Source organism: Adiantum capillus-veneris, chromosome 21, assembly GCF_014529385.1.
Source record: "Adiantum capillus-veneris isolate H3 chromosome 21, ASM1452938v2, whole genome shotgun sequence".
NCBI lineage: Eukaryota > Viridiplantae > Streptophyta > Polypodiopsida > Polypodiales > Pteridaceae > Adiantum > Adiantum capillus-veneris.
The window spans coordinates 80,888,901-80,960,989 of record NC_140951.1 but is presented as its reverse complement, the minus strand read 5'-3'; the positions used below and the strand labels follow the sequence as shown (position 1 = coordinate 80,960,989).

The following is a 72,089-nucleotide window of genomic DNA, read 5'->3' as shown; positions in this document are numbered from 1 at the left end:
CCACGCCGTCGTTGCTAAGGGAGGGAAAAGGCTATTAATAGAGGTTTGGAGGACATGTAGTGGTGATTATTGATTGTGTGGGGTACGAGAGAAGGTAGCAAGGACGGGTAGAGAGCGGAAGAAGGAGCAAGGTGGAGAGCTTGGTCGAAGGCGAGCCATGGTTGAAGCGAGCAAGAGGCCCGAGAGAGCTTGGGAACCAAGGATCCGAAGCAACCAAGAGCATTAAGCAAGGGAAAGAGCATGGGGAAGGGAGGGCTCGAAGCATCCGAAGATTGATAACGGGGTGTTCTCTCTCTCTCTCTCTCTCTCTCTCTCTCTCTCTCTCTCTAAAGAAGAGACCCGAAGGAGCTTGGACGAGGAAGCTTGAAAGAGAAGCTTGTTGAGGCTTGTCGAGGCAAGCAAGCAAAGCAAAGAAGAAGGAGCTTGAAGCTTGGTCGAAGCAAGCAAAGGAGTAAGTAGAGATTAAACAAGCATCCAAGGTTGAAGCAAGCAAGGAGAAGCTCGAGTCAAGGTCAAGGAGGGAAAATCTCTCTCTTACTCTCTCTCTCTCTCTCTCTCTCTCTCTCTCTCTCTCTCTCTCTCTCTCTCTCTCTCTCTTCCGAGCTTGGACAAGAGAATTTCTCGTTCTTGAGCTAAAGAAGGGGCAAGAAGTGATTTGAAGATATTAATTGAAGACATATCAAGTAGTAGAACAACCGATTTATGAAGACCGGCAAAGTAGGATTTTGTTTGTCACTGGCAACTTAAATTAGTTATTCTTTTTTATGAATCGTGGAGCCGTTAACGGCGGGGGTAATTGTAACGGGAGCCTAAACTCCTTGATTTTAGTGAACCTAAGTTTCGGTGTTGTTAACAGCCCGACTTGGCTATTGCCAGGAGAATGTACTCAGAGCTTAAATTGATTAATTGAAGGTTACGGTGATTGAGAGAGCCTTTTTCACCTGTTTTTCTTGTTCTCTTGACACCTCCCACAACCAAAGGCCCGGTGCCTTCCCGGCTCACGTTTCGAACACATATCTCCCGACAACGGCTCTCCCTCTGGGAGTATAAAATATAGCCTCCAAATGTGCTTGTGAAAGATGCTCATGTACAGGGATCCATGTGGGATTGCAGACTGCCACCCAGAAGTCAGCAACAATAGCAATGTAGTCCCCCACTATAACCATGCACTGTGTGTCAATGGAGATATATATGTTATATAGTGGAGACTCCACAAGATAAACAAATGAGATAGTTTTTCTAGCCATCACCATTCTAGAGGACAATGAAGCATCACAATGAGATAAAATAAGCCATGTATGAAGCATGTTTTAGGAAAGCATTAACAAACATTCATGAGGTATGCATGGCATTGTGTCCACCTCCTCTACAATTATATCCACAAATGTTTCCTTTTTCTTGTGAGAGTTAAGTGCATCTTAAACGAAACATTTTAAATCGGAATACTACTAGCTTATGATTGTTTGCTAATTCCAAGAGTGAAACATACCTGGTGGATTTTGCATCATAGCATCCCTCAAAATTGCCTCATGTAGCTCTCTTTCACAACCAAGAATATGACCTTTCTCCATATCTATCCACCATGGACAATTTTCAATATCCCATGGATTCAAGGCGCGCATACTAGAGGGGTACATGCATGTGGCTTGAGTAGCCATCTAAGTCCACTATCTTGCCAAAAAGGGCATGGCAAGTAATACATTCTTGGATACCAAAAACATAAAGAATCTACAATGAATAGTAAACAAGTTATACGAAGCTAGTCGCATAGACACAACAAATTAATAAAATTACAATTAAAATTGTTTACTTAAAAGCCAAGTGTTGTGCTACCATTCATAATGTATCTACCTTCTTCAATGCCTGCTTCTCCACATCTTTGGTCTTTGCTCCAAGAGACACATCAATTGGAAACAAAAAGGGTCTGGCTTCAAAGTTTATCTCCTCAAAATAGAATGTAAGGGTAGAGTCATGTGGCAAAGGCACACCACCAGGCACATCCATAAGATCCAACACAATTTGAAATGCCCTTTCAAAGACCCGTGCCAAAAAACCCTCTCTGCGAAGTCATCTATAGTACGTCCCAAAAAGAGAGAGGAAAGATAAGACACCACAAAATATTCAAGATTAATTATCCAAGACAATCTTACATGCAAAAGACGTGGTCTCCTTTCTTAAGACCATATGAATCCCTTGTATTCTTATCCGCTTCCAACAAAGAAACCCGATGAATCTTGTTTTGATCAGGGGCATCTTGGAGTGCTATTAATTTCAATCTCTTCAATGTAGCCCAACTATAATTACCCCATTTCAGAGACAAAACCCTTGCTAGCCAGTTCGTCCCAAGGTTGGGATCCACAATAATAAGCAACTACAATATAATTATGAAAAAGAAAAATTACTTTAATTATGTATTGAATCATCAAAACAAATGCATTAGAATAAAATTGGACCCCCTTGGGGCCATTTAAGGAATCCTAATTTTAAGGTATTAAAGCTAATTTTGTAGGGGATGGAGGGAACAAAGACAATAAATAGGGCTACTTTTGTAGCTCTCTCTCTAACTTCTCTCTAGATAGGAGGGGGGGGGAAAGTAGGGAATGAGGGTGGTAAAGTAGGAGGAAGAGGGGGGATAAAGTAGGAGAGAGAGGGAAGTAAAAGTAGAGAGAAGAACCATTCTCTCTACCTATCACCAAACAAAGAGAGTAAGTAGTTATGACAAAAGCAACTTTTCAGTTCGTGCATCAATTTACCCCAAAAAATGATTTTTTTATAAAATCTTCAAAATGGATCTTTTAAGCTTTCAAAAGGTCCCTATATATATATATATATATAAAACAATATTTTTTTAGAAGAATCTAGCTTTTATAAGCTCCAAATCTAAAATTCCTTGGGTCCCTCTCTACATTAACTCCAAGAATAAACAGATAATGCCACATCATCAAAACGTCCATCTAATAAAGCCTAAAAATTGAAATTTTTAAAATTTAAAAATTTCCCTCCTTGAGCTTAAAAATTGAACCTATATATGAAAAAATATATTTTTAAGTTTTTTAATCTCCAAAATTGTCTGTTTATCCCAAAAAGTATATCTTATCAATTGTTTTCCCCATCATAACTTTTCACCATGTCTCTTCGCGACATAACCAATAAATCACATGCACCGTCATCTACTAGGTCAACTAATGTCAGTCTGCGTCTACCGATCGAATTTGCTCCCACAAAAAAAAATGACGAGAAGGCATCTCAACCGGCATCCGTACGACGGTTTCGAGGAGAAACCAATGTTGACTTGTGGCTTGATGGAGGGTTGTATCCAAAAGATCCGCTCGTGGGCTGTCATCCGACATTCCGTACACTCCCAAGCTTAATCAAATATGTGGGAGAAGGAGAACGTGGTCTTATTGGGTATTGCAAGAGATTGGACTCCAATCACGCAGGTGCGTCGGCATATTTCCGACAACAATGTCAAGTGTTACACATTCATTCCACAGAGAAACAACTCAAAGATCTTAAAGAGGAGATAAATGCTATATACAGAAACAGAGGTAACTAAGCTACAGATTGCAATGATACACCTAAAAGCCACTCCATTTGGCATGCGTGAGCCTAAGAGGGAGTTCTCTTCCATTGAACATCTAGCCTCTAATGGAGGGGCACGTAATAAGCGGATCACGGCAACCAGGTATTTTTTTAAATTCACAGTGTTCATAACTCTCAAATAATTATCATCAATTTGTAACTCGATTCACCTTTTGAAATAGGACATATATACAAGATGTGTGTGGAAGTTTTAGACAAGAGGACAGTTGCAATCTTCTCCTAGGATGCATCTCAAAGGAAGATATACTTTACATCATAGGTTGTGAAAAGGCCAAACACATGAAAGATGCCATCACAAAGGAGATCCTAAAAAAGATCTCTAACCTTGTGTCCGAGGATGATGTCCAGAGAGCTTGTGATGAGGTTGGGATCAGCACAAATGCATACCATGCACTTCATGGATTGATGAAAGATGCATTACGAGAGCAAGGCATCGCACGTTTGGTGAAAGAGATCATGCAAAGTTACCGAATGGCGTTTCGAGTTCAAGGTATCGCCGTAGAAGCTCTGCAAGAAGTGGTAGAATATCATCTAATTTCTATTTTTGAAGACATCAACTTGTGTGCTATTCATGCAAAACGGGTGACAATAATACCCAAGGATTTAGCTCTTGCGCATCGAATCAGAGGAGAAAGAGATTGAATTTGACTTTTATGCAATTTTGCCAATGTAAAGATATCTTTTTGAAATATAACGAGTCGTGGCTTTTTCAAACCTAACGAATCGTGTACATTTGTGTTTTAAGTGATATAAGTAAAACTAAGTAGAGAGAGAGAGAGAGAGAGAGAAAGAGAGAGATAGAGAAAGAGAGAGATAGAGAGATGTGGATATTGTTACCATATACACGTGGTAGTGATGTGTGTGAACACACTAGGACCGCTGGGGCATTTTTTCCCTCTTTAGGAGGTTTTTTCCTCTGTGCACTGTATATACGCCCATCACTCTAGGGCTATCTATCTTTCCATTGCACACTAAGTAAAACACTCTCTATTGTGTGCCTTGAGCTTCCTTCGTCTTCTCCAAGCTGTGTGTGTTTCTCTGCAACCCTAATTCCAACAATTGGTCTCAGAGCAGGTCACGTCCTCCCGGGCTTAGTCGCCAGCTGGTCCAGCACACGCCTGCTCACTTTCTCCGATTTCAGTGAGCTTTGGCAAGCGTTTGCAGGTCGACAAAAATTTTGGGTAAGCTCGAAGAGCTTGTTGTGCTCAGAATTCTGATTAGAGCTCATTTCGGCCTCCGTTTCCACTACAGGCAGTACTGCACAGGCTATTTCGTCATTTTGTGCAAAATTTTTGTCAGTGTCGTTTTCTGCATAACAGGTGCCTTACAGTCTTCTATGGTTTGTGCTATATAGCACAGGTTGTTCCCGCTCCGTTTCTCCTATTTTCGGGCAGTTTTCACATCAGGTGCAGCATTTACCATGGCTGACAACAACAACACAGATGTGTTCAAGATGTTTGCTGTTGAGGACAGGTTGGATGGGGAAAACTACCCTATGTGGGCTTATATGATGCAACATGTTCTTGTGTCAAAGGGTGTCTGGAACATTGTGCAGGGCAATGATGTACGCCCTGGTTCTGAGGATGTAGGCGATGTTGAGGATATTGCAGGTCTTGCTGCAAGGATTGCAGCTATTAGAGTTGTTTTGCCTACGGTAGAACAAGCTCATTGGGATGTTAAGGATGTGCAGGCTCATGCATTGATTGCGTTGTCTGTGAAGCGCACCATTGTTCCTCACATCCGTTCAGTAAAATCTGCAAAACAGGCTTGGGATATTCTAGCAGGTCTTTATGCAAGCCGCAATGAGGCTAAAATTGCTTTGTTGTGTAAAGAGCTGGAGTTGAAAATTATGCATGAGGAAGATGATATGGACACTTTCCTTGCTAGTGTCAAGGATATCAATGAGCAGCTTATTTGTGCAGGTGAAGTCATTTCAGACAGTTCCCTTGTGCAGACTGTTCTTGATGCCTTACCAGATTCCTATCAGACTTTTGCTAGTACTTGGAGACTGATGACCCAAGGAAATCCTGAAGTTGTCAAGTTTGATGCATTATGCACATTGCTGTTGCAAGAGTCACTTTCTAGAAAAAACAGGACTAGGCAGCGTGCAGTTGAACAGGCTTTTATTGCTTCTCAAAGAAAGGGTGGTAACAGTAATGCAGCCACTTCTTATGGTTCTGCTGCGAGTGGCAAAAATTATGTTCCTAATGTTTATGCTGGCAGTACTTCGTCTAGTAATTCTGGTGATAAGGGCAAAAAGAAGATGCGTTGCCATTATTGTAAAGCCAATGATCACTTGATCAAGTCGTGTCCTAAGTTGAAGGCCAAAGAGACTAAGAAGAAAGATGGTGGTTCCACTGCAAATGCTAGTTCCACTACAAATGCAGCCATTGTTGAGTCTTCTGTGAAAGGAGACTGTGTTGCTGATGTTGATGCAGAATGGGCTTTTAGCACAGAGTGCACTTACAATCCTGTTGTCCATGATGCATGCTTGTCAGTTGCTACAGATTCACATGTGTGGTATTTCGACAGTGGTGCTACAAAGCACATTACCTCACATCATGCACTTTATGTACCTGGGATCAAGAAGAATCTCTTGTCTGTATCCGCACTTGCTAGACTTGGACTTGTAGTCAAATTTGTGGATGACAGATGTACAGTTCATGATCGCAGTTTGGGTGATGAAATTGTTGCATCTGGCCTTTTGTGTTGTGGGCTGTATAAGCTCACTTTGTATGACAAGTGTGGAAAAAATTTTACAAATGCTGTTGCAGATTCAAGGGCTATTTCAGATGCAAAACTTTGGCATGCACGTTTTGGTCATCTGAATTTTGCCAGTTTGTTGCGTTTGCAGAAATCTGATATGGTTGCTTCTTTGCCGCCTCTTGAAGCACCTGTCAAACATGTTTGTGAAGGGTGTATTTTGGGTAAGATGCAGCGTTCTAAGTTTCCAAACGATGGTTCAGTTCGGGCCACATGCTGGTTGCAGCTTATGCATAATGATGTTTGTGGGCCCATGCAAACTCCGTCCTTGGGCAATTACCTGTACTTCATGACTTTCATTGATGATTACTCCATGCATGCATGGGTATTTCCGCTTAAAGCGAAGTCCGAAGTTTTTATGTGCTTCAAACAATTTCTGGCTATGGCTGAAAATGTCTCGAAATGTACTATGGGCACCCTCTGTTCCGATCAAGGGGGGGATAAAACACCAATGTACAGTGCCTTATACGCCTCAGCAAAATGGTGTTGCTGAGAGGAAAAACAGGTCACTGACGGAAATGGCACGATGTATGGTCAAAAGTCAAGCTTTACCGCATTCTTTTTGGCTTGAGGCCATCATGTGTGCCACTTATGTACTTAACAGGTGTCCTACGAAAGCTTTGCAGTCTATTACCCCATATGAAGCATGGCATAATAGAAAGCCTTCTATTGAGCACATGCATGTTTTTGGCTGTTTGGCATATGCTTTGGTGCCACAAGTGCAGGGCAGAAAATTGGAGGATAAGGCTGTCAAATGTATTTTTGTTGGTTATAGTGCTGAAAGCAAAGGTTACTGGTTGTATCATCCGCAAAAAAAACGTATTCTGGTTTCTCGGGATGTAGTGTTTGTGGAAGATTCTTTTCAGCCCTTGCTGTCATGTACTAGAGACAGTAATGTAAGCTCACAGGACATTTATGACACTTTGATTCCTCTTTTCAGTGGTGGAAATACGAATGTAAGTTCCAATGAGGAAAATGTACAACCTATGGGGGTTTCTGAAAATGTTTTAGATCAGCCTATTACTGATGCAGATGTACATGATGTACTTGATGAGGAAAAGGCTAAAAATGAGCAGGCTAGAGGTATGCCAAAATGGCTTGTGCACACTTTGCGTGACAGCAAATTGGATGCACCTTTGTCTAGTCGTACTCGTTCAGGCTCTCGCCATGCATCTTATGCATCAGATTGTTATGCTTTGGCTGTGTCTAGCTTACATGATGTTGAGGAGCCTCTGACTTTTGATGAAGCACAGAATTCAGAAAATTGGATGGCTGCCATGCAATCAGAATATGATGCACTTATAGAAAATGACACATGGACTTTATGTGATTTGCCTCTTGGCAAAAAGGCCATTAGTACGAAGTGGGTTTACAAGTTGAAACGCAAGCCGGATGGTGAGATCGATCGCCATAAGGCTCGACTTGTTGCAAAGGGTTATGCACAGCAGAAAGGCATAGATTATGAAGAGACTTTTGCTCCCACTTGTCGTATGACTACTCTGCGTTTTCTATGTGCATTGGCAGCTCATTTTGGTTGGGATGTACATCAATCAGACATTGTTACTGCTTTCTTGAATGGTGACATATTTGAGGAAGTTTATGTAATGCAGCCTCGCGGTTTTGTCATAAAAGGACAAGAGGACAAAGTGTGCAAATGTAACAAGGCTTTGTATGGGTTGAAGCAATCTCCTCGTGCTTGGTATGAGAAAGATGACACTCATTTGGTCAAACAAGGCTTTCGTAACAGTCCAACAGAAAGCACATTGTATGTAAAGCGTGAGGGTGATGTATTTCTCGTCGTGGTTCTTTATGTTGATGATTTGCTGATCACTGGACCAAATGAGAGACATATTGCTGAATTTAAGGCTGATTTGAATGCTACTTTCAAGATGAAAGATTTGGGGTTGTTGCATCATTACTTGGGTATACAGTTGAAGCAGTGTGATGGTGGTATTGCCTTGTGTCAGAAAAGTTACATAGAGACATTGCTATGTAAGTTTGGACTTGAGGATTGCAAACCTATTGCCACTCCCATGGAAACAGGTTTGAAGTTGAGTCTACATGATGCTGGCGATCCTACTAATGTCACTCTTTACCAAACTGCTGTTGGCTGCCTCATTTATGTATACAACACAAGGCCGGATATTCAGTTTGCAGTCTCACAGGTCAATAGATTTATGCATAGCCGAGGGTCTAAGCATTGGCAGGCTATCAAGAGGATTTTCCGCTACCTTAGTGGCACTTTACATCTTGGCTTGTTTTATCCCAAGGGGGGATCATTGCCGCTAGACTTACATGCTTTTTCGGACTCAGATTGGGCTGGTTGTTTTGACACGCGAGTGTCCACATCAGGTTTTTGTTTCATGCTTGGAAGTTCATGTATATCATGGTTGAGCAAGAAGCAACCTACTGTGGCCACTTCGAGTTGTGAGGCTAAGTACAGGGCAGTCTTCACAGCTACGGTTGAGTGTGTATGGCTTAGACGCCTTATGGCTGATTTGGGTGTTGGACAGGACACTGCCAACACTATCTACACTGACAGTCAGATCGCATTGGCAGTTGCGAGGAACCCAGTTTTTCATGCTCGCACAAATCACATTGAGGTGCATTACCACTATGTCAGGGAGAGGCTCTCAGCAGGAGAGATCAGCTTGGCTTATGTGCCAACACAAGACAACCTTGCAGATCTTTTCACAAAGGCATTGTCTCGTGAGAAGCTTGAAGCTTTCCGCAAAGCTTTGGGCTTACTCCCCTTTGTGGACTGATCATGTCCTCAAGGCATGGCACTTCCCTTTACTCATGTGCCAGCTCTCGTTCACCGCATCACTCCAGGGGGGATTTGTTACCATATACACGTGGTAGTGATGTGTGTAAACACACTAGGACCGCCGAGGCATTTTTTCCCTCTTTAGGAGGTTTTTTCCCCTGTGCATTGTATAGACGCCCATCACTCTAGGGCTATCTATCTTTCCATTGCGCACTAAGTAAAACACTCTCTATTGTGTGCCTTGAGCTTCCTTCGTCTTCTCCAAGCTGTGTGTGTTTCTCTGCAACCCTAATTCTAACAGATATAAGATCTGTCAACCAAGTGTGGTTGATTGAATAACCAAAAAAGACATAAAATTCTTATAATTTTAGCCTAAAAAAATGTTTAAATAGGCTGTCTAGAGGCTTGCCGCAGAGGCGCGCGAGAAGGCAAAAGTAAAAGTTACTTTTGCTTTCTCGCGCGCCTCTGCGACAGGCCTCTAGACAGCCTATTTAAACCTTTTTTGGGCTAAAATTATAAGAATTATATGATATTATGGTTTTATTGATGTTATTTATATGAAAAAAACTCTATATTTTGATTCAAAAAATTGCACAATCGTATCGCAAGATAGAACCAATCACGTACCATCTATCGTACCATAACCTCAATACAGAAGTTGGAAAGTACCAGTTAAAATCAATTTCCATTCGAATTTTGAAATAACAAAGTACAAAGATGTGATATATCTCATTACATATTTGAAGGAGTTAATTACAAGATTTATGTAGCTATTGACTGCTTGAGCCATCTAAGATATGGCGAGCAATGTTTCCTCGACGCTCTTGGACGCAAGGAAGCTGTTTGTGCAGCACATCCCAAGAAATTTGTTCCACATTGCTTAGACCTACTGCTTGGCTTAAGGCCACGTTACAAAGCACACGACCACGAATGTGTGTCGCAAATGCAGCACTGGCCAGAGATTTATTTACAAGATATATAACTTGGGAGGCTTGAGATATGGTTGACAGGCATAGGATGCGGCTCATTGCTTTCATCATTGACACCCAAAATTGACCACAAGGAGTGTACTCCTTGTGGATTATCGCAAAGCCATCCTGAGAGAGCTTGCCAAGGTAATGCGCAAGAGACGACTGCCATCCAAAAGCTTGGCGCCTACCATCTCCTCCCCGACCTGCATGCTCATCCAGCTCCACAACATTCTACAAAGGAATCAATAGGTGAATAAGATTTCAGAATGCAACAATAAAAATTAACGTAATCACAAAACAAAAATTAATTAATACCTCTTGTTTTTCGTCGTCCTCATCTTTTATGCCTTTGCTGTCAAGAGAAATAGATGAATTGGAAGCCATAGCGACACTCTCAAGTTCATCTATATGAACAGGCCTAGGAGTGCATTAGGCTTCAAGCAATGCGCGTGTAGCTACAAATTCATCCTCCGACACAAATGAGTGCGGTGCATCTGTCACCGCCACCATTGCCAACTCCACTGTATCTACCACACTCTCTCCAAGGGGAAGGAGGCTTCGATCCAAAGGATCGGAAGAGGGATCAATGGCAGAAGACTCTACAGTGGCACAGAGGATGGACAGACACTCATCCATGCGGATGTCAAAAGTCTTTTCAAGATCATGTAAAAACAAATATTCCTCCCCATCTATCACAATCGGGGAGAGGTGTTCAAAAAAAACCTCCGGAGTTAATGTCTCCTCGGGCGCATCTGCAGCGGGCTTAAAGGATGCTTCTGCACCCTCATCACCCATGGATTTGGCGGCATCCATGACACCTCCTAGGTAGGTTAGGACAAGAATATTGCCCTCTTTGCTTGCATCCCAGGGTGTTGTAATGGGCTCCTTTGTGTCCTTGACGACACCCCCAAGGCGCAAATGAGGCAAAATTACCTCAGATCTTTTAGGCTCCTCCGCAAGAAGAAACACAAAAGTCGCCAAGCGACTTAAAAACTGGGTGCCAACCTTCTTTTTTTTCAAACGTGAATCTTCAATGTGCTGACTTGCCTCACCCGCAATTACACAAAATCGTTGAAGATGCTAGGTGAAAGGCCGATCGCCTTTGTGTATGTAACAAAGAAAATCGCATGGAATCCACAATTCCCCTTATCCGACAATTGGTATTGCATACTTGTCGATGTAAAATTCAAAAAATTCCAAGATAGGCTGTTTAGGTGAATAGTTGCGTTCACATTAGGGAATTGGGTGAAGAAATTGTGAAGATCGTCACGATCTTGCCACTCGGTTGTTTGTAAAAACGCTTGGAAGCGTTATAACGCCGTGGCTTCAGAAGGGGTGGAGGAGGATGCCATAATGCTAGCTTTTAAAGTAGGAATGCAAAGAGTCACTACAAGAGACTATTCATATTAGCGACGCTCACACAGCGACGCTCAAAAAAAAAATTCCCGACGTCGCTATGAGCGTCGCAAATTTCTTTGTAAATTTGCGACGCTCATAGCGACGCCGGCTGGGCTAAAAAAATAACCGAGCGCGCCCAAAAACTCAGATCTCAAATCTGAGTTTTTCGGCGCCCTCAAGCAAGGAGCAGGTAACGCTCTCCCTCACTCTCTCTCTCTCTCTCTCTCTCTCTCTCTCTCTCTCTTTCTTCTCCACACACACACACACACACGAGGAGAGGAAGGAGAGCCAGGTATGCTCCTTCCCTCTCCTCATTCTCATGTTCCCTTCCCCTCTTTCTCTCTCCCTCTCTCTCTCTCTCTCTCTCTTTTTCTTCTCCACACACACACACGAGGAGAGGAAGGAGAGCCAGGTATGCTCCTTCCCTCTCCTCATTCTCATGTTCCCTTCCCCTCTTTCTCTCTCCCTCTCTCTCTCTCTCACACACACACATAGTGTTTTTGAGAGAGAGAGAGAGAGAGAGAGAGAGAGAGAGAGAGTACAAACAAAGACAAAAACGCACACACACATACATAAACAAAGAATGCACACACACATTGAGAGAGAAAAAGAGAGAGAGAGCATGCATAAACAAAAAACGCATGCATTGAGAGAGGAAAAGAGAGAGAGAACATGCATAAACAAAAAACGCACACATTGAGAGAGAAAAAGAGAGAGAAAACATGCATACGATCCAAAAAAACGCACACACATTGAGAGAGAAAGAGAGAGAAACTAATTTAACGTCGTAGGAAACTAATTAAAATTAAAAGAACTAAAGATCTAGCCTACGAGGAGTTGAACTCAAGACCTATTATTCAAGAGGGAAATGGCATAATCAATCTATCATACTTGGCATGGGTGATAGAAAGGTTATACCATTTATCTCTTTTTATTGGCACACACATCCACACACGCGCACACACACAAGAAGAAGAGAGTTATAACGTCGTAGGAAACTATCTTAAAAGACGTTAAAGATTAGGTTATATGTAGACTTACATTAAATTAGATTTAGGTTTATTTTTAACTAGATTTACGTTTATTTACGCTAGATTTAGATTTACGTTATATTAGATTAGATTTAGGTCTCCATAGACTGCGATGCCTGCATGAAGCGGGTGAAGAAAGCCCTCAATGGAATATAGGGTATTGCTGCCTTCACTCATGGTGGGCTCCGTCGATCCAAAAGTACTGGTGAAATGTCTTTAGAAGATAGGGAAGAAGGTGGATCTTCAGGGCGGCAAGAGTCACTACATCCCCGACACAATGACCATCTAGACAACCTCTAGTCATTCAACAGCAACTTGAAAGTTAGTAACAAGAGCAAGAACGGTCTAAAGGGCCAATTGCTGTCGTCATATGTGGATGGAGATGAGGTAGCGTCACCGCCGGAAGTTAACTCTCACATCTTTAGTGATGAGAATGCCAACTCTTGCCGAGTTATGTGAAAAATTATGTGTTAAATCAGTTTTAAGGTTCTTATAATCCCTGTTAGTTTAGTTCTTTGTTTTTAATATAACATAATTTACGTTAGATTTAGATTTATGTTATATTAGATTAGACTTAGGTTTATTTAGGTTTACCCACGCACACACACACACACACACAAGAAGAAGAGAGTTTTAACGTCGTAGGAAACTATCCCAAAAGACGTTAAAGATTAGGTTAGATGTAGACTTACGTTAAATTAGATTTAGGTTTATTTTTAGTTAGATTTATGTTTATTTAGATTTACGCTTATTTACGTTAGATCGAGTCCACGCAAGAATTACTTACGGTTTAGGGTTTAGAGTTAGACGAACAGTGAAAAGATCTACTGTGAAAAGATGTTAAGATGCTGTGAAGTGCTACAGCTAGAGAAGAGGCAAAGGGGTTTTGTCCACTACATGCAGTATCATGTAGACGTGGGTGTGTAGATTTCTTGTACCCACAAATATAGGTATTGACCAATAAAGACGAGATTATAACCCGGTGCTCCTGATATCCGTGCACCTCTAGACCGAGGTGTGCGGGGATTGGACATGACTAGAGAATGTGAGGTAAAGAGAGAGAGAGAGAGACAGAGAGAGAGAGAGAGAGAGAGAGAGAGATAAGACGAAGAATGCCAATAGAATATTAAATTTGTTGTCCAGGTTATAAGTTTTTTATCCTCATTATGAGTAGCGACGAGGATGTGGGACCGTCCAACCGAAACACCTATCTCTCAACGAGGGTCTTATGTCCTTGTAATCAATGCAAGCATGCTGTGCGACGGACAAGACGTGTTTCTTTGCAGCACGTTCGCGAATTTGGCGAGTTCGATCCATCTATTATAGATCGAGTTGTTGCCAATTATAACTCGTCCGACGCAAACGCTGGCCAACAAGCAGCAATCTTGCAACCCAATAGACGTGTTCGCAGGCGCTTTGGTCAAGCAGCATATGTGAGGACACAAGATGTAGCCTCTGACAGCTCGGGGGATGATCACGCAGAGCACATTCCCAACGAGGCAATGTTTGAGCCCGAGATTGATGAAATGATCGAGACGATCATGGATTCAGAAAGGCTTATCTATGATGATATGAAAAGTGAAGCCGATACGCCATTGTATAATGGAGCACGTATGTCTAGATTGAAAGCACTCCTGGTTCTTCTCAACATGCAGGCAAAGTTTGGATGGAGTGACACTAGCGTCACAGCGCTTTTCAGGTGATCTATTACAATTAGTTTACTTTAATAAAACTCTAAATGTATAATGATCTGATAGATTTTTACACGACTATATCATATTTTTATGTTGTGTAGATTGCTGAAAGAGCACATACTACCAGCTGACAATGTGATGCCAGATTCCCGAGATGAAGCAAGAAAGATTTTGCGAAACTTGGGGATGGATTACAATTCTATCCACGCTTGTCCTAATGACTGCATTCTTTTCAGAGGGGAATACATAGACATGGAGAAGTTTCCGAAATGTGATTCCGAAAGATATCGAGTAGATCTCCACGGGACAAAAATTCCACAAAAGGTTTTGCGACATTTCCCTCTGCTTCCTCGCATCAAGCATTTCTTCGAATGTAAGTCCATGGCCGCCCTAGCATCATGGCATGAGGAGAATAAATCTTTGGATGGTGTGCTACGAATTCCTGCAGATTGCGTAGCGTGGAAACATATAGATGGAACATGGTCGGATTTTGCCAGGGAAGCTCGAAATTTACGCTTAGTCCTGGCTATGGATGGCGTAAATCCATTTGGTCAAAGATCAACATCTTACAGTGTATGGCCCGTTGTCATCGTCAACTACAACATTCCCCCGTGGTTGACTACGAAGAAGGGGCACCTATGGCTAAGCTTGATTGTGCCAGGGCGATATAAAGTGGGGAATATGGATGTGTATCTTCGTCCACTATTGGAAGAGCTACAACAATTGTGGATTGGCATAGAGGTGGTGGATATGAGCCGACACATAGGACGACGGAATGCTTTGATCAGAGGCATTCTAATGTGGACCATGCATGACTATCCGGGGCTAACAGAATGCTCAGATGATCTATTGACACTCCTCACTCAGACACTGTAAATCTTGTTTTTTCCCATAGTTGATCTATTATCATGTGTATACATGCAGGGCTTCAAACAAGCGGATACAGAGCATGTGTCACATGTGGACCTAGACTGAATGCACGTAGGGCACCCTCACTGAAGAAGCAAATCTACGAAGGTCATCAAGCGTATCTTCGAGAGAATCATGTGTTACGCGACGGCTTTTTGGGAAGAGAGCCACCAAGGATGTCTGCACAAGCATGGTTAGAGCAGAAGGAGATGTGCGATGACGGATTGCCTCCAGGGATGAAGAGACTATCTCTATGGTACGAGTTACCATACTGGCCCCGACTCATGATCAATCACTTGCTCGATCCAATGCACATATTCAAGACTGTGGCTAATCTACTATGGGACCATCTGACCGGCAAGAAAGATACTTTGGGAGCCAGAGTTGACCTTAGAAATGTGGATCGTATGGAGCAATATTGGCCGCAAACAGCGTCTGATGGATCGATAAAACTCCCTAAAGCACCATGGATTTTCACAAGAGCCCAAGAACGCAAAGTAAAAGAGACCATTCGATCTTTGCGGACCCCCACTGGCATAATGCACTCGCTCCGAACGTGTTTTACTAAAGAAGGAAAGCTTACCGGTTTGAAGTCACACGATTGGCATAAAATGTGTCAGGTACGCTCATAGTGGACTTTAATATCATTGCATAAAATGCGGACTTTAATATCATTGTTGCACATACTTTACAGTTTATTTTACCGGTTGCCATTGAGGGATGTTTGTCTCTCGACATCCGTAACACAATCTACAAACTTGCAAAGCTGGTGCAATGGATCTCACAAAAGGAGATCAACGTAGACTCCATATAGGTGCATCTTCTTGTTCACATAGTTGATGAGGTGGAAATAGCTGGCACAGTTCATTCCAGATGGATGTTCTTCTTAGAACGTTTCATGAAAACGCTTAAGGGATATGTGCGTCAAAAGGCACGTCCGGAGGGTAGCATGGCAGAAGGTTGGTTGGTATCAGAGTCCCTAGTGTACATTGGAGAGTGGCTAGACGGATTTGAGAAATCCCGGGACATGCTATGGCGAACCATAGATGATGAGCGCATATCTGGGATTGTCATGTGCAATCTCGGTGTTGAGAAGAAGATGACGGAAGATCTAGAGGCTAAAATCAACCGATTTTGCATTCTTCACAATCCAGTGATGCAAAAGTGGATTTCACAATATGAGGATGCAAAGCAAGAGCGACAACGGGCACGAATCGAGTAGAGACGGGGAAGACGACCACCGATGCACTATCCAGCGGTTCTGGAGAGCCTACCAACCTTCATGAGACAGTGGTACGGATGATGAGGAGTTTCTTTCTTCTTTGTCACCGCAGCCCGAGACAGTGGTACGTGGAGCGTCATCTCTCTGGCGCATCATCGCGCGTTCCTACTCCATCCGCATCTCCCTCACTTTCGGAGCATTCGGCGCGCTCCGAAGCTTCGGCGTCGACAAGACGAGCTTCACACTCGTCTAGACACTGGCGCTCTAGTGGTGGCGGTGGCGGTTGTTGTGGGGATTCCGCCACCGATGCCTCCACACCGCCTCGTGTTCGACAAGGCTCTTTACCCTCCCCTTCTTTGCCCGCCCCCACACCAGCCACAGCATCGCCGTCTACGCCAGGTTTTGCACGACTGACTATTCCTAGAAGCTACACACCTCTACCTACTCCGCCAGGAGCCACCCCACTCGACACTCCTCGCTTCGGGGCCCAGACGCCGGTGGAGACACCTGACGTCCGTACCCCCATCGACACGCCGCTAGAGACCCCTGCCGGGACACCCAGGTTCACGCGTCACCGGCCAGAGGGCTTGTCTTACTCCATCGACTTCAGCGGCGGCATCATCATGGATGATGACGGCAAGAAGGTGATCTCGCGCATGCGTGGTCTTTGCTCTCAGCTGTTTAGACACTACATACTAAACAAATGGAGTGAAGTACCAAGTGATTTAAAAAACAGAGTCATCAGCATACTTCATGATGAGTTTCCCGTTCCAACACGGGATCAGCGCTTCAATGAAGACCTGATGAAGATTCGAATGCGCGAATACTGCAAACACAAGCGTTCCGAAGTGCAAAAAGCAATCAAGAATGGGTGGAACAGGCCAGATTGGCTGGCCAAAGAAGATTGGAAGAATGCGAAGAAAGCAGCTCGCGAGAATCCCGACAAGTGGAAGCAACAAAAGGATGCAGCCAGAGCGCGAGTAGAGGCAGGGAGCTCGCACCACTTGGGGAGCGGTGGATGGGCATCATTTGAGGCCGATTTTGTAAGTGTTTTCACATTGCTCTTTATGTTCGATAGTTTAGGGTTTATGAGTTTTTTAATTCTAACATAATGAAATCTTTGTATGTTTTGACAGCGGTCGATGACAGGACGTGATCCCACACCGTACGAGCGCGAGTACGCAGGCAGGAAGGGCTTAAACGCCCTGATGGACATTCTCAATTCTCGCGGCGGCATGGTTTGTATTAGGGTTTACTCTTTTTTATTTTTTGTATTGTTTTATAAATGTCGTTATATGTTTATACTTACTGAAAGCTGTCTTATTGTCTTTTTTTGCAGAATCCGACAGATACGCCGCTTGGACGCGATGAGACGTCTGACTAGACGACGTCAGTTGATGGGTGGCAGGGCAATCAATGCCCTGCCACCAAAAAAAAAATCCCCTCGGGCGTCGCTATAACCGCCGCTATTTATGGCTCTGTAGTGTCGCTATGAGCGTCGTTATAGTCTTCAGTGTAAACGTCGCTATAACCGTCGCTATGAGCGTCTCTATATTGCGACGCATATAGCGACGCTCGTAGCGACGGTTTTAGCGACGCCGGGGGTTATAAAAACCCAGTGTATTTCTATCGTTAACAGCGTCACAAGAGCACACAACCTCTTGTAGTGAAAATTTCAAATGCGTTCTGTATACAAAATATATATGAGGGTTTTTTGCACCACATTTGCATTTGTAGAAGAGGAGTACATAAAATATCTATATATCCTAGTCCTCTTCGTTGTCCTCATCCACAGGTACATACATTTACTTCCTCAGACTCTACACCAACCAAAAAAGATTGGATAAATCGATAACCCAAATTAACAATTCATACAATATTCATTGTCTACACGTACCGCTTGTAGAGATCTTAAGAGACCATAGGGAACTATCACATATAGCTCTTTACCCAACCTAGCTATATATAGGCTCATAGCCTGCCAAATATAGCGTCCCTTGACGGTATGTGAGTCATGGATCTTGCCTTGACAATACTCCTCCTTGGAGAAGCGTTTTTTCCTTAAAAATGCAAGTGGTAAGATGTTCTCAAGAACACTAATGTTTTCCACTGTGGAATCCCTCACATGGGACAACTTTCCGTTTTATTGATGCATTGTGTAGTAGGAGGTTCCATAAAACCAGGAGAAACATCTTGTTTTTCCACATTGTTGTCCCTTTGCAACTACCTATATCAAAACCAGAGTTACCACAACTAAGAGGTGGCTGAATGAATGACCAGTGACGGGAGCAAAGCGAACCTCGAACCCCGACGGCCTCTAAAACACCGGGGACCGAATGGCACGCCTCGAGCCTGTCATGGTAAAGCAAACAGGGGGCACCACCTAGCTTCAGCGGCTAGGACGCAAACAACACACCACCATAACAAATTTTTCATCCAAGAGAGATGGATGCTTGGGAGTAATGATGAAAAGGAAAGGGAATGAGATCAAGTGTGTGTGTGTGTGAGAGAGAGAGAGAGAGAGAGAGAGAGAGAGGGAGGGAGGGAGGGGGTATAGTGGCTTAGTACTTAGGCATCACAAAAGGATGGCGAATCCGCACACCCTTCACACATACACAAGCTCACTCCAAAACACAAGACTAAGTGGCGATTCCGCACACCTCACATGGGCAAAACATTGCAAGAAAACATACTCACAAAACCTCAAGCTTTATTTAGAGAATTAGACGATGAAATGGGGAGCATAGGGTAGGGGAATGAGAAGGGAGAGAGTGGTAGAGCACATGGCGGATAGGTGGGAGTTGATGGCGAAGACTCGCACGAGGGTTATGGCCATCATCCTTCATTTAGTTGCCCTTCATCTTCCATAGCCAAGGGTGTAGAGGTCATGCTCAAGACAAGCATGGTGATTGCGGTGATGGTGATGGTGATGGTGTGGGTGTGTGTGTGTGTGCACTAGGCACACACAGTGCATAGTGTACTCTTTGGTGATGGTGTGTGTTTTTGTGTGATGGTGACCCCTCTTTATATAGGGGAGGAGGGGAGAGAAATTCTAGAATTTAGAAATGAAGAAATCATTATCTACATAGGCCATGTGATTGTGGGCCCCACTTGTCTGGCTGTGTGTATATGTGCCAGAACAGCAGTCTCATGAGAGAGAGACTAAGAGAGAGAGATGGGTTGATGAAAAAAAGTGAGAGGTGACATGGAGAATAAAGTAATTACAAGAGGGGAGAGAGGGGAGTGTGTTAAGAGGTGAATCTGTGTGCAGATGTGTGTGAACACAAGAACATCAGGTAACCACTGGGTGGGGATGGGTCTATGGGCACCTTTTTCAGTGAAACTGAGTGTGTGTGAGTGTGGGGGAGGCCATCCGGCTACAAGACAAGAGAGATTTCGAATTTTAGAGAGAGAAGGGGTATTTGGATCATGGGAGAGTGTAGGAGAGAGAAAAGGGGGGTGGGGTATACTGTTCTAGAAGATAGCATAAGTTGCATGTGAGTTAGGGTGCATTATTGGTGAGTTAGAATGCATTATTGGTGAGAGGTGGGGTAGCTTGAGGGGAGAGAGAAAGGAGAAAGGACAAGGGGAAGAGAGAGGGGGTTGACCTTTTGAGTGGAGGAGAGGAAAAGGGACACACGGCAGGGCAACAATGAAGAAAAAGGAGGCAAGGTGGGGATGGGCTGCCCCACAGGCATGAGGTGGCCTATTTTACCTTTCTCATATATTTACATAATCATACTTTATTTTTTTCTTACTTTTTCCAATGCCTTTTATCACTCCCTCCCTAAGAGGGGGTTTTCATGGGGTGGGGGCGAGAGAAGAGGGGTATGGAAGCTTGGATTGTGAAAAGCCCCCATCATTAGCCCTCCCCTTTTGGCTAGAGACATTCATGTCTCTAGCTCTGTTTCTTCTTCCGCTTAGTTGTAGGATCCGATATCGAGTTGCCTTCTGAACTATCCATTCTATTTGGCCATTGGTGAGATTTCCGGGATATTCGTTGATCTGTAACAAGTCCGGGTGATAGCTTGTTTCTTGGAATAGTGTCGGTTGATTAAAGGGGAAGCCCATGGCTTCCAGAACTTTGTGCCAGTGTCCTCTTGGATCCCAAGTGAAAAATAGGATCATTGTCTGGAGTGTCCGAACAATAAAATTTGCATGCCAAATTGGACCAAATTTGTAACCACCAGTAGCGAGAGGGGAAATGAGCATCTTGGCTCCTGCAAAGACAGAACTGAAAATTATGATTCCCAAGAGTGTACCAAGAATCCACCATATATGGCCGCCTTGTTGGTGTGGTGAGCTCAAGTTATCTTCAGAATCCTGCTTACTGCCATGACTAGAAAAAACTGCAAGCATATCATGCTTCTTTTGGGTGTGCTCAAACATATCAGCTTCCTTTACTGATGCTAATAGCAAGCCACCTACCTTGCGGCTTAAATTCAAGCGTAATCCACTTACCTTTCTCCAAAGAGAGGATGCACTATTTGTAAAAAATTGTACCTAATTGCGAATGAGGTCTTCATTCTTGCATTCTATCAGGCTTTTGTCTATCCATGGCTCCTTTGATCTTATCTCCATGCTGATCTTCTCTCTATATGTTATAGCGGCTAGCCATAGCCATAGGTCTGATGCATCCCATGAAAACACAATGCTGTGTTGTGGAGGATTTTGGAACATCCTTAAAAGGTTGGCAACATATTGATCATCAAACTTACTATGAACATCCTCACATATACTGGAGGCATTACCCATCTCCAAGGATATAACATCTTTCAGTAGACTAGAGGCATTACCCATCTCCAAGTCTATAACACTACAAAATAAAGTCTTGCTCGGCTGCCAAGCCTCTTGAGAAATATCCAACTCCAAACCTTCAGTCATACTTACCTCTTCATTATGGTCCTCTAGTGAAACTGCCTTGATGCAAGATTCATTTAGCTTGCTACACTGTCCTAGGTCCATGGTGGTGCACAGGCTTCCGTTTTCAAAGCCCTCCCCTTTGCTTGATATGTTGTCCATCTTCTGCAAAGCCTTGCTAGCAGGTTGGTTTTCCTCTTCTCTTGTATCTTTCATGCCCTTTGCATTCCTCTTACTCTGACGAGGCCTAATCAACACTTTACACCTTCTTACGCTTATGGCCCAATGCTGTCGATTGATCGCTTTGGTGCCTATTTCATTCAAGGTTAAAGATGTACTCACTTTTGTAACACAATTTTCTTGACTTACCTCCCCCACCTGGGTAGCATCTTTTGATTCTTTAACCTCTTGTTCCACTGCTTCAGTTCTTTGAATAAACTTCTCACTTGATCCTTCTTCGGTTACCTTCATCTTGACCTCTTCTGCAAGACCAATGATACTTGGTGTGCGGGTACCAATTGATGGTGGGCGTAGGATGATTGTAAGTGGTGATTGTGGCGGTGGTTGCATTGGTGACTGGCGTTGAACTGGTGTGGCTAGCTGTGGTTGCACCGCTGGTGGTGGGATTTGAACAGGTGGGATTGGTTGCCTGAGTGGCGGTGGTGTTCTTGGTGGAGAGATCTGATTCTGTCTCCCCCCTCTATTGAAATTCTGCCTCCTCGGGTGTGGGCAATAGTACATTTCATGACCATCTTCCCCGTAGTTGTAACAGTGGTACTCTGGGTTCTGCCTTCGTTGTCCTCTTCCTTATTCTGGGTTCCTGCCAGGTGCATGCCCTTGCTGCACCAGATGCACAGATAAACTCTCTAGTTGGGTGGTGATACGACTCAGCAGGTCTTGCTCTTCTGATGCCTCCTTTGGTTGGACTCTATGATTGGTTGTTGCAGTCACTGGGGTTGGTTGGGCCGAGCTTGTTTCCTCTGACTCGTTTACTCTTGCTTGCATGCGTAGCTTCTTGTCTTTAAGGCGGGCTACTTCGACTGCCAACTCATATGTTGCAGGAAACCTTCCCTTCACCTTCTCTCTAAGCAGAGACCATAGACCAGCAATGAAATGGTCCTTCTTTAGGAAATTAAGCGCTCCTTCACCTTCCTCCAACGAGGCAACCCATCTCTCCCATAAGTCCACAAATTTGGACTCGTAGGTGGCATACTCCAGCAGGCCTCCCTGCTTTAATTCTGTCAGTAACTGCCATAGCCTCTCCGAGGTTGTGCCTCCATCAAACCTCTTTACAAAAGTAGCCATTAACACATCCCATGAATTCTTGGTGGCCTGGGGCAATGCATTATACCAGGACTTGGCCTCTACTTTCATCAGTAGAGGAAAAATTCTAAGTCGTGAAGCATCATCATCTTTGTTGGAGACGATACAAGCAATGTCGAAATCATCCAAAAAGTCGGTGGTGAGATCCTCTCCCTTCTTTCCACTGAACGTGGGGAAAGAAACACTTGCCATGACTCAGGAAATTACAAACCTCTTTTTTTTTTCTTTTTTTTTACATTACATTAATAGTGCGGCTCATAGCAGCTTTTTTACAAGGGTGGGTGGATAGGTTAAAACAAGATAAAGATAGACACATTAAAGGAATGATGGTAATCTAATATGGGGAGAATGATAGGGTTCGGGGAATTGAGGATTTCTCCTAGTACCGCCGCACCGAATAGGTGTACGATCTTCTGTTGGTAGAAGACTTTCCTATCTACATAGATATTCACATGCATATGCTGCAAGAATCTGAACGGGAATGCCGTTGGCCCGTTTTCCATCATGCACAGAGGATGAAATACTTACTTATACTCTTATCGTGCCAGTGTTGATGAGTCGGCACATCCACAAGAGGTTGTCGCCTTTCATGGGCTCTACCTTTCCTTTGTTGCTTAGCACGTACGGGGTGATGGCGACGCGTCTGACCACTCCCAGCCTCTTGGCTAACAACAATTGCAGGTAATTTCCGTAGTCGGCATGTTGCATGAATTCTACTCCATTCAGTTGCAACTCGTCCCCAGCCCACTGGGTTTCTCCCATGGTAGAGAGCTTCTTCAGGATAAGTTGTACAGGGAGAGGAGGAAGATCCTCCACTCTCTTTCCAAAACAGCGAGAGCAGTAGCCGAACCACTCTTCTCTAGGACATGGGAATCTTCTTACCACTTCTTCTTCCGGATTGTCGAAGTGGATTGGTAGCACTCGCATGCGTCGTGCAAATCGGTAGGCGACCTTTCGCCGCTTAGCTTCGGATGTGACCTCCTCTTTGGAAAACTGGGTACAACCCAGATTTCTGAGCTTGAAGCACTTTCTTGGCCAGATGCTTCTCCCTTCGGGGTCATGTGTTTCCAGACTGGCTTATCTTCTCCTTGCCTTTGGCTCGAGCAGCCCCTTTAGGCCACTTTGGAGTTATAACTTTGACTGTAGTTTCTTTAGGGAAAAGAGGTCTCACCGTTTGTTTCCCTTCCTTGATGTGAATGACTTCTTTGCGATGACTGTCGATGTAGATGACTTCAGCCCTTTCGCTGCCTTCGTTGCAGGCACTCATTGACAGTGTGCCTTGGTTGACAACAGTGATAGCACTTCACCGACCTCCCACCTGATGCTCTCAATTTATAGTTAGAACGAGCGACACGAGATGGAGAATTTACCTCTTGAATGCTGACGACACTGCAGCCTGGCAATAGCACCTCAATGAATGCGGCTAGTGCCTCCTTCGTCTCTTCTTCTTCCGTCCTCTTGTTAAAAAATTCCTTCAACCATTCGTCCATGATTGATAGTGGGCAACACTTTCAGCATTGTAAACTGAAGGGTCTTAAAAGCCCTCCTCAGTGGGGGCACCAAATGACGGGAGCAAAGCGAACCCCGAACCCCGACGGCCTCTAAAACACCGGGGACCGAATGGCGCGCCTCGAGCCTGTCATTGTAAAGCAAACAGGGAGCACCACCTAGCTTCAGCGGCTAGAACGCAAACAACACACCACCATAACAAAGTTTTCATCCAAGAGAGATGGATGCTTGGGAGTAATGATGAAAAGGAAAGGGAACGAGATCAAGTGAGAGAGAGAGAGAGAGTGAGGGAGGGGGTATAGTGGCTTAGTACTTAGGCATCACAAAAGGATGGCGAATCCACACACCCTTCACACATACACAAGCTCACTCCAAAACACAAGACTAGGTGGCGATTCCGCACACCTCACATGGGCAAAACATTGCAAGAAAACATACTCACAAAACCTTAAGCTTTATTTAGAGAATTAGGCGATGAAATGGGGAGCATAGGGTAGGGGAATGAGAAGGGAGAGAGTGGTAGAGCACATGGCGGATAGGTGGGAGTTGATGGCGAAGACTCGCACGAGGGTTATGGCCATCATCCTTCATTTAGTTGCCCTTCATCTTCCATAGCCAAGGGTGTAGAGGTCATGCTCAAGACAAGCATGGTGATTGCGGTGATGGTGATGGTGATGGTGTGGGTGTGGGTGTGTGTGCACTAGGCACACACAGTGCATAGTGTACTCTTTGGTGATGGTGTGTGTTTTTGTGTGATGGTGACCCCTCTTTATATAGGGGAGGAGGGGGGAGAAATTCTAGAATTTAGAAATGAAGAAATCATTATCTAAATAGGCCATGTGATTGTGGGCCCCACTTGTCTGGCTGTGTGTATATGTGCTAGAACAGCAGTCTCATGAGAGAGAGACTAAGAGAGAGATGGGTTGATGAAAAAAAGTGAGAGGTGACATGGAGACTAAAGTAATTACAAGAGGGGAGAGAGGGGAGTGTGTTAAGAGGTGAATCTGTGTGCAGATGTGTGTGAACACAAGAAAATCAGGTAACCACTGTGTGGGGATGGGTCTGTGGGCACCGTTTTCAGTGAAACTGAGTGTGTGTGAGTGTGGGGGAGGCCATCTGGCTACAAGACAAGAGAGATTTCGAATTTTAGAGAGAGAGGGGGTATTTGGATCATGGGAGAGTGTAGGAGAGAGAAAAGGGGGGTGGGGTATACTGTTTTGGAAGATAGCATAAGTTGCATGTGAGTTAGGGTGCATTATTGGTGAGTTAGAATGCATTATTGGTGAGAGGTGGGGTAGCTTGAGAGGAGAGAGAAAGGACAAAGGACAAGGGGAAGAGAGAGGGAGTTGACCTTTTGAGTGGAGGAGAGGAGAAGGGACACACGGCGGGAAAACAATGAAAAAAAAGGAGGCAAGTTGGGGATGGGCTGCCCCACATGCATGAGGTGGCTTATTTTACCTTTCTCATATATTTACATAATCATACTTTATTTTTTTCTTACTTTTTCCAATGCCTTTTATCACTCCCTCCCTAAGAGGGGGTTTTCATGGGGTGGGGGCGAGAGAAGAGGGGTATGGGAGCTTGGCTTGTGAAAAGCCCCCATCACCAGGTTTCGGTATTTTTGAAGGTACTACAACATGCAAAAATACCTCTTCTCAACTTTCCATGAAAGTGACCTACTGACATAACTCATCACCCTATACTAAGTCCTTTACTACTTGTCATTTCTATTAGTAGGCAACTAAACCTTGACATAAACATGCAGATATTAAACCTAGTCACAACATGCTTTACATCATGATAATCAAACTTGGAAATGTAACCTTTCCAGCTAGCTTGCTTCTTGATAATGGATGCTCGTAGCATATCCTTTAGCACTAGATTAATACTTACGAGTTGTCCATCCATCTTTAGACGAGTGACAATACTTTAGTGAGTTGTTTCTCCCTAGCCATTTACAGACATTTCTCTAGAAATGACTAGTAAATAAGGGTCACATTACCAACTTGTATGGTGGTTGGTAGATCCACATTAAGTCTCCTAGAGATACTGCAACCGTGGTGCGAAATTCTTTGTAAGCTATCAAGTTCATGAATTTTCATATCGCTCCAAGTAAGCCTTTGCTAAACACTAGCACCCATAACACCTAGTGCGTATGCTATTAGTAAAATGTATTCCAACTTGAATTTTCATGACGTTAAGTGCCAATGCATATGGAGAATATTATTCTTATAGAACTCTGATCACAGGCAAAAAAAAAGTGGGCAAATGGATTTACAAAAAGAAACTGATTACTACCCATTATAATTACTTGAAAGCCTTGCTAAACCGCTGGACCATAATAGACTGTGAAAATTAAGCACATCTAAGTACCAACAATGAAAAATTTTCATCAACAGAACATATCCTTTCTATATGTAAACAACCATCCCACTATAAGAGGTTGTGTGCTCTTATGACGTTGTTAGCGACAGAAATACATTGGGTTTTTATAATCCCTAGCATCGCTAAGACCGTCGCTAATAGCGTCGATACGGGAACGTTGCTATAAGCGTCGCTATAACAATTTCTATATGCATCTCTATAAAGGTCGCTATATAGCGATGCCTATAGCGACGTTTGCAAGCCATCTATAGCGACGTTTATAGCGACGCTGCAGAGCCTTATATAGCGACGCCCGAGAGGAAAAAATTCTGGTGGCAAGGCATTCACCCATCAACCATATCGATTCACCTTTGGAACAAACTGCAAAGGTAGATATAGACCCAAAATAGTCACCCACAAGAAAATATAACCATTAACTCCATCATCCATATTACGTATTGTTTGCAAAATAAAGATACAAAACTGACAAGCGTGAATTGATGAAAGTAAATCAATGACAATTGTACACAATGTCATAGGCAAAATCACTTGATTGTTAAACTTTGCAAATGTAATAGTTACAACACCATTGTCATTATTGAAAAAATATACATGGTTTTCAAAAAGACGTATAAAAGTCGTCTCATGATACATAAGCTATGAAAAAAAGAAACTAATGCTATCTAGCTACGCCTAGACTGACGTCGTCTAATCAGACGTCTCATCGCGTCCAAGCGGCGTATCTGATGGATTTTGCAAAAAAAAACAATAAGACAGCTTTTTGTAAGTATAAACATATAGCAACGTTTATAAAACAATACAACAAATAGAAAAGAGTAAACCCTAATACTAACCATGCCACCGCAAGAACTCAGAATGTCCATTAGGGTGTTTAAGCCCTTCCTGCCTGCGTACTCGCGCTCGTACGGTGTGGGATCACATCCTGTCATCGATCACTGTCAAAACATACAAAGAATCCATTATGTTAGAATTTAAAAACCCATAAACCCTAAACTATCAAACATAAAGAGCGATGTGAAAACACTTAAAAAATCGACCTCAAATGATGTCCACCCGTCACTCCCCAAGTGGTGCGAGCTCCCTGCCTCTTCTCACGCTTTGGCTACCTCCTTTTGTTGCTTCCACTTGTTGGGATTCTTGCGTGTTGCTTTCTTCACATTCTTCCAATCTTCTTTGGCCAGCCAATCTGGTCTGTTCCACCCATGCTTGATTTCTTTTTGCACTTCGGAATGCTTGTGCTTGCAGTATGCGCGCATTCGAACCTTCATCAGGTCTTCATTGAAGCGCTCATCTCGTGTTGGAACTGGAAACTCGTCATGAAGTATGTTGTTGACTCTGTCTTTTAAAATCACTCAGTACTTCACTCCAGGTGTTTAGTATGTAGTGTCTAAACACCTGAGAGCAAAGACCGCACAGGCGCGAAATCACCTTCTTGCTTTCATCATCCAAGATGATGCCGCCGTTGAAGTCGACGGAGTAAGGCAAGCCCTCTCGCCGCTGATGCAAAGAGCCCGACCAGGACTAAAATGACCATAACTTGACCAAATGGGACCCAAATTCAAATCCAGACATGTAGAATGGATGTGTGCACTAGTATCATCTACAAGCACAACCAATATCAAGCCATTTTGACACAAAAGACATCATATGCGTATGATGTCTCCAGCACGATTTTGCACCCAAATGTCATATTTTTCCATATGCATTGCATCCTTAGACCTTGAATAGCTTATGTTTCAATTTTTAAGTCATTTGGATAGTTAAAAGCTTAATTTCGGCTTTCAATACTGAAAAAGATGCTAACTTCTGAAATTGGAGTTACAGGATCCATGGATTCGGGAAAGTCATCAGCAAAGAGAAAGAGACCGACACTCAGGGAAGCAATAGCAGAAGCCGAGCCATTTTCTATTCTCCCAGAGACTCTCAATCCCACAAAGACTTGGATAGAAGAAGTGGTGTTAGAAGAACAGGGGATAAAGATATACCAAGGTAATTTCAAAGACCCACGGGGGCAAACAGTGGATATCCCCATGATTCCCCAAGAACTGGTGGACTACAGCAGAACGGAGGAGATAAGCAGATACGTGGAAAGGGCAGATCTTCGCAGTTTTTTTACTTCTAGACCATCAGGAGTAGACGCTCAAAGAGTGTATAAGTTGGTAACCACCATACAGAAAGACGGAATGGCTACACTCACAGCCTGGGACGGGAAAAAAGTTGAAGTGATTATCACTCCTCAGCTCATTGCAGATGCTCTGAAGCTGCACAACAAAGGAAGCTCAGTCAGAGAAAGACGAGAAGCTATGGAAGTGTATGGGCCAAAGAAGCAAAATGTCACCTATGAAGACATGGCAGATCGGAGAGTGGCAAAGATTTGCCGGCTCTACAACCAATTCTTACACATATGCAGCAAAAGGCCACAAAAGTATATCACACCACCACATGCCATTTCCACAACCATCACTTGGGCAATAAAGAGCAACATCCCAAAGAAAGTCAATTATGCTCAGCACATTCATGAGCAAGTAATTGCCTTGCAGAACGAGAAGCCAAAGTACATTAGGGGAGCCGAAGTGTTGACTAAGATAGCTTATGAAGCTATCAGAGCAAGGGACCACTGGCCAAAGGTTCCCTCGCAAAACCAATAACTAAAAGAGATACATGAAGACCAGCCAGAGGTCACCAAGAGAGTGTCAACAAGGGCAAGGCGGAAGCTAGAGATTGTTTCCGAGCCAGAAGAAGAAGGAGACGAGCCCCTCAAGAAGAAGACCAAGAAGAAACCCGCTCCCAAGCAAACTAAGAGCCAGAAAGACGCAAGAATGGAGAGACTGATTGAATAGTTTAGAGCCGAGCAAGCTTTAAAAGAAGATTTTGAGGAAAAGTGGGTACCAGACCCAACTAAAGTCGGAGCCAACTCAACCAGACCCCACATTGCTCAGTATGATCAATATATCAAGGCTTATGAAGAATCAGAAGCTATATTGGAGCAGCAACCAGTAGAGCCATACACCGAAGCAGAAGTTGAGCACATTAAAGCTGAATTAAAAGGAGGTGACAAGGGCAAGGACAAGGTAGAAGAGTCTAGTCCTGAAGGAGAGGAAAAGATAGTGGAGGAAACGACTACTGAAGTGGAGGTGGATGTGCCAGAAAAGCCTGAAATACAGCAAGAGGAGAAGGCAACAGATCCAGTTCAAATGAAGAAAGAGCAATATGATGTTCTAATAGACACATGATATACTCAAAAAGAGGCCCTCAAAGTTGTGTATGGCATTGCCTTAACATAGGAAGAACAGAGAGGAAAGGAGAGGAGGACCAAGAATCGATTCGACAGAGAGCAGAGGTTGAAACCTGAGAAGGCGGAGGATGAGCTTGAAGATGAGAATGGGCTCGAAGATGAGGATGAAAGAGATATCTAGAAAGTGCATCAACTGTTGCAGCAGATCAAAGCCCGATCAAAGGCAATGAGGGACAACAAAGAAGAAGCGGAAAAGAGAGAAGAGGAGATGGAAACAAAATATGAGAGTGCACTAGAAGAATCAGAGTACCTCAAGGCATCTCTCCTGGAAGCAGAAAATGAAAGAGATGGACTAATCCTCCAACTTGCTCATGCTTCAATAGAGGTGGCCAGCGCACAAGAAGCCAAAGAAATAATTAATGAGGAATTGGAAGCTGTAAAGGACAAACTCATTGAGCTACGAGAAAGGATGGAGCTGCAGGATAGAACAATCCTAAGGCTTAGATCCACACCAAGAGCTAGCAGAGCAGGAGTAGAGCCAGAGGGAGCAATAATCCCCGGTCTGGAAGATCAAATCCGGAGTTTGCAAAGAGAATTGCGGCTAGAGCAAGTGCAGAGATTGCACATTGCGGAGGGCTCATTGGCTGCAGAAGAACGACTGACATCAGAGACCTAAGCACTGTGAGCGGAGAATGAGGCCCTCCGAAAGCAGCTCCAAGATCTGCAAGACAAAGTGATAAAAGATGCAGAGGATCAGTAAGAAGAAACAGGCGTGGGAGCCGTGGAGCTTCCAGAGACTGGGGAAGCCACAACAAGTGAAGATCTAGCCCCTGCACAAGACGAGACCGCAACATCAAGAATTACCGAGGATGAGGAAAAAAGATTGCACGAGCAGATAGAGAAGGCAACAGAGGAGAGTGCAAAGGCGGCCATGGAGTGGGAAAGAAGACTCCTGTTCTCCATTGGACTTCAAGGGGTGGATACTAAGGTGCTGCAAGAACAATGGATCTCACAAAAGGAGATCAACGTAGACTCCATACCATTCGCCAAACTAAATGCTGCGGAGCTTGTGTGCATGTTTGAGAAACATTTTCCTACTACAATGCTAACCATTCAGGTGCATCTTCTTGTTCACATAGTTGATGAGGTGGAAATAGCTGGCACAGTTCATTCCAGATGATGTTCTTCTTAGAGCGTTTCATGAAAATGCTTAAGGGATATGTGCGTCAAAAGGCACGTCCGGAGGGTAGCATGGCAGAAGGTTGGTTGGTATCAGAGTCCCTAGTGTACATTGGAGAGTGGCTAGACGGATTTGATAAATCCCGGGACACGCTATGGCGAACCATAGATGATGCAGATCCTGTGGTGGCGGAACTCACTTACTTCGGCACGCTGTAAGAGATTTTGAGGATCGATTACAGAGGATTTTTTGTCGACTTGTTCGACGTGCAATGGTTCAAGATAATCATGGAGGGTCGCAACGCTACTATGCGTAAAGGAGAGTCTGGTTTTCTTGAGGTGGATTCTACTAAGAAATGGACTGACCTAAGAGACACTTTCGTACTACCCGAGCATTGTGAACAAGTAAGTATGTAAATAGTTAACATCCCCCTTTTACAAGTTATGTGCTTGAAAGCTCTCATGTAAGTTATGTGGCTCTGGCAGGTAATATTTCATCCTACAAAGTCTACATCAAACTGGTGGTACGTCATAGAGGTAGCCCCTCGTAGTGCAAGGACGTATGAAGGCTACCATGTGCCAATCACAACGACATCAATGGAGGAGATCAGAGAAGATGCTCAATCAGAAGCCGCTGCAGTGGTGCCAGACGAGCATCAAGATGCTACTACTCTATATGGGGTGCATGCAGAGGAGCTACAAAATGAAACAGAGGATATGTGTTTAAACAGAGAGCTCTATATAGATATAGGAAGTTATGCTGAGTTATGCGAGGATGAGAGAGAGATCTCTTAAAGCCACAAATATTGTATTTGAACAATTTTGCTCCGTGTTGTAAAAGCTCTGGCTCTCTAAGTACCTTCCATGGTGTATAACGCTCTTTTCTACTCGCGCTCACATCTTTTGATTGAAAATTCTGAGTTTTCGACTTGCCTCTTCTATCACTCAATTCATTGCGTCATTGTATTTATATGCGTCATTACGTCATTGTATTTAATGGTCTTTGCGTCATTGTCTACTCTATTCATTCAATATTAAGTTTAAATATTCGTGTGTTTAATGCAGGTATGGATGATGAGGAGTTTCTTTCTTCTTTGTCACCGCAGCAGAGACAGTGGTACGTGGAGCGTCATCGCTCTGGCGCATCATCGCGCGTTCCTACTCCATCCGCATCTCCCTCTCTTTCGGAGCATTCGGCGCGCTCCGAAGCTTCGGCGTCGACGAGACGAGCTTCACACTCGTCTAGACACCGGCGCTCTAGTGGTGGCGGTGGCGGTGGCGGTTGTTGTGGGGATTCCGCCACCGATGCCTCCACACCGCCTCGTGTTCGACGAGGCTCTTTACCCTCCCCTTCTTTGCCCGCCCCCACACCAGCCACAGCATCGCCATCTACGCCAGGTTTTGCACGGCTGACTGTTCCTAGAAGCTACACACCTCTACCTACTCCGCCAGGAGCCACCCCACTCGACACTCCTCGCTTGGGGCCCAGACGCCGGTGGAGACACCTGACGTCCGTACCCCCATCGACACGCCGCTAGAGACCCCTGCCGGGACACGCAGGTTCACGCGTCACCGGCCAGAGGGCTTGCCTTACTCCGTCGACATCAGCGGCGGCATCATCATGGATGATGACGGCAAGAAAGTGATCTCGCGCATGCGTGGTCTTTGCTCTCAGCTGTTTAGACACTACATATTAAACAAATGGAGCGAAGTACCAAGTGATTTAAAAAACAGTCATCAGCATACTTCATGATGAGTTTCCCATTCCAACACGGGATCAGCGCTTCAATGAAGACCTGATGAAGATTCGAATGCGCGAATACTGCAAACACAAGCGTTCCGAAGTGCAAAAAGCAATCAAGAATGGGTGGAACAGGCCAGATTGGCTGGCCAAAGAAGATTAGAAGAATGCGAAGAAAGCAGCGTGCGAGAATCCCGACAAGTAGAAGCAACAAAAGGATGCAGCCAGAGCGCGAGTAGAGGCAGGGAGCTCGCACCACTTGGGGAGCGGTGGATGGGCATCATTTGAGGCCGATTTTGTAAGTGTTTTCACATTGCTCTTTATGTTCGATAGTTTAGGGTTTATGAGTTTTTTAATTCTAACATAATGAAATCTTTGTATGTTTTGACAGTGGTCGATGACAGGACGTGATCCCACACCGTACGAGCGCGAGTACGCAGGCAGGAAGGGCTTAAACGCCCTGATGGACATTCTCAGTTCTCGCGGCGGCATGGTTAGTATTAGGATTTACTCTTTTTTATTTTTTGTATTGTTTTATAAATGTCATTATATGTTTATACTTACTGAAAGCTATCTTATTGTCTTTTTTTGCAGAATCCGACAGATACGTCGCTTGGACGCGATGAGACGTCTGACTAGACGACGTCAGTTTAGCCGTAGCTAGATAACATTAGTTTAGGGTTTCTCATAGCTTATATATCATGAGACGGATTTTATACGTCTTTTTGAACCATGTATATTATTACATTTGTCACCGCAGTTCCTTTTGCCAATCAATTCTTTATGCCTATGATGTTGTACAATTGTCATTATTACATTTTCCAATCAATTCATTTTGCCTATGATGTGTACAATTGTCAATTTTGCAAACAATGCGTCTTGTGGGTGACTGTTTTGGGTCTATTATCTATCCTTGCACTTTTTTTAAAAAGTGAATCAAGTACAATATGGTTGATGGGTGGCAGGGCATTCAATGTCCTGCCACCAAAAAAAAATTCTCTCGGGCGTCGCTATAAGCGTCGCTATTTATGGCTCTGTAGCGTCGCTATGAGCGTCGCTATAGTCTTCTGTGTAAACGTCGCTATAATCGTCGCTATGAGCATCGCTATGAGCGTCGCTATATAGCGACGCTTATAACGACGCATATAGCGACACCTATAGCGACGCATATAGCGACGCTCTCGTAGCGACGGTTTTAGCGACGCCGGGGGTTATAAAAACCCAGTGTATTTCCATCGCTAACAGCGTCACAAGAGCACACAACCTCTTGTAGTGAGTGCTGGAGCTCAAATGAGAGTGTGAACAGACAAAGAGTGTGAAAATGGTAGGGTTTAGGAGGCTTTATATAGCACGCCCCCCCTCCCAAAAAAAAATAATAATAATAACAATAATTAAAATATTAAACAATTTTCATAAAGTAACCCAAATAACAAGAAGTTATAAAAAATTTACAAACTAAATTACAATCATTTAACTCTAAAAACACATCACTACAACTTTAAGATAATGTGCATTGCCAAAATTTGATACAACCATCTGCTTGAACTTACAATTGTGATATTATAAGAAATTTAAGTACAAAACATAACTACTCTATTGATAAAATTAAATTCTCTTCCGATGTCCACGCCTTTTCAATTTGAATCGTGCTCTCCATGCGGCTACCAATCTAGCAAAAAAGAAAGAAATAACATACCCAACTTAAAGCAGGGAATAATCAAAAGAACATAAATATAACATAATTAAGAGAGAAAAATCATTCATCGGCCGATGCAAAATTTTGTATCTTCTCCATGCTCTAAACCCATTATCACTAAGTGCTCCCGCACATTGGACAATGTCCAGTGCTTGTTCACTTGGACGGTTTCAACCGCACCATTCGACAATTTGATTGCAATATCAAATACCTCAATTGTAGCATCGGTGGATTGCAATGGAATCCATTCACCAAGCTTGCACATCCACCTTTCATAGAAGTACCGCACGTAAAGAGTGGAGCGCACCTTGATGAAACGGATAGCAATGCCAAAACTTTCAACCTGACACCGAAAGCGATCTCCGTTGTGAAGTCCTTCAAGATACCCCCACTTCTCGCCAAGGATGGCTTCCAATGTATCGTATTGTAGATCTTTGCAAACATACATAGTATTTGTATGATGGAAAGGCAAAGATCCAAAGATGCTAGCGAAGACATGAGCAGGACAACACCATCCAAGCCCAACGGAACGCGAGGCTTTTCCAAATTTTAATGATGCTCTCACATCAGCTACAATCTTGGCTTTCAAAGACATTACAATGCATGCATCTCGCTTTGACCACTCCATGCTACGCAAGGGGTGTAGCCTCCAAAGGTTGTAGCTCTCCGTAGCCTTCCTAATCTGTAGGTACAATGTACTTGTGGGTGTAGAAGAACACCCTTTGTCGTGCAAGGTTTGATGAAGTTGTGTTGGAGAAGAGCATATCCCCAAGACTTGCATGCATGGCCGTAAATGTGTCTGAAAGGCACGAGAGTGGTTACTCCTCCACAAGGCTAGAAGGGAAAACATATACATAGAAACAAAACAGTCCGTGAGATGTAAAAAGTCCATTTTTTTGTTACCACCAAAACCATTGAAATGCAAGGGACATACAATTACAAGGAAAATCCCTTGGGTTGGTGATCCCTCGTAGACACATGTGTCCAAACATGAAAACATGTTGAACGATTGCCACGATACCCTTCTCTCTTACTTGCTTGAAGCCTATTAGTCTTCCCTTCCAATGGAGATCAACGTTTGTTCTTTCACAAACACGATGGGGACCGATTGCGAAAGGTTGCATGTAGACCCACGCACCTTCTTGAAAAACCTGAGGTTCCCATTGTTGCTCCTCATTCTTCGAGTTGTAGAGAACCATACTTTGTATGATGGGTTTGGGGCATCTATTTTGACCATTGTTTGCCATGGATGCTAGTGGGAGCTTGAAATTGCAATGGAGAGCTTGGGGAAGGAGGAGAGAGACAGTTTAGAGAGAACATGTGATTGATAAGATCTTAAAACTTTGTTTTCTTTTCCAATACACATTCAAATTCATCATTGGTCTCGTTCCATAGAGGTCCCATGTTGCTTTAACTCATTTTAAGTATTCACAAAAGATAAACTTCAAACAAAATATCAAAGAATTTGAACAATACCACAAAAGTATTAACATACCTGTCACAAGACTCTCCTCTGTTTTGCATGTCAACAAAGAGACAATGAGAGCTTCTTTTTATGGCATATAACCTTCTTTTGCAAAGGCAGACTTCAAACCACTAAGGTCATCTCTCAACCCTCTAACCTTGCATATGGAATCAATCTGCACAAGGAAATGGAGGGACAATCAAAGCATATAAAAACACGTGTGCTCTCAAGCATACCCGACCCTCTGTGCATGAAAATTTTTTTCTCATCCTCCACTTCTGCTGCTGCGCTAACCTCGTCTCTTATCTCCCATGGGACTATGTGCAATCCATTCTCCTCAAGGACTAGCATTTCATCAACTTCGTGTAAAGGTCCCTGTCCCATGTCCATAGATAGAATCTCCTCTTCTTGTGCTTCTAACTCCTCTTCCATGTTAGTAACTGAAATTAAAGAGACTTGTTCACTACTGTCCACCTGACCAAGAGTGACACTATCAAGACTCCTCCCTCTTCGGACACGGCCACGCGGTCTAGGATTGATCTAGAATCAATAAGCAAATCTAAATTTTTAGTAGCTTGAAATCAGTTGATTTCATTAACCATGTCATAATCAATCAGTAGGACAAAATTTTTCTTATATATAGAGCAATATTTCAAAATATATCATAGCTCATGGAACACCTCACTTGAGGATTTAAGAAACCCAGATGTGAAAAAAATAGACAAAGCTCAAAACTTTAAAGAATTTCAACTGATGGTTGTCTATTTATTCCAACAATATCTATTTACAAAAAATTATGATTAATTGATTCCAAATATATAAAACTTCGAAGCACCTAGCAGAAGGATGTCCTCTTATCTAGATTTGATCAAAGCCATTCCGCCCACAGCCAGGATGCAGCAGTGCTAGCGGACTTAGGTGGCAACTCTTAATACAACAGCATGTGCACCAGCATGAGTTTTAACTCCTTTAAGAATCAAAACAATGGAATAAATTTCCACATGGTCATGCGTAAGCGACAACATGTGGAGATGATGAGTATTGAGTGTCTTCACAGTATTAATCCTGCAAGTGATGCTAAGGTCCATAACACAAAGTCAAGACATGCATGTGGTGGAGCACAAGCAACCGAGATATCCTTATTGGCAAGCTCTCTCTGTTTCATTCGTTTGTGATGCAGGTCAAAAGATTTTGTGATGTAGGTCAGCAGAACCATTGCAAGCCTAGAGTCGCCAACTCTTGCTCGCAATTCTAATTTGACTCCCTCTACTCTCTAGTAGCTACTTGCAGCTAAAGATTGCTGCATGCACACGCACATGCGCTCACTTCCCGGATGCCTTTGGTTGCGAATGAGCTAACTTGTTAAAGCGCACCCATTATTCTTGATCATCTACATATCAAAGAAAACAACTCTGCAGTGCAAGGATTAATCCATTCAATCAATATATCATTGCCGATGTCTTGCTCAATTCCTCCCTAGCCAGAGTTGATAAAGAGGGAGACAGTATGTGGGCAGCCCTTAGGGCTGCATTTTCATAAAGAGAAAGGCGACAGAGCCCTTTGAGTTTTCTTTTTCAAAGTGAAACCTTGTGCTCTAGTAACGAGCACACGCTGACACATGCTGCTTGCAACAAATCATTATTGTGCATGATTCTATGTTAGGTGCACATGTTGAATTTCATACATTGGCTCGCAAAATGCCTTTACAGATTCCTCCTAAACTGTCTTTGCAGACGCGGCTTTAATTGATATATTCAATGTGCACCTTGCCTTTGCAGAGGCCGCCAGAATTGAGAACTTACTTGGGTGTTACGAAGTTGGCAGCGCTCCTGGAAGCAGCTCGTTGGTAGTGCTCCTGGAACTAGCTCAAAATTCTTGCTCGTCAAAGTGAAACCTTGCAAGTCTAGCAATGAGCACACGCCAGCGCGTGCTGCTTGCAGCAACGAACAAACCCTTCGTCTTCAATTGGTTCATGACTGTGCTTTTTCCACTCGCATGCCCTCTGTTGAACCTATCCTTCCCCGTCTCGCAAGCCCTTTGTTGAGGATCGTAGCACTTTAGGTTAAATTTTAACTTAAGTTTGAAAATTTTCTTGTGACAATATAGGAAATTTAAGTTGAATTAGAAATGAAACCGACAAATTTTGACTTAAGTTTGAAAATTCTTATTGTGACAATGAAGGAACTTTAAGTTGATTGAGAAATGAAAACGACACACTTGATCGTGATGGGGGAAAAAAATTACATGATTAATAAGAATGGTCCTTGAATGTGCCTCGACTTCGACATCTTCACGTTCAAACCGTCCTAAATCATGTCTTTGCGCAGAAGGGATATTTGCTTCACTACCCTGCACAGTAACCCAACTATTTCGCACTTCTTGCAGAGTGATTCTATTGCTCCAAATTCCACTAAAACAATTGTATGTAATGGCTAGGCATATTACTATCTATGGACTGCAAGGGGGTCAAAAACTTATTCTCATGTTTGAAGGCAACACATATGCCCTACCTCTAGATTCTGTGAGATGACATTTTGAATTAACTACTGATTTTAATCGCATCCTTTAACTTTAAGTGGAGACTAGCTAGAAATTAAAGATATTGAAACTTCTCATGGTGATGAAGTTTGCCTTTTGAATCACGATCATTGTCAGTTATTCATGGTTTGCATTGCTACAACTCAGATTATTTCACATGGCAATAGAATCAAATCTGCACCAGTAATAGTCAATTTGGAATGTGATGAGTTTGAGAAGCATGTATTTTTGAGCATGCTTGATATCATACCTTCAATGCATCTGCAGAGCAACCTATACGTAGCACTAAAACAAGAAAATAATATCATTCAAGTTCAAGAGCTGCCTGTGCATTATGATGGGTATGTTGCGTTTGAGTTGCCACCTTCTGATGACTCCAACGGAATGATAGGAATGGAGCAAATACATGATAGTCACATGTGGACAGAATATGTCACATCTACAAGTGATACTTTTTCTAGCATTGTTAGTTTCAGTCGATGCTCAGGTCACTTGTGTTGTCGTAACATTGATTTTCCATATTATATGAGGACTAGATTAAATAATGAGGTTCATTGGCGTGGTCGCTTGTCAAAGTCCTCCCCACTGTTGGAGCTATATATGGCTCACTCTACTCAACTTGGTCCCACCTATATATTTGTATCTTGTCCTCAATATGAATCAGTCTTTGGGAGCATCCATGGTGTGTATCTTGTCTTGTCTCTTTCTCTCTCTCTCTCTCTCTCGCTCTCTCTCTCTCTCTCTCTCTCTCTCTCTCTCTCTCTCTCTCTCTCTCTCTCTCTCTCTACATCTCAACATGGTATCAAAGTGGTAACGATCACGTGCCGATTCAATTCATGGTGACAAAACAGTTTGTGTATGCGATTCGCATGTAAGATTCAAAATTGCAATAAATTTTATTTTTTGAGGATTGATTCTTGTTAACTGTGGTTGTTTTGTGTTAAGAAGAATATGATTAGTGTTTTCTATGGTGTTTATTGCTAATCGATATAATCAATGACTGATTACGTTTTCTTGTTGATTTGTTTTTTGACACCCTGAACTTCGTCTCAATTTTTGGGGTCCTTCTGCTCAAAATTTGGAGAAACGAGTGCTCTTCATCCAAAACTTGTTTGTCATGTTGAGCTCTTCGATTTGAGTCCTAGTTTTGCATCAATCAGAGTTTGCAACAGAAAGTTATACTGTTTTTACTGCAATTGAGCTTGACACAGCTTTCTTCGTCGTGCGTCTTCGTGAAGCGTCCGCGATCGTTTTTTTAATTTTGGCGTTAAATTTTTCGAGCAAATTTAGCTTTTTGCTATTCATATTGTGGCCATCAATTTTGCATCTCACGTCACTCTATTTTGAGGACTCTCGTCTCACATCACTCTATTTTGATGACTCTTTTATTATTGACGTCTCCTTTTCCCTGCTTTTTTGGGTGACGTCTCTCACATCTTTGGACATGTATTGAGAATCCTTCTTGTGTTTATCGTTGACAGAACACAATCATCATATTTCTCTCGTTCTCAATTGCAGCCTTCATTATATATGGTGTGCAGATTTTGCGATCTTATCTTATACGTCTTCTCGCAACTAGATATAGCTATGACTATTCTCATCAACGGTTTTCCTTTTGGCCAGCATTCTGTTCCTCCTTTCCAAGGCCAAGGACTTCTAGGGTGGAAAGCAAAGATGTTGTTAATTATTTAAGGCGATGAACTCTCTAATGTTGTCCTTGGAAATCGTGTTTGCCTGCCTCAGTCTGTTGATACGGATCATGATAACGCGGTTATCACTGAAGGACCTATATTTGAAGATTGGATTGTTGCGTATATGGATTGGCAACGACGTAATAAAACAGCTTGTCAGTATATTCTTTCTGCTCTTAGTGATTCCCTTTTGCTTAATATGTATGAACTGCCTACTTCCCACAATGTATGGTAGTACCTTATTGCAAACTTTCAAAAGAAATCTGTTCCAAAAATACTTTATTTGAGAGGGTTGCTTAACAAGCTACAATATGAAGTTGGTACTGCCATGATGGGACATATTGAGTCTTTCAAATCTATTATTAATCAACTTGCTGCTGCCGGTGATTCTGTTCCACAAAAGCAACTTATTACACTTCTCCTTGATACGGTGAAGGACTCCTCTTATGATAACATTGTTACTATTCTCTCTAGTAAAGATGGTCTTGATTTTGACCAAGCCTGCATATCTTTAATTGAATACTCTCAACGTCAAGAACGACGTAATGCTGGTCATGATACAGCTATGATTTCACAAGAGGAGACTGAGTCGCAACAGATGGAACGTGCTTTTTATGCTCGAAGGTGTCCATTTCAACGAGGAAACCGTAGAGGTGTCCGTCGTGGCAATATTTTCTCTCATCTCAAATTTCCTAGTAAGCAATGTTCTTATTGCAACAGAAATGGCCATACTGAAGATGATTGTTGGACACGTCAATATGATGAAGAACACAATATTACCACAAAACAACCATGTTTATCTAGAGACTCTTCTTCTTCTTCTTGTGAATATTATGGACGATCTGATCATCCCACTCATATGTGCTATAAGCGTCGATTTGACACAGATCGTAATAGAGCATATGCTACTCAACATCGAAACAACATTGTACCAGAAACAAGTTGCGTCCTATGTTCAGTTGCTCCAGACATAATACTTCATGTATGTGATGGTTCACTTTTTTTTGTCGATTTTGGTGCTACAGGAAATATGACATATCAGTCTAAGTGGCTCCATAACTATCATCCACTACCAGTGTTGTTTATCTTGCTGATGATACGACTTGTCAAGTAAAGGGTGTTGGAGATTTATATCTTGGTACCTTATCTTCTTCCACTCGATTTTTGTGAGGAGTATTACATGTACCAGATCCTCAACGTAATCTTCTTTCAGTTGCTAGACTTGTTGATCTTGGTCTCTTTGTTGAATTTGATCATACCAAATGCCGAATTGAGAAAATATGGACAGACTATAGCCGCTGCACCTCGAAACGGTAATTTGTTTGAACTCTCTCTCAATGATGTTGTAGCAAATGTTGTTACTGCTCTAGGTGATCATGATTGCAAAGTATGGCATCACCGTTTTGTTCATGCTGATTTCTCAAAACTCCTTGATCTTCAATGTCGTGATCTTGTTCATGGCATGGATCTTAAAGCTCATCCCCATATGAGAATTTGTGAGTTTTGTGTTCTTGGAAAACATAATCGTAAACCCTTTCCTCTTTCAAACACAACTTATTCTCATGACATATTGGATCTTGTTCATACTGATATATGTGGACCTCTACCTTCTTTGAGATCAAAATATCGCTACTTCATTAATTTCATTGATGATTTCTCACGGTATACGACTATATTTCTACTTAGACAAAAATCTGAGGCCTTATCTGTTTTCAAACAATTCCACAAGGCTGCGGAACTTCAAACTGGTGGTCGCCTTAAGAAGCTTCGTAGTGACAATGGAGGCGAATATGTTTCTTGAGAGTTTGTGAATTACTATTTTGGCAGTGGAATTCATCATGAACACTCTATTCCATATTCATCTCAACAGAATAGCATTGTTGAATGAAAGAATCGCACTATTCTCAATGTTGTAAGATGTATGCTGATTCATTCTGGTTTATCTCGTGTTTTCTGGGCTAAAGCTACTTTGACAGCAGTATTTATTCAGAATCATCTTCCTACTACTGCACCCTCTGGTAAGATACCCATCACAACATGGACAGGTGACATTCCTTCTGTATCTCATTTTCGAACCTTTGGATGTATTGCTTATATTCATGTTCCCAAAGAAACACGAACAAAGCTTGATGCTCCTGGTCTTAAAGTTGTTTTTATTGGATATTCTGACACTTCCAAAGGCTACAAATTCTATGACCCTTCCTCCAAGAAAGTAATTGTGAATCGTGATGCTACTTTTAACGAACAACTTATCGGAGGCTCATGGTCCATGGATGATTTTGATGATACTAAATCATTGCTTCATGCTTTTCCATTTCTTTCATATGATGAAACTCTTCCTATAGAGAAACTTTCATCTTCACAACCATCCATTCCAAATGCTTCCAATGATGATATTGACATTTTTGTTGATCTGCCTATTGATTCTGAACATGGCTCATGTCATGTTTATGATGACGATATTGTTGATAATGCTTTTCTACTTCTAAGGATCCCGTTACTTATGATGAAGCTATCTCTTCACCACAAAAGGATCAATGGAAAGAGGCTATGGAAGTAGAGTATGATTCTCTTATTTTTCAAGGTACATGGATACTAACTGAATTACCTCCCGTACGTACAGCTATTAAGTGTAAGTGGGTGTATAAGACAAAAGTAAAAGCAAATGGATCTTTTGACAAGTTCAAGGCACGTTTAGTTGCAAAAGGTTACTCCCAAGTAGTTGGTGTTGATTATCAAGAGACCTTTTCACTAGTTGTTCGCATTACAAGTGTTTGAGTTTTATTGGCATTTGCTGTTCAAATTGATTTAGAAGCTCATCAAATGGATGTGCGAACTGCTTTTCTTAAAGGTGACTTGGAAGAGGAAATTTATATGGAACAACCAGAAGGGTTTTCTATTCCAGGTAAAGAAGACCTTATTGTCAACTCCATAAGGCACTATATGGTCTCAAACAAGCTTCGCGAGCCTGGTATACAAAATTTGATCTTTTTCTCACCTCTAAAGGATTCATCTCTTGCTCTTCAGACCCCAACTTATACATAAAACACCAAGGTAGCAGTTTTGTGATTCTTACTCTTTATGTGGATGATACCATTCTTGTTTCCAATGATTTAGGATTTCTTAAAGAGAGTTATTGTCTTCTGCATTTGATATGGTGGATCTTAGAGAGATTCACTCGTGTCTTGGCATTCAAATCCAACGAAATCGTACAAAAGGTATTTTATTCCTTTGACAGTCAAAGTTTATTGCAGATACTATTCAAAAATTTGGTATGGAATTTGTACATTCAGCCAACACACCTTACAATGGCGGTCAACTTATCACAAATCAGCCTTATGCTAACTTGATTGGATGTCTTTAGTTTTTTGGCATGAACACTCATCCTGATATTCTGTTTGTCGCTAATTATCTTGGACAACATCTTGCACGTCCTTCTCTTAAGCATTGGTCTGCAGCAAAGCGTATATTGAAATACTTGAAAGGCACTACAGATTTTGGTTTGGTCTATCGACGACAACTCACATTGGATTCTATGCAATCTCTTTCTCTTTTGGATTACACTGATGCAGACTCGGCAAGCTCACATTTATCTATATTGCGAAAACTACACCACATTTAGCATACATACCAACCAAAGCTCCGTTGCCGGGGGATAAGCGCTCGAAACATGAGCCAGGAAGGTGCGGGGCCTTTGGCTATGAGCGGTGTGGAAGAGAGAGAACAATAGGCACTGAAAGCTTTGAGTACAATCTAATCATTAGTCAAGGTGGGCTGTTAGTAGCACCACCACTTGGATTACATGGTAAATAGGATTTTAAGCTCCCTTTACAGGATTATCTGGGCCGTTAACGGCTCCAAAAGTTACCTGGTTCAACGACCTTTAGGATTCTGCAAACTTCTTTTTAGTTCACTCTGTTAATCATCATGTTTCAATTCTTCACAAATGTTCAACACCTTCCTGCTCTATTTGCTTTTGCACTACCTTAATTGCCGCTCACAAGCTTTGACTTCTCCTCTAATTGACTTACTCTGTATGCCCTTGGTGATTTCTCTTTTTGAGCTCAAGAGAGTGAGATGAGAGAAAGCCGGATTCCTTTTGCTTAAGATCTTCAAGAGAAGAGACCTGTTTACTCATGGACGAGAGATATCCTCTTGCTTATGCACGAGAAAGAGGTAGCCTTCCCCGGTTGTCCGAGCTCTCCCTTGCCGAGAGAGACTTGGTTGTCTTAGCTCTTCCTTGAGACCCTTCATCTCGTTCCTTCCCCTATCTTTTTCATGCAAATCCCTTCTCCCTTAAAATAGCCCCCCCCCCCCCCCCCCCCCCCCCCCCCCCCCCCCCCCCCCCCCCCCCATGTTAGTGACGTGGCATGGAACGACCACTACTGACGTGGCATGTCCATGGTGGGATTGAACAAAAATTACACAGACTAGGGCTGAACATGGGCCCCATGGCAAGCAAGTCCTTTTTTGTTTCATGCTTGCGCTCGTCCGAGCTCCCTATAGCCCCCGGCATGAGCCTCCCTCTCTCTATTTGTGCCTCCTTGATGCCTGCCCTCACCGTATCTATTTTCACTTCCTCTTCACGTTATCGCCCCTTCCCTTCACTTAGATGGGCGGCCATTGCCTTTTGGGCGTCCATTTGAGCATTGGGCTCATAGCCTCTTGGGTGGGCAACTTCCCTTGGTTTTATGGGGGACCACATTTTTTATACTCATCGGGCAAAGCATTCAATGGCTCAAAATTCGTCCTTAAATGACAATATCATTGTGAATTCTACTGCCCATATCAGCATCTCTGATAATGCAAAAAATTATCGAGCTTAGCAGTGCGCCGACAACGGACACTAGCCTCAAGCCATATTATCTCATCAACCCGGACTTTGTCTGACAAGCCGTATATTCCTATAGACTTCTCAAGCTGCATAAAACGCATACAAACCATGCCGAGGCCGTAAAATTCCCAGATTGCACACCAATCGAGGTGATCGGCCTGGCACGTAACTAGCCCCCACATGGAAACTTAAACTCGTAACAACTTGGCGGCCAGATTTTTGATTGTGCTAATCTGAAAAGACCGACGTGCACTTTAGGTCCATGTGTTCACTTCTTTTCTGTGCCCTCAACTGCAGTTTCCCAATGCGGTATGGATCTACATCAACTTTAACTTCAAATTGCCATAAATTTTTCAGCGTAGCTCCAATCTACGAGCCGTAAAGACAAGTTGGTAGAGCACTTCAAGCACTACAGTTCTAGATCATAAAGTCTTATTTATGCTCACTTTAAGCATACTCTTTTTTAGCATCATCAAGGCATTTTTTGGCCCTTTAAAGCCGCATCTGGCATACATTAATCGTATAAATAGCATGTTACCAAGCCATGAACGTTGATCAAGGATTAGGTAAGCTTCAAGTAAGCATGATTTGCATCTTCTTAGTATCTTTCTTAGCATGGGAGAGGAGCTTCGCGACATCCACGCTCTTTTATATTCTTATAATTGTCTCCTTTAGATCTAGTCAAGAAATCATCGATTATGGCATCTTCTGTGATAACAGCATCTGCAAACATATTGTTAGTAGCAATCATAAGTTCATTAGCATTATCAGACTCATCCTGTGTTGGGTCCACAATCTCCGTCACTTCATCAGCTATTGTGTATATAATAGATTTATTTATGCAATCATCTGTAGCAAACATGTTTTCCTACTCGGCTATAGCCCTGATAGTTTCAATAGTATCTTGTAGAGGCTCATCTTCTTGGTGAATTCCTTCTAAATAACCCATGTCTAGGTCAGCAGCTTGTGAACCACTTGCTATACAGTCTACGTCTGCACAGGGACCATTATTAGAGGTAGCGTTCATGCAAGCAACCTTTGAAAACAATTCATATAATTATGTTTCAACATTAAATTCATTGTTTACCTTTTCCACATTGCTCAAAACATGCTCCTCTGAAACTAAATCTGCTAGTTCCAATTTTGCATTTGCATTGGCTTTGCTTCTTGTCGAAATATGCTCCCAAAATTGATTGTTAAGAAATTGCATCTGATCCTCTTCACCTTTAGTAAAAATAATTTGGCTACGTTCAATAATCTCCTATGTTTTGAGATCTAGAATCCTTGAGCTTCCACAATTAAATTCTTCTACAAAATAGTCCCACCGTATGGGATATGCTTCTGCCAGTTCTTGAACCTGCTTTTTAAAATCTGAGTTTACAACCTCTTCAAAAGCTGCAATCATCCAATTTTTTGGAACATTTTGGCTCTTCATCTTGGCTTCACAACATGCAATAAAACCTTTTGGATCATATCCTTGAAAAACACGATACTCCTCCCATAGAGCATCAAGTGCCATCTATACTACATCATCAATCTGTGTTTTTATTTGCACAGCTTTCGCTTCCTACAAACATCCCTGAAAATCATTCCATCATTTTTGGAAAGTTTGCAACTGCTAGATTTTTATCAAATCCATTGGAATTGAAATCTTCAATAAATTGCATCAACTGTTATGGCATCTCCATCTTAACCTCCCACCCCGGCTCGTTTCGCGTCGGATTCACCAAATATGTCGGGGGATATGGATTTGAGAGGTGAGCCGAGAAAGCACGGGACCTCCGACTATGAGAGGTATGAGAGAGAATAAGAACAACAAGTGCAAATGGCTATGGCAATCACCATAAACTTCAATTAATCAAGTCAAGCTTTGCTAAATTTAATCGGTAGCAAAGCAGAGGTGTTAGCAACATCAACATTGTAACACTTGGATTAACTGAAATAGGAGTTTAAGCTCCCTTTACATGATTACGTGGGCCGGTAATGGCTCCAAAATTTCAAGAGAGAGTGAGATCCTCTTGCTTGGCCGTATATGTCTCCTTCCTCTCTTGGTCATCAAAAGCTCTCCTTTCTCTCCCTTTGTGGAGAGCCTCTTCTCACTTCTTCGGTAGAGCTCTATCGAGCTTTGAGTCCTTTATCTCTTTGAGAGCCTTGAGAACCTTCCTTTCCTTGTCTGAGCTCCTTACCCTTCACCTCTTACTTCTCAAATCTTCTCTTGCTTAACCGCCAAAACTCTCTCCTTACTTGCCTCATGCTTTGCTTGCCCTTTTTTCCCCGCCTACTTTCTCCTCACACCTTCTATACATAGCGCCTTCTTGCCTCCCTAAGAAATGATGGCACCGTCGTTGCTAGGGGAAAAAAGGGCCCCTTGTGTAGCCACTTTTAGCATTAAAACATAAGTTTTGGCCCCTTAAAGCCGCATATGGAATACATTTAGCATTAAACTTGACCTATCAACAAGCCCTGATCACTACTCAATAAATGTGTTAGCTTCAAAGAAGCTAAGCTTGGATTTCTTTTCTCTTTTTCCCATCATGGAAGCAGAGTTGCACGGCATGGCCAAGCACGACGTCATTTTCCAACAAACCCTAACTAACAATCTCATTATGAATTTGTTAACCCATGCCAGTGTCTTACATAATAGCACATACCTTCAAAACTCAAGCATACTTGACTACATCTAGAGAGAATCCCTGGCTCTGCATTTGATAAAAACAATGCAGATCTTCTTGGCATTGCCCCTATTGAGCATACCCTATAATCAATGCATTGCAAGAGATGACATTCCAGACAAGGTTCTTCTTGAGCACTTATTGCCCTTTTAAGTGCACCATATTCGAGTACCTTCTTGAAGCATGAAAACTGCCAGATGGCACACTGACTGGGACAACCAAACCACTACAAAATTGTCCCTTGGTGAAACTTCAATGGGCAATATCTTGACAACAACGAGGGCTCCATTTTCAATCTGAAAAGACCAACATGCTCCACGTGACGAGCACTTTAGGCCCATGCATTCATTTCAACTTTGATCCTTCAACAACAGCTGCCCAATTCGGCCCATATCTGCAAACTGTCCCAACTTCAAACTGCCATAACTTCTTCATCATAGCTGTGATTTAGAAGCCTAAAACACAGGCATGGAGAGCACTTCGAACATTACCAATTTGGGTTATAAAATCCCATTTTGACAGCATCACTACAACTCGGCTTGCAAGCACCAATCTTTCTTTCTAGGCACCGCACCCACATTTTGAATACATTTCAATCATCCTATTGTCATATCAGACCCAAATCACAAGTTTGGAAAAACTTGAAATTGCATGCAAATTCCCATCTTTCAGCACATGCCTGCAAAGCGGCATGACAACGTTGTATCTTACCCAAAATACAACCTTTCTAAACATATTTCACATGTTTTTCAAGATGTGAAAAAGAATCAACCATATTAGATTTTTGCATGCAGATGGAAAATTGGTAAAATTCAGATACCCAAAACATGCATGGCAAAGTTTTGCATCTGAAACACCCTTTGAATCCACAACTGCATTTGCAAAATTATGCTTAAAATGGACGTGTTATATGACACCTATTTTTATTCGGCCGTATTATACGGTGCCACATCAACAAAACCACCGTATCGTATAATTTATTTGAATTGCGATCGAATAACATTTCGATCAAAATATTAGTTCGATAAAAATAAAGTTGTTTATATACCATGAAAATAGACTGTTTTCCTCATTCCATTGAGCTCTCTTCCCCTTTTCTTATCTATAGGTGAGCCTCAACAACAAGAAAAATATTAAAAAATTGGTTTAAAATTTGTTATAGAATTTATTTAATAGAAATTTAGAGCTTCGGACAAAACATTTTTTTCTAGGTTTTGGAGTTTTGAATTTAGTCTTTATCTGCTCTGTGTGAAGTATATCTTACACTGAGAGGTAAATTAAGTAAGGTAATTACTGACTACTTGCATTGTGTAGAGGAAACTCACACTTGGAAGTGATTCAATAAAGTTAAAGTTAGCAGTTATTTGCTTTGTGTTGAACTATGTTCACACTTAGAAGTAACTTAAGTTAGATAGTTAAAGCTAGGAGTTACTTGTTGTGTGTTGAACTATGCTCACACCTGGAAGTAACTTGGGTTAGATTTATCTAATGATTGTTTGTCATGTGTAGAGTAGTACTCACACTACAGATAGTCTAGGTAGATTAAATAATAATCTCTCTCTTTGTGTAGAGGTATTCTCACACCTAGAAGAGAATTATAGAAGTCGTGAATTCTAATTGCTTGCCATGTGTAGAGTTACGCTCACACTTGGAGGTGATTTAGATAGGTTTAAAAAAAATATCTTGCTATGTGTAGAGTTTACTCACATTTGAAAGTTATTGAGATAGTTTAAGCAATTTATTTATCATGATTCAAGTGTAAAGTGAGCTCTTACACTTGAAAAAAAAGCTATTTTTGGTATTTATTAATTAAAGAGGTTGAAAACGTTGACAAATAAAGTAATGTAAGTGGTATTAGAGTTTGATTTTAGATGTGTATTTAGTAATTAGTTCTGTTTGAGTTTGCAGATCTTAAGAAGATGGTGAAAAGATATGAGTGGAACTACATACATGAATTGATTAATGGAAAGACTACATCAAAGTTGAAGTGTAAGACCTGCGGTCATAATTTTAGCGAAAACTCTCATAGTTGAAAGAACATGTGCTCTAAATTCTTGGAAACATTTTAGCTTGCAAATACCTGCCAAAAAGAAAAATTTCCCGAGTGGGCACTCAGGACAAAGAGATCACATCTTGAGGGAAAAAAAAAGGGAGGTCCCAAACTGATGGCTCCATCTATGCCTAGGGACATCAAGATGACACTGGAGAATGATCAAAACCCTCCCTTGATCCCTACTTCAGGTCAGGGAGGGTGTCATTCATCCTTTGCTGGGGATTGTATCTCTAATCCTACCAGAATCTCTGCTAACATAAGCCGAAGTGAAGCATGGACTGGAGGAGAACCTGCACCAAGTGGTCCTACTTTGCATTAGGCATTTGATAAACAATGGCTGCTTGAACTCCATCTTAAGTGGACACAAGCATTTGTTGCACGTGGAATTCCTTTTAATGTCGTTAGAATTCCAATATTCAAAGATGCTTTAATGAGAACGACGAAGAAGGGTTTTGTGGTACCTGATTATAATAAGATACGTACAAAATACTTAGATAAAGTGAAGACTACATCAAAAAATATTTTAAAGCGCACAACTCTTGATTATATGCCACAGTATGGATGCACAATTGTTTTAGATGGTTGGAAAATTTGTTAAAAGAAACCATTGATTAATGTGATGTTGATTTGTCCAAGAGGTTCCATCTTTCTTGAGGCGATCGATAGATCCTTGAAAGAGAAAACTAGTGGATATCTTGCTGGTGTATATGAGCGCTCGATCAAAAGAGCATGAGGACCTAAAAATGTGACATTGTAATGCATCTAACTACAAAGCAGCTGGAAAAGAAATTGAAGCAAAGTATCCAGAGATAACATGGGTTCCATTTGCTTCTCACACTTTGAATTTGCTCTTAAAGGACTTTGGGAAAGTTCCTTCTATTAATCAAACTCTTCTAGATGCAAACCACTTCGTGAAATTTTTAAGAGAGCATTCATTTTCTTTGCTTTGTTCAGAACAAAGTCCCCAACCAAAAATTTACAAATTTTTTGTGTGACCCGCTTTGTGACAGCATATTACGTTATGCCTACGCTGCATCAGGTTAAAGCAGCCCTTGTTGAAACAGTGGTATATAGAAGATGGGACTGCGAGATTCCCAACCCGTCAATACCAAGATTGGGATGGGATCCTTGACAGGTCTCTAGGTCTGATAAAAATCAGAGTCTCTAACAAGAAAAATCCAAGGAATAGACCTTTACCATTGACAATGGCTTGTGTCTATAGCCTTAGAAGAAGACCTAGTCCTGTCTCTCAACGGAAATGGGACAACGTATTAAAAGTTCAAAAAAAAAAACTATTTCGGCCCTATAGCTGCCACAATTGGGCTAAGGTATCCTCAACGCTTTTTCCCCCTAAGAGATGTGAGGGCACAATCGCTGGTGGACTCCTCTTCCAAGTGAAGAAGTTTTCTAAACATTTTAGTACGCAAGGATGGATAGTTACCTGACTAATCAAGTCCACCCATCCATGATTTGGCAACCTTACTCAATCCCCACCTACCACCCCTCACTCACACATGATTCTTTTATTTTTTAATTACTACCACATTCTTATCACAATTAAAAATTTGATTCCTTTTATCTTTCATAACATGATTTCATTAAAACAGCCCTTGAAAATAGTATTGAAAACATTCTTTTAGAAAACATATATCTTTAAACTTAAGACAGGGTATTTTCAATCAAAACATTGTCCAAAATAAGCATGAACAGTACTCTTCTTGTCTCAAGACCACCTAAGGGTGAAAAAAAAGCGGCACCCATTCCTTATTCACAATCCGGAGTGGATAAACCCCCACCTAAGGTTCCGGTGCCCATACACCAAACCAGTTGCCCATACAACCGGGCGGCTCCCCTAGGATAAAAATGGTATCCTGACTTATGTAGCAACATCAAGACATGACACGGAGTAGAAACTCATCGTTCATGGGGGTAACCGACTTATCCATGGCTGGAAAGCCATTATTATCATCAATTTATACCAGGGAGTCGGAGGTGTCTTGAGACAAGTTGTCTTAAGGATGATCAATCATATCTTTCTTAATTCAACCAGTTTTAACCCAAACAATTCTTTCCTACAACCCAAACAATTCTTTCTTACATTATAAACAAATGCACATTGGAAGTTACCTTCCATTTTTTGTCAATTATTCCTTTCCTGATTCTTACTCACTTCTTACGTATGCAATGCTAGCTTATAAAAGAACTTAAACTATTTAAAGACTTAATTGAATAATGGGAACCCCACCTTGAAGTGATCGGCCATCTGCTGTTGCGTTGGTGCTTAAAGACTCTCTTCTGTAGGCCTGCCACTAGGCCTAGCTTCATCGTCGTGCGAGGCTCTAGTTCTTTTTAGAGCTCTGCCCTCATCATTAGATGTAGGATTGGCTCGGGTCCTTTTAGGTACCATAACTTTTTATCCTTATAAAAAGGGCGTCTAATCATTAGGTACATTATTTGAAATCTAAACTTAACCTTTGTATTCAACCGTAACCCATCCAAGGTTAAATTTGTAGTCTTAATTGGTAATTTCTTGACCTAGTAATTTCTTATTTTCCTATAAAGGCATGATAACTTTTTCCACAGCTTCCCTAAGGGTTTTCTAAGCTTTCCTAATTTACTTATAATTTTGTATATCTTTTTTCTAATTTCCCCATCGAATTTTTAAGCTTCGAATCTACTTATTTTGAGCTTAATATTTATTCTATTTATTTTCTCTTAAAGATTTCATTTCCTCAACTTTTTATCATAGGTTTAGACTTACTATAATTTTCCTAAAAAACTTTGACCGCAAAGTCTATTTACTTTAATTAATCTTTTGCTAAACATAGGACTTTTGGTCAATTATAATTTCCTTATCTTACTAATTAACTATGATATAATTACCACAAGCAGATAAGGAGTATTTTTGACCTCTCGTAATTATCTTATTATTTTTCAACTTAAAAATAGTGTAATTATGTTGAGATAATTAGTTAGACTAATTATCTGAGGTTAAGGTAATTATCACAGGTTTTTTAAGATGTGATTTACCTCTAAATAATTATCTCAAATCATTTTGAATCACTTTGCTATCTTTCCTCTTTTAATTTCCCCTAAAAACAGTGTAATTATGCTGAGATAATTAGTTAAACTAATTATCTAAGGTTAAGATAATTATTTCGGATTACCTAAGGTGTATTTTACCTTTGATAATTATCTTAAAGAATTTTAAATCGATTTGCTATTTTTCCCCTTTTAATTTGTCCTAAAAACAATGTAATTTTGCTAAGATAACTATGTAAACTAATTATCTGAAGTTAACATAATTATCATGGATTTCCTAAGATGTAATCAATATCTAAAAATTATCTTACAAAATTTTGAATCAGTTTGCTATTTTCCCCCTTTCAATTTGTCCTAAAAACTGTGTAATTCTGCTAAGATAATTAGGTAGACTAGTTATCTCAGATTAACATAATTATCATAGCTTTCCTAAGATGTAGTTTACCTCTGATGAATAATTCAAAGCATTTTGAATCAATTTTCTATTTTCCCTCTTTTAATTTGTCCTAAAAAAAGTATAAATTTGCTAAGATAATTAGATAAATTAATTATCTGAGGTTAACATAATTATCACAGGCTCCCTAAGATGTAATTAACCTCTGAAAAACAACTCAAAGCATTTTAAATCAATTTGCTATTTTCCCCCTTTTAATTTATCCTAAAAACACTGTAATTCTCCTAAGATAATTAGGTAAACTAATTATCTGTGAGGTTAACATAATTATCACGGGTTTAATTAACCTCTGATAAATATTTGAAAGCATTTTAAAATATTTTGATCATTTTCTCCTTTATTTTTCTCTCAAGAACAGTGGAATTCTACTTAATTAATTATGGAAATTACTCAGAAAATTATAAGATCATTTTCCTAGCATAATTACAGTCTAACAAGCTCTAATTATTATCTCAAATTAATCTAGACTTAATTAATATAATTCCCATTAATTTATGTTTAAAATGGATAATTTCACTCCTAATATGATATAATAATTAATTAACTTAATATCCCTAAGCTTAATCACAATAATCAGAAGAGAATATTTAATTAAGAGATGATTTTTGAGTATACATAGGATTAATCTTCAATTTAGGAAGAAAATAGGTTAACCTAGCTTTGCTAATTAAAAAGAATTAGGCTAATTACTGTTTAATTAACCAACTAGAGCTTGATCTCTAGTGATTTCTACGTAGCGGTCTCTTTAGATGAGAGAGAGTGTGCCAAGGCTTTGAGTTTGTCCAAAATGTGAAGCAAGGGGTCGTATTTATAGGTTTCTGGGCACTCACAAGATAGAAAATGATAGTAACTTGCATCCCTACAACTCCAAAAACGTCCCCTGCTGCTAAATCTAGTCCAAGGCAGGTTCCCTAGAGCTTCACACAGTCCCCCTAGCTTCCAGAATCAATTTTTACTAATTCCACTGATTTTTAATGCTGAAAATTAGAAATATCAGTGATTTCTAGAACCTTAGGATAAGAAAGTCTTTATTAATAATAATTACTGAAACCATCCAATTTTACTTAACTAATTAAATTCATAGTGTAACCTTTCAGAACCCGTAACTTTTCCATATTTTATCGAAATTCTGTTCTGAAAATTTCTAGCCCGCCGGGGTTTGTTGTGCTTAAAACTAGAATGGTAATGGGATACTTTTATGTCCTTGGACACTTTTGTGTCCTGTTAAGTGACCATTTTGCTTGAATTATTTGAAGAGTATGAAAATGAATTTCTAGGTGCTATATATCCACAAAGTTGCCTTATGAGCTGAAAAAAACTTAGCATTTTTTTTGGAGTATCGATCTCACCATTAACATTACTCTTGCACAACATTTTTGAACCTAAACTGTGTGAAAAAACGGGTCCTGTTTTTGGTTTTTTTTCAATTTTTGGCAACTATACCACTCTAAACTTCATGTTTGTGAGGTTTAGATGACTAGAGGTTAGGCCTTCATAGTTCTCAACATGTTTTGATGCTTGTAGGGAGAACTAAGTGTTAAAATTGAAAGTTATGACCAATTTACAAGAATTGCATAATCCTATTTTTTGACCAAAATTAGCACTTTTATGATTTTTTTGGTGGCTTTCTTGATATCTAAATTCAATTGTGATTGTGTAAGTGTAATGTATAACATAAATCTAATCCTCCTTGAGTTTTAGGGGACCTAATATACTATATAGCATAGTATACGATGATGGTTGAGTTTTTTGATTGCTGAAGAATACGATACATTTTAGCGTAGCAAGTATAACTTTCTCAATATTTCTAGTTTCTTAGGCCAATTGTGTGTATTTTGTAGGTAGTAACCATATCTAATCATAGACTAAAAACTTGGCTAGTTATTGAGTAGTTTCTATGGGTTTCTAGAGGTCATAATGCTAAACCTAATTTTTTCAGGTTTGCTGTATTTAGCACTTTATCATTTCCCCCAAGGTTCCAATTCTAAGAGATCCATTATCATTTTGACATGCTCCATGGCTCCTTTGGAATCCAAAGGCCCAAAGGGAACCAAGAAAAAATGTATATAGTATCTGTATTGAGCGTGACTATAAAAACTTTGATGATAGGTCCGCAGAATGGCAAAAATGCAACTTTTTTGTACCTATTTTTTTTCCCAAAAAAAAATTAGTGAGGTAAAAGCAACCATATTTTTTGGTCACCAACCCATTGAAGGGGCATTTTATCTCATGTCCTACAAAAATCCCTACTCTTATTTATATGCAATCAACCTTAAGAAATTGCTGTTTTGGGCAAAATGCACTGGTCCAGCAACTTTGGAGGCTTTTCGTGACCAAGTGATGAGAAAAATTACAAGTTTCTCATTTTTTTCCATACGTAGTAGTTATTGAACTATAAGCTCATGAAAGGATTTTTCAAAATGAGTGGATCTACTATGGTTTTGGAAATTTTTCCCAAAACCCTGAAAGGACACTTTTATGTCCTTTTAGGTTACCATTCTAGTGTTAAGATTCCAAAAATACCAATATTTTCCACGGTCAGACAATTCTGCATTTCTTTTTCAATAATCATATCAGTTTGATTAAGCTTTATACAATCTTTAAGGTTTCAGAAACTAGAAACCTTACAGTCACCCCAACTTAAGAATTTGAGATGCCCTCATCTCAACCGAAATTGGGAAAATCTTTGAGAAGAGAAATTCATCCTCCCAAGTGAAATCTTCTAAGGGATAACCTTTCCACTTTACCAAATGTTACTAATTACTCTAAGAGTTCTTTCTAGTTTCTTGTTGGAGTTGCTTGCTAGTCAATTTTTCCTCAAGAAACTCTTAGTGTTGAGCCCATCTTAAAAACCTTTACAAACCATTCGTATCATCTCAAAAACCAGGTTAAATCAATTCTATAAAATATCCATATATCCACCTTGTCAACATGAACGCGCTCGTTCTAACTGGCCATTCAAAGAAATCAGCATTCGACAAGTATCATGTATTTCAGCTTTGCCAATCTGAACGCGCTCGGTGTGTTCTTGCCATTCTGAGGAATCTGTGTTCGGCACAAGCTTCCACCATTGCACCAGAGGTACCCCCTATGTGCTCTAACCTAGTTGACCAACAATATGTAAAGGGTTATAAGAAGTATCATACCAAGAGTTTTTTTCAGCTTCCTATTAGTCTCGTACCTTAATAATTTCATATCTAGGTCATTTTCCAAGGAAGGCTATCGTGTGCACAAAGAATGTGAGTTGGTTTCTTGATAACTATCTCATTCTCAAATTCAAATTCTTTTCATACTATCGGGAACCTCTGTCTTATTTGCTAGATCAATCCTTAATTTCTTGATTGAATACTAACTTAACTTTAGATTCCTTAAGTAATTTTAGAAAAGAAAATCATGTATACCATTATAATATATAAGTAACTCAAAGTTTTACATTATCGACTTATACTGGTTTACAAAGCTCAAGGATTGCTAATTGTGGCCAAGCAAGTGGCTCTCTTATCTTCCTCATTCATAAGGTTGGTTCTTCCATGATTACATAAGATCTGGCTCCTCCCCTGTACCTCGTCCTCCAGTTCTACCTCCTCCTAGATTATCTCCTTGATTTTGAGGAATGGCTATAGCAGTAGTTTGAGTCTTTTGCTCTCCAGAACAGTTATTTCTATAGTGCCCCATTTGATTTCATCCATAGCACCTAACCTTTGGGAAGGTCTGCTCCAAGTTCACTGCTGCGGTTACTCCACGTTGTTGGTATCCTTGGTTGAAAGTTCCCCTGGCTCTTCCCCTAAAGTTATTAATTCTATTATAGATCCTTATGGAGTTGGTTCCTTCGACTGCAAGAGGCTTAGCCCTGAGAAGGGCATCCTATATTGATGTAGGCCTCATGGCTTCAAGACGTGTACTCAGGGGGTTGTTGAGGCCTTGACAGAAACGGGCAATTTGTTGCTCCATGGTCATCTGAGGAGCATAGCGTCATAAAGACACAAACTTGGTGTAGTACTCCTTTAATGAAAGTCCTAGGTAGCGTAGACCAAAGAACTCGTTCATCTTGATAGCCTGATGTGTAGGAGGGAGATAACGTTCTTTGATTGCGTGCTTCATTTTCTCCCAAGATAGACTACTCGTGGGATTATCTCTGCAGTGTTGCTTCCACCAACGTTTGGCATCTCCGCTGAGACGGAACATACCCAACATTGTTTGGTTTTCTAGAGAAGTTCTTGCAGCTTTGAAATAGTCATCCATAGCATCTAACCACGCTTCGGCATCTCGCTCTAAATTGGGTCCCTCTCCCTTGAAAGTAGGGAGGTAAACTTGCTTTAGTAGTAATTTTTATCTTGACTAACAGTGTAAAGGCTATTTACCTGAATATTTTCTTGAGATTGAATTAGTGGAATTTAGTGCCATATGAAATATTTCTTACTTATACTTTTAACTTATCTCCTACTCAAGACTTTTGCACATAGGATGAAGACAATTGCCAAACCATAAACAAAAACTACTTATAGCATACCCATGAGAACCATATGGACAAGAGTTAATACAACTCATGAAGATCCTACTATGTACAAAGGTGATGATAGTCCTATACTAGAATCTTGAGGACTTTGGGTGGATTAGATATAGGATCAAAATATTATACAACATCTTTTGGTCCATTAACACTAGGTTGGTAACCTAACAAGACATTAAAGTGTCCTTTCAGGGTTTTGAGAAAAACCTCCAAAAATATAGTAGATCCACTCATTTTGTAAAATCCTTTCATGACATTATAGTTCAAGGCCTACTACACACGGAAAAAATAAGAAACTCGTAAACTTTCTCATCTTTTGGTCACACCAAGCCTCCAAAGTTGATGGACCAGTGCATTTTCATCAAAACAGCCATTTCTTACGTTTTGTTGCATAAAAATAAGATTAGGGATTTTTGTAGGACTTGATATAAATTCCTTAGTTAACTTCAATGGGTTGGTCATCACAACATATGATTGCTTCTCACTCACTATTTTTTTTGTTTCCAAAATAAATAGGTACAAAAAGTTGAATTTTTACCATTCTACAAACCTATCATCAAAGTTTCTATAGCCACGCTCAATAAAAATAATGTATGCATGTTTTCTTAGTTCCCTATTGTCCTTTATGTTCATAAGGAGCCATGGAGCATGTAAAAAGAATAATACATCTCTTACCAAGGGGAATCTTGGGGACAAATTAAGATGAAGTGCTAAATACAGCAAACATGAAAAAACTGGGTTCAACATTATGAGTTATAGAATCCCATAGAAACTATTCAATATCTAGCCAAATTTGATCCTTATGACTGGATATGGTTACTACCTACAAAATGCATGTAGTTGTCACAAGAAACTAACAATATTAAAAAAGCTATACTTCATATACTAGAATGTTTTGTTTTCTTCTATAATTGAACAAATCAACCATCATTGTGTACTATGCAAAATAGGGTATTAGGTGCCCCAAAACTCAAGGAATATTAGCTTTATGTTACAATATGTGACATAGAAAATAAAAAATGCATTTGGATATCATGAAATCCACCAAAAAAATCATAGAAGAGCTAAAATTGGCTAAAAAACAAGATTTGACAATTTTTGTAATTTGGTCATAACTTACAACTTTAATACTTATTTCTCCCTAGAAGCATCAGGACATGTTGAGGACTACTAAAGATAGTTCTCTAGCATTATAGACCTCACAAACATGAATTTCAGAGTGGTATAGTTGCAAAAAGTTGAGAAAAGGCAAAAACAAGACCCGTTTTTTTACACAGTTTAGGTTGTGAAATGTTGTGCAAGGACAAGGTTAAAGATGGAATTGATATTCCAAAAAAATGTCGAGTTTTTTTCAGCTCATGAGAAAACTTTCTAGATAGATAGCACCTCAAAATCCATTTTGAATTTCTTGACATAATTCAAGGAAAATGGTCACTTAACAGGACATAAAAGTGTCCTATTACCAACCTAGTGTTAAAACTAGGGCCTACTCCTATGGGTCTAATTCTACCTGGGTAGATTACTTTAGACACTTGGTCAAACACCCATTGATTTTGTGATACTTGGACATCATCTATTACAACGGTTTCCTCTGGATTCTCCGTTTCAATGAAAAAGTATACTTCAATCACTTGAAGATCTTCGGCCCACTTGAGTCTCTTCATATTTAGTTCTAAACCTTCTAACCCTCCCAAATCAATGAAGAAAAATCCACCACATCCTGACCACTTGATTCTCCAAGTGGAAGGAGAAAATCTATTATCCAGCCATTTCATCACGCTTTTTTGCATTGAATAGTCTCGGGATAGGCAAGCCCTCATAAACCTAATGTTGAAATCCATGAATTTGAAGTAGGCATGATAGAAATTTTCCTGCAAGGATGGGATAATTCTCTCTCTTCCTTTCACTCCCTCTTTTTAATTAAATACATCTTTAATTGAATTTGTCAAAGATCACTTATTTCAACTTAACGCCTTAAACTTTTTCCTAGGTCCAAGACTTTAATTAACACACGCTCTGATACCACGTTTGAGATTCCCAACCCGCCAATACCAAGATCGGGATGGGATCCTTGACAGGTCTCTAGGTCTGATAAAAATCAGAGTCTCTAACAATAAAAACCCAAGGAATAGACCTTTACCATTGACAATGGCTTGGGTCTATAGCCTTAGAAGAAGACCTAGTCATGTCTCGCAACAGAAACATGACAACGTATTAAAAGTCCAAAAAAACAACTATTTCGGCCCTATAACTGCCACAATTGGGCTAAGATATCCTCAACCAACGCTTTTCCCCCCCTAAGAGATGTGAGGGCACAGCCACTGGTGGACTCCTCTTCCAAGTGAAGAAGTTTTCTAAACGTTTCAGTGCGCAGGGATGGATAGTTACCTGACTAAACAGGTCCACCCGTCCATGATTGACAACCTTAGTCAATCCCCACTTACCACCCCACACTCACACATGATTCTTTTATTTTTTAATTACTACCACATTCTTATGAAAATTAAAATAATGATTCCTTTTATCCTTCATAACATGATTTCATTAAAACATCCCTTGAAAACATTCTTTTAGAAAACAGACATCTTTAAACTTAAGTCAGGGTACTGTCAATCAAAACATTGTCCATAATAAGCATGAACAGTACTCTTCTTGTCTCAAGACCACCTAAGGGTGAAAAACAAATGGCACCCATTCCTTATTCACAATCCGGAGTGGATAAACCCCCAACCAAGGTTCCGGGTGCTCATACACCAAACCAGTTGCCCATACAACCGGGCGGCTCCCATAGGATAAAAACGGTATCCTAACTTATGTAGAAACATGAAGACACGACACGGAGTAGAAACTCATCGTTCATGGGGGTAACCGACTTATCCATGGCTGGAAAGCCATTATTATCATCAATTTATACCAAGGAGTCGGAGGTGTCTTGAGACAAGATGTCTTAAGGATGATCAATGATATCTTTTTTAGTTCAACTAGTTTTAACCCAAACAATTCTTTCCTACAATCCAAAAAATTCTTTCTTACATCATAAACAAATGCACGTTGGAAGTTACCTTCCATTTTTGGTCAATTATTCATTTATTGATTCTTACTCACTTCTTACGTATGCAATGCTAACTTATAAAATAACTTAAACTATTGAAAGACATAATTGAATAATGGGAACCCCACCTGGGACTGATCGGCCATCTGCTGTTGCGCTGGCGCCTGAAGACTCCTTTCTGTAGGCCTACTACTAGGCCTAGCTTCATCGTCGTGCGACGCTCTAGTTCTTTTTAGAGCTCTGCCCTCATCATTAGATGTAGGATTGGCTCGGGTCCTTTTAGGTGCTATAACTTCTTATCCTTATAAAAAGGACGTCTAATCATTAGGTACATTATTTGAAATCTAGACTTGACCTTTGTATTCAATCGTAACCCATCCAAGGTTAAATTTGTAGTCTTAATTGGTAATTTCTTGACCTAGTAATTTCTTATTTTCCTATAAAGGCATGATAACTTTTTCCAGAGCTCCCCTAAGGGTTTTCGAAGGTATCCTAATTTACTTATAATTTTGTATATCTTTTTCCTAATTTTTTCATCGAATTTTTAAGCTTGGAATCTACTTATTTTGAGCTTAATATTTATTCTATTTATTTTCTCTTAAAGATTTCATTTCCTCAACTTTTTATCATAGGTTTACACTTACTATACTTCTCCTAAAAACTTTTGACCGCAAAGTCTATTTACTTTAATTAATCTTTTGCTAAACATACAACTTTTGGTCAATTATAATTTCCTAACCTCACTAATTAACTATGGTATAATTACCACAAGTAGATAAGGATATTTTTGACCTATGGTAATTATCTTATTTTTTTCAACTTAATTATATAATTTTCATCTTTAATTTTCAGCTAAAATGAAGATAATTTGACTTAAATAAATATTTATATTAATTTTCTAACCTTAACATAATTATCACGGCCTTTTCATCATGTAATCTAGCTTTGATAAATAGCATGTAATCATATAACATGATTTACTCATTTCTCCCTTTAGTTTTTAGCTAGAATTAGTATACTTTGATTTAGATAAATATTTATACTACTTTTCTAACCTTGACATAATTATCACGACCTCTTTATCCTATAATCTAGCTGTGATAAATAGCATGTAATCATAACACATGATTTACTAATTTCCCCTTTTAATTTACCCTCAATAATAGAGGTTTTTTACTAGGATAATTATCTAAAATAATTATCTGCAATTAAGATAATTATCATGGGTTATCTAAGATGTAATTTACCTCTAATAATTATCTCAAAGCATTTGGGATTAGTTTACTATTTTTCCCCTTCTGTTTTCTCTTGAAAATAGTGTAATTCTGTGAGACTAATTATCTGAGGTTAAGATAATTATCACAGGTTTTGTAATATGTGATTTAACTCTAGTAATTATCTCAAGGCATTTTGAATCACTTTGCTATTTTCCCCCTTTTACTTTCTCTTAAAAATAGTGTAATTATACTGAGATAATTAGTTAAGCTAATTATCTAAGGTTAAGATAATTATTATGGGTTACTTAAGGTGTATTTTATGTCTAATAATTATCTTAAAGCATTTTAAATCAATTTACTATTTCCCCCCTTTTAATTTGTCCTAAAAACAGTGTAATTCTCCTAAAATAATTAGGTAAACTAATTATTTGAAGTTAAAATAATTATCACAGGTTTCCTAAGATGTAATTAATCTCTAGAAATTATCTGAAAGGATTTTGAATTAGTTTGCTATTTTCCCCCTTTCAATTTGTCCTAAAAATAGTGTAATTCTGCTAAGATAATTAGATAAACTAATTATCTAAGGTTAACATAATAATCACAACTTTCCTAAGATGTAATTTACCTTTGATGAATAATTCAAAGCATTTTGAATCAATTTTCTATTTTCTCCGTTATTATTTGTCCTAAAAACACTGTAATTCTGTTAAGATAACTAGGCAAACTAATTATCTGAGATTAAAATAATTATCACGAGTTTTCTAAGATATGATTAACCTATGATAATTAACTCAAAGAATTTTGAATCATTTTGCTATTTTCCCCCTTTTAATTTGTCCTAAAAATAGTGTAATTTTGCTAACATAATTAGGTAAATTAATTGTCTTAAGTTAACATAATTATCATGGGTTCCTTAAGATATAATTAACCTTTAATAAATAACTCAAAGCATTTTGAGTCAATTTTCTATTTTTTCCCCTTTTAGTTTATCCTAACAATAGTGTAATTCTGCTAAGATAATTAGGTAAACTAATTATCACGGGCTCTCTAAGATGTAATTAACCTCTAATACATATCTTAAAGCATTTTGAAATAGTTTGATCATTTTTCCCTTTATTTTTCTCTCAAAAATAGTGTAATTCTCCTTAATTAATTATGGAAATTACTCAAAAAAATATCTTATAATTTTCCTAGCATAATTACAGTCTAACATAGCTCTGATAATTATCTCAACTTAATTAATATAATTCCCATTAAGTTATGGTTAAAATGGATAATTTCAGTCCTAATATAATATAATAATTAATTAGCTTAATATGCCTAAGCTTAATCACAATAATCAACAGAGAATATTTAATTAAGAGAGGATTTTTGAGTATACATAGGATTAATCTTCAATTTATTAAGAAAATAGGTTAACCTAGCTTTGCTAATTAAGAAGAATTAGGCTAATTACCGTTTAATTAACCAACTAGAACTTGATCTCTAGTGATTTCTACGTAGCGGTCTCTCTAGATGAGAGAGAGTGTGCCAAGGCTCCGAGTCTGTTGAAAATGTGAAGCAAGTTTCGTTGCTCTCTCCACCCAAGCACTCTTGTAATTCTCATTAGGAATCTATTCTAATGAAATGCCCACTATGTTCATGCTAATTTCCGCTACACACAAGTTATTAGGCCATTAAATGTTACATTGGTATCCGAGCACAAGGTTTCTCTTTTCTTGCTCAAGAAGGGAGTTCCTCAAGCTAGCTATAAATGGTTGGTATTATTAATTGCCTGTGAGTAAGTAGAATAGGGATTTTTCAGCCTTGCAGTGCGCCTGCCTTCGTGCAGTTAACGGGGCATCACCGGCGAGAGCTATGGTCTTAATAGTGGATTTTTACGGGGCTTGCCTACGGCTTAACCACTATTGAGCTATTAGAAGCTTGACAGGAGCCGGTGTTGTTTTGGTGTCAAAGACCCTCTCTTCTATTCCCTACAATTAATGGTATTCGAGCCGCGGGTACAGTAGCTTGAGTGCTTTTTCTAAAGGGGTTAAGAGGAGTAGCAACTACGGCTTGAAGTGCCAAAGTACACCTAAAAAGTTTACACCTAAAAGTTGTTAGAATGATTGACAATAGTAAAGAGAGTGAAATTAATGTTGATAACTTTGATTTTGCTCATGAGCAAGCTACTAATGATGCTTCAATGCTTGTTAACTATCTTGTTTCTAGGCTTCAACAAGCCATGGGCAATCCATCTCTCCAAAGAAAAGTGCAATGGCAACTCTGTGCTCACGGGATTCTCCAAGCTCATCACCATGATGAGAGAACACCTAGGAAGCCTCCTTGTGAGATTACCAAAAGAGGTCTCTCTCCAATTCGGGAAGAAGAAGAGAATCCGTACGAAGGGCTCAAGAATTTACTTCTTGATGATGCATATCCTTCCCAAAGGAGAACTCAAGAGCCTCCATTGAAGGAACGAGAAAGAAGTGAGTTTCCCGCCACCTCGGTGGAGATGGCTCCACGAAGACGGCGGGCTAAATGCTCTCCATCACCACCAAAGCGGAGAAGACCATCACACTCTTCTCCACGCCATAATTCAAAGAGGGATGATAAAAAGCGAAAGAAGAAAAAGGCGAGAAAGAGGACACCCTCTTCTCCATCTTCTTCATCCTCTTCCTCTTATGAAAGTGATGGTCAAGACAACGAAGATCAAGACAAGAAAAAGGCGAGAAAGAGGTCACCCTCTTCTCCACCTTCTTCAAATTCTTCACCTTCCAAAGAAAGTGATGGTGCAACCTTTGATGCCATAGGAAATCCTATGCCGCATGGAAGAGGTCGTCCAAGTTGAAGAAATTCAAAGAGGGAGGGAAGAGCATCTCTTTCCTTACCTATGATGGTACCTTTGGTGCTACGGACAAAGTCTTGGCCTTTATCTAGCAATTTGATGCGGCGTTTGGAGATGAGGGCTTCACGGAATCCTCTAAGCTACGCCATGTAGCTATGCACTTTCAAAAGTCCGCCAAGCAATGGTGGTCTAGCCTATGAGCCAATGGTGAAGCTCCACGAACATGGAAAGCTTAAAGAGCTTCCATTATGAAGCAGCTTTTGGCCACCGATGCCAAAGACAAAGTACTCACCGAATGGCGAAGCTTAAAGCTCTCCCCCAATGAATCCATTCACAAATATGTAGACAAGTTTTGGGACCTACAACTCAAAGCCACAGTCTTTAAAAAGTTGGATTTTGGAGAGCAAAAGCAGCAGTTTTGTGCGGGCTTAACCGAAGAAATGGCGGAGTATGTCAACTCCCAAAGGCCACGTACCATATCGACAGTTATACACCATACTATGGTGGCCTCACAAATCAATTTCCAAACGGGGGCTAAAAGAAATAATAAGACCCAGGAAAACAAGGGTTCCAATGAGCCTAAGGGGAAGGACAATGTCCAAAAGTCTCCTAAGGGCAACTCTAACAAAGCTAAAGAGAAGGGAGTTTACAAAGGTAAGAAAAAACTCTCTCCTGAAGAGCTTGAGAGTTATCGCAAGGATAACTGGTGTTACAAGTGCGGCGAACAAGGGCATGCGTACCGCGCTTGTCCCCAAAAGAACAACCGCCAAGATCCTCCTAGAGCTTCCTTGGTTGAAATCCAAGAGGAGAAGACTCACCAAACTCATCACAAAGGATCTCCTCTATGCCATGCTTGGGGAAAGGTAAGAGAACATGATGCTTTTATTCTGTTTGACCTGGTTCTACTCACAATTTTATATCTATAGAGTTGGCCACCAAGCTAGGCATACAATCCTACGAGATGGGAGATGTCCTACCCGCAGATAGTGCCTTCAAGGGGCAAGAAGCTTCAGTCACACCCTTAATCAGGAAATTGAGGCTTCATGTCCAAGGCTATGTGGACAAACAGGACTTCTTTACCTCTCCTCTCAAGCATGAGGATGTAATCCTAGGGGCAGCATGGTTTGATCGCCTGGCTGCCGATGTTAAGTTTCCTAAAAGGAGAATCTCCTTTAAGTTCAGGGAAAAAGACATGTATATAGATGCTAAGGAAATGGGTAACACTATTCCCGTTGTACATACACCAGCTTTCAACAAGTCAATAAAGAGCTCTATTTCCGTGTACATGATTTTTGTTAAAGATTCTCAAAATGAACCTAATGCTTTAGCAAAAGAAAATAAAAGTAACCAAAAGGAATTAGAGTTATCCAATTTTCTCAAGGGGTTTCAAGATGTTTTTATTGACGACATCCCTTGTGAGCTACCTCCTAAACGAGGTAATGATGACCATGCAATTGAACTTTTTCCAGGAAGGTCACCGCCTAACAAACCTCCTTATAGAGTTTCTCAAGCTCAACAAGAGGAGATTATGCAGCAAGTGCATGAGTTAGTTGAGAAGGGCATGGTTAGGCCTAGCTCATCTCCATTTTGCTCACCTGTGCTATTAGTGCAAAAGAAAGACGGCACATATCGCATGTGTGTTGAGTATAGAGCACTAAATAAGATCACTATCAAGAATAGGTTTCCCGTTCCACGGGTAGAAGACCTATTTGATAAGCTAGAAGGATCGACCTACTTCAGTAGGATTGACCTAAAAAGTGGCTATCATCAAATAAGGATAGTTGATCAAGACATTGTAAAGACTGCATTTCGCACCACATTTGGTCTTTACGAATACATTTTCATGCCTTTTGGCTTGACCAATGCACCAGCCACATTCAACCACTTGATGGAGAAGCTGTTCAGGCCTCATCGAACCTTCACTGGAGTGTTCTTTGATGATATTATCATCTACTCTAATTCATTAGACGAACACAAGCAACACCTCCAGGTAATATTTCAAGTTTTGAGAGAGAATAAACTTTATGTTAATCGAAAGAAAAGTGAATTTTTCTTGCAAGAGATTCAGTATTTAGGTCACATTATCTCTCAAGATGGCATCCAAATGGATCCATCAAAGTTAGAGGTAATAAAAGGATGGCCTAAACCAAGGAATCTTCATGAACTAAGAAGCTTTATAGGTATGTGTTCATACTATAGACGCTTCATAGAAAAGTTATCACAAATTGTGGGACCATTACATGACCTAACAAAGAAAAGCGTTAGGTATACATGGTTTGCTAAGGAGAACAATGCTTTCAAAAATCTTAAACAAAAGATTATCTCTCAACCTGTGCTTACACTACCGGATCTCTCAAAACCATTTGAGGTCCAATGTGATGCTTGTGGTGATTGCCTTGGAGCTGTTTTGCTCCAAGAAGGGCACGCCATAGGCTATGAGAGTCGAAGGCTCGACCCTGTTGAGCAAGCTCTAGGCATATACGAAAAGGAACTCCTTGCAGTTCTACATGCCTTAGACTCATGGAAGCACTATTTATTGGGGACTCCTTTCATTCTGCGAACGGATCACCAAAGTCTTAATTACTTCATGACGCAGACCAAGCTCTCTGACAAACAAATGAGGTAGGCAAATTTCCTTTCGCAATTTCATTTTCATATTGCTCACATTGCTAGCAAGCATAATCAAGTAGCTGATGCACTCTCAAGACGGCCGAGAGTGAATGCGGTTTCCATAGCAACTCACAATGATCTATCTTCAATGATAGATGAGTACGCTATTGATCTCGATTTTAGAGATGTGATTTCAGCCCTTGCATTAGGGACGAAAGAATAACCACTTACTTTACAAGATGGTTATATTTTCTATGGCAATAGACTATGCGTTACTAACTCACTACGTGAGAAAGTAATGTATGAATCTCATGCTCCACCGTATGCGGGGCATAGAGGGATTCAGTCTACCTTAAAGGGAATTGAAACATATTTCTATTGGCCTACCATGAAAGTGAACATACAACAGTATGTTTCTAAATGTGTGGTTTGCCAAAAGACAAAATTTGATAGAGGGAAGCAGCTTGGATTGCTTCAACCCTTTCCAATCCCTAATTCACCATGGGAGAGCATATCCATGGATTTTATCTTTGGATTGCCTAAGTCTATCCATGGGAATACGGTAATATGGACGATAGTAGACATGTTCAGTAAACAAGCTCATTTTATACCTGTCAAAAAGACTATCAAAGCCCATCAAATGGCAACCCTCTTCATTTCAAGTACCATGGCTTGCCAATGTCCATAGTGTCGGATAGAGATCCTAGAATGACCAGTAATTTCTAGAAGGGTCTCTTTGATAATTTAGGAACAAGGCTAAACTTCTCTTCGGCCTATCATCCACAAACGGATGGCCAAAGTGAAATAGCTAACCTAACAATTCTTGATCTACTAAAAGCCTATGTAACGGAAGTAGATCAAAGATCCCAATGGGAGAAGTACTTACCCTTAGTGGAGTATGCTTACAATAACACTGTACATACTTCCACGGGAAAAGCACCTTTCAAGGCAATTGAGGGAAGATAAAAAAGTCCCTTACTACTTAAAGTACATGGGAAGATCTTCACTGCAGATGAGTATAGCCGAGACCTACAAGAATATTTTCAAAAGATTAAGGATGCTATCTCTATCTCAGAGCAAAGGCAAAAGGCTGCTGCTGACAAGCACAGAAGAGCCCAAGCCTTTAAAGAAAACAATTGGGTCTTGTTAAAGTTTCCCAAGGCTCGATTAAGGCACACGACGGGCAAGAATCCTACGGGCCACCAAAAGTACTATGCTAAACTAGCAAAAAGGTACTATGGTCCCTTCCAGATTCTTAGGCCAATCAATGAGATGTCCTATCAACTCAAATTGCCCAATCATTGGCTCATACACAATGCTTTCCATGTGAGCCTATTAAAGCCTTACAAAGGAGAGCCACCTCAAGAACCAACTATTGAAGACCCACCGGAGATCGAGGACCAAGAGGAGGTGCCGTAGCCCGAGTCCATTCTCCGACATGAAGAAAAGGTATTAAGAAGCGGTAAGACTATCCGATGATATCTTATTAAGTTTAAGAATTATCCTTTTGAAGATGCTAGATGGATGCAAGGCATACAATTAAAGGATAACCTAAACCTTGTCAATGCTTACAATGCTTCCCAAGAGTAAGAAAATGTACCAAATGTTAAAAATGAACAAATTTTTTTGTCTTATAAGACTCTCTTTTTCTTTATTGTGCACAAAAATGAAGTAGTATGCATGCTTAGATCAAGTTTGTAGAGACGACGTCTCCCAAACACCAAGTAGATCTTGTCACTCTACTATGGAAGATTGATAGGACTAATGTGCAGACATGCTTGCGGCAGCCTAAGGCCTTAAAAGGAGGTGTGGGACCCTACTCTTCATAAACGGGCTGGATAGACACGCTTGGGCGCATTGGTGGATTGCCTCTGATGTTTGGACGACCTGATTTTTGTAACAGCTAGTGGATGTGTCATAATAATCAGTATCTAATTCTCCTAAATGATTTTCTCATATTAAACTGATCATTTAATGTGGGGAAGTGCCAGGGGAGAAAAAGCTAGAATATTGGTTAAGCTAGTAGACCAGCCACAGTAGCGATCCAAAGGAGGGAAAATAGGGATCCAAAGGGGGGCCATCTGCAAAAGAGCCATGTGCAACAATGGGCTAAAAAGACCCTAATGTTCAGCCCATTAAGACTTCCAAAATGCTAAGGTTCCAAAATTCAAAGGTTGTGTCCAAAGGTCAACCCTAGGGGAAATTGGATGCTTTGTGTGTAACTAAAAAGTCTTTGCATATCCCTACATGGGAGGGGGTGAGCCCTTCTTCTAGGGTATGAGAGAGAAAGTCACACACACACACACACAGGCTCCCTTTACACAAAGGGAATTAGGGACACATGTCAGCTCCCTTGCCCAGATGCCCACAAGGTGTGCCCAATTCCTATTGGATGGCCTTGGAGGTGGACCAATGAGAATTAGGCTAGAGTAAATCTAGTTTAATTAATTTAAAAACACTTAATAAAAGAACCAATGAGAATTAAGTCTCCTAGAAGACTATTGGACAGTCTCCCAAGGGGTCCAATGAGCATTCAGGAGCCCAATGGCTTGCCTGATTCCTATTGGCCAGGAGGCAAAGGGGTTCAATGAGAGTTTAGTTTAATTATTAAATTACCTAAAGCTCTCCCAAAAGGGGAAAGGGGGACACATGTCAGAAGGCTATCACTTATGCTGCTTAACAGCCATTGGCTTGACTTGGGGAGGTCCAATGCGGAGCCTGCAAGAGCAAATAGCAAGAGGGCTCGCCCAAGAGAGAGAGGGGGCTGATTTTTGCAGGGCATTAACACACACACACACTCACACAATCTCATGTGTGAAGAAAGAGAAGACTATCTCTTCCCAAGCTTTAATGGAGGGATCATCACCTACTCCAAGCTTGTGAGATAGAAGCCTACATCGACACATTCTTGGCTTGTGGATGCAAATCCAACCAAGAGCCAAGCTTCAATGCATTCTCATCTCCTCTACCAAGCTAATTACTAAGCTAAATCTATGCTAATATGAGTGATTATGTGAGGAGATGTACATCTTTCTCGTAAGATACTCCTTTCTCTCAATCTACTCTCATACCCTGCTAGCTCTCACCATCTTCGAAGGTGTGTGAGGTCTTGGGTCTGAGAACGTGGATAATTCAAGTTGTGTTTGCTAAGTGTTTTGCTTAGTGCATGAAGCTTTCATCTTCATTGCACTAGCTAGTCTTGAAGGAATACAAAGAATTGTATTGTACAATGTCTCTCTTGATGGGAGAAACCATAATACAAAGCCTTTTGGAGGGGGGACCGGCTCCATGCAAATCCGGTCCTCAACTGTTGTCAACAGCTTAATTTCTCTCTCTTTTGAAAGTATTGTTGTTGCTATCGAACTAGGTGTTATGCTTTTCATTGCTCTATCCACCCAAGCACTCTTGTAATTCTCATTAGGAATCTATTCTAATGAAATGCCCACTATGTTCATGCTAATTTCCGCTACACACAAGTTATTAGGCCATTAAATGTTACAGGATGTAGCTTCTGTGTAGATTTAGAGAATCCCCTCTGGTCATCCTATTTGTAACACCATACTTTTTTATGGTTCTTGCTCATTGCAAAAATCTATAATATAATTCATCGCTCAAAGCGACCATGTACTATTTTTTTCCTGAGAAGATTATTAAGTTCCACTCTTATGTTGAGTACATTATACAAAATCTGTCTTTATGCGTCATTGCACTGTTTACTTTCGTGTGAAGCTTATTAAGTTCGGGTCTTAAGTTCGAGTACATAAACATCATCTATTTATGATTTGCTCAATTTCCATGTTTTGGTTCCATGAGAGTTGTATTTATAGAAATAGGACAAATTACTTGTAGATTTGGTAGCAAATGGTAAAAAATTGTACATGTTAACCCTGCATAACTGACTAGCAACGCATGTAGACCATATGAATAGAATGAAAATACTTATTTTCTCATATAAAAACCAAATAATTAAAATTACATCTCCCATGGGATGCTGTTGTATACAGATTCAAAGACCTCCGGCGAGATCGTATACAATCCCCTAGCACCCTGGACTACTGTCAGTGGGATTTTTATACACTTGACAAGATGGGAGTACATGAAGACTTTCTTTCTGCCCAAAAGCTTGTAACAATAATCATCGACCTGCTTATAATAAAGGACTTTCAAAATGTGCGACCCTGCTTCAAACACATTGCCCCAACTGTCGACGTCGTGTGCTTTGAGATTCTCCAATGTGCTTGTGCACTTGATCAAGTAAAATTCAACACCTTTTTCGTTCCCCTCCTCGGCATTGACAGCCAAATTTTCACCTACCTGAATCGCATCACTCAATGCTTCATAGTGCCCTTCATAGATAGGCTCCGCAGATTTTTCATCACTATTTCCACCATCACTTTGAGAGATTTTTTGGAAACTCCAGCTAGACACATGTGTTTGTTGCTGCAATTCTTCCATTGGTTGTGCATGCATGCACTACAATAGCAAGATAGCTGCCTGTGTACGATGGAGGAGCCATCTTCTTTTGAGTAGCCCCGAATAGAATGTATGGAGCGTGCATTAGAGATAGATTCACAATCCCATCTGTCCTTCCGGGACACTTCTCCAAGCTTGACCTCCCAAAACACACGCTCTACCTGCCTATGCTTGGAAGGGTAGTGAGCAATGGACTTATCGGACAAATGTTGGCGAAAAATTGCACAACATCATCTGCACATTTGAGCGTAGCTCCATTGCTCCTCAGCTGCTCGTGTGTAGGTCCCCTTTTCACAACTGCTCCTGCCCCATCATGTTCTCCTTTCCCGTGGCCACTTCCAAAGAAGTTCCACACCATCACTTTC

The 72,089-nt window shown here is 40.7% G+C and overlaps 1 long non-coding RNA gene across 2 annotated transcripts; it reads right to left on the bottom strand.

Annotated features, from left to right (window-relative positions):
- Positions 1 to 26,890: 26,890 nt before the first annotated feature.
- LOC147431225 (uncharacterized) lies at positions 26,891 to 37,796 on the bottom strand. Of its 2 annotated transcripts, XR_015185754.1 has the most exons (4): positions 37,554 to 37,796; positions 35,782 to 35,926; positions 27,269 to 27,370; positions 26,891 to 27,157 (listed from the first exon to the last, which is right to left on the bottom strand). It is a non-coding gene; the product is annotated as an uncharacterized LOC147431225 (long non-coding RNA). The 2 variants fall into 2 exon arrangements; XR_015185755.1 differs by lacking the exon at positions 35,782 to 35,926.
- Between the last annotated feature and the right edge of the window lie 34,293 nt (positions 37,797 to 72,089).